Genomic DNA, 72,089 nt, shown 5'->3' with positions numbered 1-72,089 from the left:
TACAGTCATAATAGCTAATAGCCAAGAAGCGCTATCTAAATTATTGAAGGAGAACGACTGGGCTTGAAGATTAATATAGACAAGACGAAGGGGTCCTGCCAGGTTTAATAATTGGAGGGCACAAAGCTACGCAATGTAGCAGTGCGTTCCATTGCCAGCCGATTCGGTTAAATGCGCGCTTACCTTAAGTGTGTAAATAAATAAAGACACATTAATAAATAACAGACAAATTTTTACAGACAAACATAACGATACCGTTCCTCAAATAGTGTGCCCACATTGGTCTAAAACTCTTGATAATATATCTTTCACACCCGATGCAATTAAATATCATTTATGGAAACTACGCAATAATTCATCAACTGGATTAGACGGACTCACGTCCTTTTTCCTTAAACAATGTGCAGAATCTGTAGCCATCCCTATATCTCTAATAATGAATGCTTCTTTTAATGCTTCCCTCGTGCCGGAAATTGGCTTGGGTTACTCCAATATTCAAGAAAGAAAATAAACTTGATTGCAGTAATTATCGTCCAATCAGCCTGGTTCCTATTGCCAAGGTCATGAAATCGATTATTTCGGAAGCTATGTCTGAGTTTCTTCTTCAAGAAAATGTCATCACTCACCAACAGCATGGCTTTATCAAAGGTCGTTCAAGGATCACAAACTTACTCTGTTGTGTAAATGAATAAACATTTGGACCTCTTGGCCATCTTGGAATTGGACATCTTGGCCAAACAATCGAGATCCTATCTATATAGTCTACTTAGACTTCTCCTCCAAATCTTTCGTTCGTGTTCCAAAACGTCGATTACTAGCTAAATTGGATCACTGTGGTATCCCCGGAAGTTAAACATTTTAATTCAAGATTTTCGATTCGACAGATACTTTACGGTTCGTGTTGGGGAAGATCACTCAGTAGATAAGCGAGTCAAGAGTAGAGCTTCACAGAAATCAGTACTTGTACCGCTACTTTTTTGTGTCTGCACTAGTGGTTTTTCGCTTATTGTATCCAGTAGGGTTTCCATTTACGCTGATGATACGAAATTATATGTGAATCCAACCATTAACTAACATGTTCTTTAACACGATCTTGATGCAATATTCAAATGGTCCTTAGAATGGTTACCTCCGCTTAACATTGAAAAATGCGTTGTTTTAAATATCGGCAAAAATAACCCGTTACTGCCGAACTTTATTAATGGATATCCCTTAAACTCGGTAACGTTCCACAACGATCTCGAAGCGATAATTTGGTCTGATCATATAGTGTCGATGTGTAAACGTGCAAACTCAAACCTGTTTTTGATCCGCAAACGTTTTACACGTATATCTTTAACCTCTGTTAGTAAACTTTACTCAATATACGTTAGACTTATTCTTGAATTTGCCGGGCCAGTGTGGAATCCAGATCTCAGCCGCGATAAAATTCTACTTCACAATGTTCAGCGTAAAGTCACAGGACTATCATACGCTGCGTAAGACCTAACTATGAAGATCGACTATCGATTGCTCATCTTACGACATTCGACCAGCGATGTCTTCGAGATTACCTAATTATGTCCTTCAGCATTTTAAAACGTAATTTTGGGAACCTAAACACCATATTTACTTTAAATCAAGACAAAAGATTAAGAGATCATCGTTACAAATTAAAGAGGGAACAAACTACAGCAAGGTCCAGGGTGAACTTAAGACTCATATCAAGACACCATATCGGCAGTTAGTGTTAACATCTTTAAAAATAAACTGATAGCGCTTTATTTATTTATAGGATTATATGTTATATATGATGTACGTAATTGTTTAACTTTACTTAACTTTATAATTGGTTTTAGTTTTATTAAGATATTTTTTTGGTTTTTTGGGCATAATAGAATCTCGCTCCTCCGCCCTTATTTTTTTTTTTTTTTTATTTAGAAATTACAGCCGCATCCACCATAATGGTTATTAGCGGCGGCTACAGAATTACAAAATTAGAGTTTATAAAATATTCCTATAGATTTTAAGAAATTTACGATATTAATAACAGAAAAATTAGTGCCTAATAAATTACTTAAACTGTTAGGTATGTTAAATGTAAGACGAAAATGGGCAAATCTATGACATTCAATTAATAAATGGTTAACGGTTATTTGTACATTACATGTTTCACAAATAGGTGGATTACTTTTGGACAGTAAATATGAGTGAGTAAGTCTCGTGTGTCCAATTCGTAATCTAGTTATCACCAATTGTTCTCTTCTGTTCCTGGTTGAAGGTTGCCAAGCTGTAACGTCATTTTTAATTTGCTTCAGTGATGTTTGAGAAGATTGCCATTCGTTTTTCCACTTGCACAAAACTCGATTTTTTATAAAAGCTTTTATATCACTCGCGGTATTCGATTCTCGGCTTTTTCTATATCGACACATTTAGCAATTTCACTCGCGCACTGGTCCGCACTTTCGTTGCCAGCAATACCAATGTGGGATGGAATCCATATAAATCTGATACTCCTAGAATTTTCTTGAGCCTTCATGAGTTCTAGTTTTATCAGTTTCTCAAGGGGACCTTTAGGATAGATCTGTTTAAGGGTTTGAAGGGCGCTTAGTGAGTCACTTAAGATAACAGAGTTAGAAATGTTATTAGAATTTATATGCATGATAGCTTTAAACATTGCATAGAGCTCAGCGGAGAAAATCGAAAAGAAGGTTGGAAGACGAAATTGATATGTATTGCTTGGAGTAACGAATGCAGCACCTACTCCTTTATCACACTTAGATGCATCTGTAAAGATTTTATAGCAATGTTCGTAATGCTGACGGAGAATTAGATCTAGATTATTCTTAATCTCTGCGTAACAGTTAATATGTTTGTTGTATTGGGTTAGACAAGTATTTAAATTTGGGGTATTAATTTTCCAAGGAGAGGGGATTTTAATATTGATTGGAAAGGTAATTGGGAATTCTATATTAAGACATCTCAGGTAACACCGTACTCGCTCATAGTAAGGCTTATGTTTGGTACTATTGGTAAAGAGATTTATATATCTATTAGTGAACGTATTATTAAATAGAGGTTTGTTTACATTTGAGGCTATTGACGTTGTGTGTGAAAGTGTTAAGGAAATTCGGCGGTGATATAATGAAGGCTCCCCACTTTCAGAATATAAACTTTCCACCGGTGACGTTCGAAATGCGCCAAGAGAGAGTCTAATTGCTGTGTTGTGAATAGAGTCTAGTTGTTTTAACAATGTGGGGGAAGCAGAGGCGTAAGCGATTGATCCATAATCAATTTTTGATCTAATTAGAGTTCTGTAGATTGTAAGTAAGGTAGAGAGGTCAGAGCCCCAAAATCTATTTGACAGTGTTCTCATTAGGTTAAGTTTCTTATGACAAGTCGAAACTAATTGTCTAATATGTTCTTTCCAAGTAAGTTGATTATCAAACCACATACCTAAGAATTTTACACATGATTTGAAGGATAGCGATGTATTGAAAAACTTGAGATTGGGATTATTTGAGAAGTTCTTTTTTGAGAATACCATACCAACGGTTTTTGTAACGGAGAATTGAAAACCAGTATCGCGAGACCACTTTTCAAGTTTTTGTAAGAAAGCTTGCAAAATTGTTGAGGTTAAATTAATATCTTTGCCTTTTACGTAAATCACCAAGTCATCTGCATATAAACGTGCTTTTAAAGGTTTTTTGAGGTTCTTGATTATGTCATTAATAGCAATTAAGAAAAGTGTAGGACTAATAATTGAGCCTTGAGGTATACCGTTTTCTTCTTCCTGCATTTCGGAATAGAAGTTGTTAACTCTTACACGAAAAGATCTGTTTTCTAGAAAGTTCTTAATAAAATGAAGGTAATTTCCACGAATGTTCCATGACTGTAACTTTTTTAAAATGTTGAATCTCCAACATGTATTAAATGCTTTTCTTAAGTCAAAAAATACTGCGATACAATGCTGTTTTGTTGCCAGAGATTCGTGAATATCACTTTCCAGGTCCAATATGTTGTCTATACCGGATCGGTTTTGTCGGAAACCATTTTGTTCGTTTATAAGTAAGTTCGAATTTTCTAGATGCCAAATCAGCCTTGAGTTAATAATTTTTTCTAGTAGCTTGCCCATTGCACAAGTTAGGCTTATCGGTCTATAGGAATTGGGGTCTAGACGAGATTTTTGGCTTTTGAGAAATGGGAGAATGATAGATTTTGACCAAACAGATGGGTACTGGTGCCGCTGCCAAATGAAGTTAAATAATTGAAGCATGTAATTTTTAGCGGAAGTGGGTAGGTGCTTTAAGAAAATACTTGGGATATCGTCAGGACCAGGACTTGTTTCTTTTAGATCGTTCAGTGAGTTGTTTAGTTCTTGTAACGTGAGAGGAGCGTTTAATGGAATGTTATAGTTTTCTAAATAGAGGTTAGACCTTTCGGCCTCTAGTTTATTTTCCAGAAATACAGGGTCAAAATTTTCATTGGAAGACATTTCTCTGTAGTTTTTAGCTAATGTATTAACAATTTCAAGAGGAGAGGTGACAATTTGATTACCTATTTTGAGACTAGATATTGGGGATGACTCCTTTATACCAGAAATTTTACGTATTTTCTTCCATACTTCTCTTACAGGAGTGGAGCTGTTAATGCTAGAGACATATTGGGCCCAACTGGATTTTTTTGTTTGATTTATTAAACGTTGAGCTCTGGCCTTCATTTTTTTGTAGTTAATTTTATTTTCGAGTGTTTTATGCTTCTTAAATCTATTAAAAGCTGTTTTGCTGGCACGTACTGCTTCGTTACACTCCGAATTCCACCAAGGCACAGAAACATGATTTTTAATGGGCTTTGTTTTGCCGATGAAGAGCTCCGCACTCTGCAGAATGACACTATTAAAAGTACCTAAAGAATCGTTAATATTATCATTCAGTATAAGACTCTCCAAAGCCTTATCTATATAATTTTCAAAATCGATCCACTTAGCCGAATTTATATTCCATTTGGGCAAGAAGGATATTGGGCAAGGCTGACCTGAGAGATTCTCAATGGTAATAGGGTGATGGTCGCTACCATAAGTATACTCAAGAACATTCCAAGAGAGACGCGGAGCAAGACCTGGATCACAGAGGCTTAAATCTATCACGGAGGATTCTCCAGTGCAGATGTTAAATCTTGTAGGTGAACCATCATTTAGAAAATTTAATTGAAGATCCTGCATTACCTTTTCTAAAAGTTTTCCTCTGTGATCAGTACGCTTAGATCCCCAAATAAAGTTATGACCGTTAAAATCACCTACGATGATTCGAGGAGAGGGAATCTGTTCGATAAGGCTTTTTAAATCTTCATATGTAGCTGAAGAACTAGATGGAAGGTAAATGTTACAAATAAAAATTGGAACGGGAGCGGTGATCTCTATAACTATAGTTTCAATGTTACTATTGACAGGAAAAACATTTGCAACCAAAGATTTTTTGACAAGTGTCATAACACCACCTGAAGAGAAATTATTGTCATGTACTCTATCTTTTCTAAAAATGTTAAAATATTTGGAATTGTAGTTTTTTTGGGGGTTTAAATTTGTTTCTTGGAGACATATTATTTCGGTAGAGAATTCAGAAATAAGTTTTTGTAAGGTTGGGAGTCGATGGAAAAATCCATCTATATTCCATTGCAGTAGTTTAGTGAATTGTATTATATACGAAAAAAATGAATTTACGGGTTAACCTGAGATGACTCGCCCTCGGATTCAGAAATGTCGTTACCCAAGTGCCGGAGGATTTTCTTTCTTAAGAAGGTGATATAACGTTTGGTTGATCTATCTTTTAATTGCGGATGAACTTTAGTTAACATATGAACTAATCCCAAAAGGTCAGAAGTAAACTCTTGAATTATGTTAGAAGGATCTTGCACGCCGCTAACATTGCTTAGAAGTAGATTTAATTGGTCAAAATTGAGAACAAATGTGGGTAAATGATTTTGGATAAAATCTTTGGCAGGTTCAAGGTCATATGATTTTGTTGATTTTATGCATGTAGGCTCCTCGTTGCTTTTAACTTTCTTGGCTCTAGGTTTGGATGTAGGTACAGCAAATGATTTTTCTGTATGGGTTGTTTCTGGAGACGTAAGAACATCAATGATACTACGTTTTGGTTGAAGATCGATATTGATTACTTTGCAGCTTTCCAAGGTGTTGACTTCTTCTTGACCATTAGGATTGCTCAGATTATTTGCTAATTTTTCTTGGACGGAAATTTGTTCGTTTGATATGGATGTTGATGCAGGTTGAGGCATGATGTCAGGGGTGAAAGGAGTAGTAGGTTGACTGTTATAAGAATCAATTAAATTTGTTGTTGATTCTAGTTTATCGGGACAGTTGGTGGCGATATGTCCAGACTTTTTGCAGTTATAACAGGCCATAGTTTCTTGAGATAAGAATATTCGATATGTTGTATAATCGAAGTCTAAGGTGAATGAGTCGGGTAAGGAGATATTATGGGGACTGACATATATTTGTCTTCTGAAACTTAAAATATGATTATATTCCGGAAGGGTGGAACTGATTTTCAGGAAAGTGACAGGAGAGACCATATTAAGTCCAATACTTTGTAGATAATCAACTAACAGACTGTGTGGTATTGTTGGACATACGTTTGAAAAAACAATACGTTCCGCTGGTGAGATTAATCTTCTAGCTTGTACAATATTGTTCTGGATTTGTATGTGTCCATGGTTTTGCATGAATTCGTCCACGATTTTTTTATTTGCAAGGTACATGCAAATCCGATTATTGGATAGTCGGGAGGAAAATATTATATTTTTGGGATGAATTAGGTTACCCAAAGGAATTAAGTAATCTTGCAGTCGAGTATTTTCTAAAGCGCTGAAGACAATTGCTTGGTGTTTTGAGGGAAATTGTGTAGAAGCTGCTGATGAATAGGTTTTATTGGTATTTGTCTGTAATTGCGATACTTGTGGTATGTTAGAGAGACTCTGAATATTAGGTTCCATTTTTGATTTTAACACGGAACATGTGTTTAAAAAATAATACGGACCTGCCTAGTAATCAAACAGGTAGTAAAACTGGAATAATATTTCTTGAGTCGTATCTTATTGATAATTTTTAAATTAAAAATCAACCAAAAACTGGTTGATCACGTTATAATAATGAAAACTAATATGATGTGTTCACTTACTGGTGTTTCATGTAATTGTCACTTAATTATTTATAAATAAACTGTTATAATTACTGCATGAAATTTGCAAATTTGTTGAGACCAAAATAAACACGCCTTTCGGTGGCTCATTCAGGGCCGAACCTTCCGCCCTTATTTATTATATAGAAATGATAATAATAAATTAAATGATAAATCAATACAATAAAAAATATTTTTATTGGTGTAGTAAATAATTAAAAATTTCAAAAATATTATACTCCACACGGTTTATATAACAATAATATTTGTTCACTGATCAACATATATTTGGACATCATACTGTAACTGTTCTCCTGTGTGAACAGCGTCAACACGTAACACTACATACTTCTTTCCATATCCACCTTCTTCTACTATTGGGGTACTAAAACTTTCTGTAAGATCGGTGAGCTAAAAAGTAATAAGTCCAATAATTTATAAAATCTGGTACATGATATAGGATTTATCGAGGAAAATCATAATTAATGTTTGCTGCGAAACTTACACGTTTTAAAATAGGTGTAATCGATGTTATATTAACGATATTGCTTTGGTAAACTTTAAATCAAAATAATATCAGTTTATATTCCATAGTAAATATTGGCAAATGTGTGATTTACTAATGATGATTTTTTAAAAAGATTGCTTAAAATCTGTCGTCAGTGTGGTCAACTTAAGACACATATTAATAAAAGCAAAGCACTATTGGACAATGACATAAACGAAGTTAATGTTTTGGGTTATTTCTATGTCCTCTCCAAAGAATTTCATTAGAGATTGTGAGAGAAGTTTCACTTTGTTGACCAGAACAATTCATTGCATTTCAAAAAAACACAAATAGAAACCATTTTCATATCATTTGGTACATCACTTAATATTATTTGATTTCTGAGAATACTCCTGACCATGTGGATGTAAAAATCAGTGATGGTGAGGAAGAAAGTTCTCATAACGCAGAAATATCTAAAGATGAGCCTAAAAGTAGTGAATTGACTGCACAATGGAATATACCAAATACAAACTGTTGTCCGAAAAAGGAAATTCCTACCCAGAGAGATGTTATAACAATATTAAGCATTAATAAAAGTTCTCGTCCTGTTGAAATTTTTTTAAATTATTTTTTGCGTAGTTTATTTACGTATATTGCTTTCAGTACAAACCAAAGAATAGCAGCGCTTCCAAAAAACAAAAACATAAAATTAAACACGAAAAAAATAGATATGTACGAAATGATGACAGTCATTAGTTGTACTATGGTTATGTGTTACAATAAAGTACCATCTATCTCACACTACTGGTCACAAAACGAATTACTTTTAAATTCTCTTATAAAAAAAAGCTGTTTTAAAAGATCGCTGTTTATTCCTGCTATCTAAGTTCTACTGTAATAATCAGTTTTTTGTTTGTAACAAACAAAAGGCGAAGACTATGAAGCCAGTAAAATGAGGTATAAAAATGTGGCAACGAAGTGATTCTTTTACAGGATATATATATATATATATATATATATATATATATATATATATATATATATATATATATATATATATATATATATATATATATATATATAGATATTATATGTGCGATTTCAATATGTCAATATTTATTCAGGAAAAGAATCCACACCAACAACTCTAGGAGAATGAATTGTTCAAACTCTAGCCAACACCATACGGTCGCCAGATGTGTGTTTATGTTTTGATAGATTTTTCACATCGTTTCATCTACTTAACACCCTAATTTTCCACGTTTAGGAATCTATAGGGTAAATCGGGTGAATATAGCCAAATTTGAAAAAAGGGTTGATATGGAGTTTTTAGTTTCAAACGAAGGAATTTTAGCGACTAAATAAAAAGATACGAAAGAAGTGATGTTCATGTCCAATTTTCACAATATAACTGTTGGAATTATCAACAGAAAGCTGAAAACTGGAGAAAGAGCTGAGTTCACTTGTCCAGAAACAATTATTTCTTACAATAATTTTATGGAAGGAGTAGATCTCGCCAATCTAAACGTTAGCACATATGATATGAACCGAAAACCTGCGAAATGGTGGAGGAAAGATTTTTATAGACCAGTTATGTACGCTGTTGTAAGTTCTTGTATTATTTACAACGATTTGCATAAAAGAAGTATACAACAAGATAATACAAAATTTTCACTTTTGAATTTTTTGGTGCCACTAACATAACAGCTAATTGAATTAGGGGTATCGAAATCAAATGTATAAAAACGAATAATTGGCCATTCTGGAAGATCTAAACGACAGAAATAGATGATCAACGTTGGAGACCATTTGCCACAGCAAATACCTACATAGTATGTGAAATGTACGTTACTATGGCCGAGAAAAGACAGGAAAGTGAAAGGTCAATTAACAGATGACAAGAAGAATGAAAAACATGTAGGATTTGGACAAATATGCTAATACAAACAGATATTGGTTCTTCAAGAGAAAGAAGATATCTTTGATATTTTTCAATACTAGTCCTTGGACCTTTTTCTGATCTTAAGGTTTTAGTCATATTTATGACACTGACATTACAAAAATACAAAATTGCCTGTTTCGAGCGTTAGTATTTCCTGTTATCACTTACGTTTTAGAAACATGGATCATCAAAAAGGCCGATTCTAAGCATATAATGTCACTTGAAATGAAGATCTACTGTAGAATGTTGCACATACCATGAATCACATACCCCACAAATAATTCAACACAAAGAGAACTTATATCAAAACTAGACTCACCACAACTATTAACCAAAATATACCAAAATAACTAGAAGAAGATAATTCATGGCACAAATGATAGTTAAAGGCAACAAAGCAAAAAATTCAGAGAAATATTTCCAGCACGATGGTCGGACTAAATATCGGAGATGATTGGACATTCTCTGAAGCAAAACAGCATGCTCATGAGAGAAATAATTGGACAGAAACAGTCAAACGAATTACATAACGCCACTACATAATTACGAAGAAGAAAAGAAAGAGGAGGATGAGGAGGAGTGATGTTAACAACTGTCATATCTATGGTTATCTTTAGAGAGTCTTTCTAATCGTCTAATCCCTCACTACCCATACGTGTTATATGCTGGTTCTACTCCCACCTTCTAATTTAACTGATCTTTGTTCATAGGGCACGTATAACCATCGGTCTTGACTGCGGAAGTGGTCGTTAAGTTATGTTAGGTGCGCTTGCGCGACTTGAAGACCCTAACACCGGACTTAACCAGAAAGTTACATGAACATTACTTTTAGTCCTATTTTTTTAATTTTTCCAATAATACAATATCTGTTATATAGGTATTTGTTATTTTGTTTTTAAATTATCTCAAAAGTCATTTTATTTGCTTGATTTTAAGGTTTTTACAACCGTATATCTCTACTTTAAGATGTCAAACTTAAGGATTTCACGACAGTTCTCATACCTTTTTTTTTACTTGACGACTTATTTGCGTGTACATTTTATTGTTATCAAAAATGTTAAGTTATAAAAATTGAAAAATAAATAAATGTTACGGTATAATTAGTTTTAAGGATTTTATAGCCTTACATAAAATAAAACTTACCTGAAGACAGGTGATAGGTGAATTAAAGAAACCTGTCGATGGAATACGAATATGGATAACTTTTCCTATTATGGTTTTATGGTAAATTAGGGACCGGCTGCAAAATAAAGCATATATTTATCATAATATACATTTTCAGAGTACAGATTTACTTTATATAGATAAATTATTAGACTAAGGATAGTTCCTAGAGCAACAGAAACTAACACAAGGAATTAACAATTTGCTATCTACATTTCTATTTTAAATTTTTGTAATGGTATAATTATTTTCTTTATAATAATTGTTTTTGCCAACAATATTTTGTAACGTTATAAATAAGTGCAATACAATAACTAGTGAGATTGTAAATAAATATCATAAGTCACTTCTAATGCATTTTAAAGCTAGAGGCGAAATAAAACTAATCGTGAGCAAAGGATTAGTCCAGGAATACCTAACACATCTATAATAAATGGTATAAAATAATTATTGGTATATAATAGATTAACATTAAGGTCGTCCAAACAAAGTGCTTGATCTAAAGTGGGCATTACTTATAAAATTGTTTCAAAAACTCCAAAAAATCTTTGTAGCAATTTGAAGTTTATTCTTGCTAGATTTGCAAAAAGATTCGGTAAATTCTTTTTTTTTTTCATAAATACCATGGGGTCGTTATTTGTCTTGTTTTAAGTAGTAATACTGTTTTAGTTTTAAACACATAATCAATGAGAGACTGAAACTTTTCCTACAATGAGAAATGCCCCAAAAGCAAACTGGATTTACCAAATGTAGAGTTACCCGAGACCATCTTTTGAACATAAGAAAAATTATAGAGAAATCTATGGAATTCAATATCCTACTGTACATTTGCCTAAGATTATCGCAAAGCGTTAGATAGGGTCAAATGACAACACTTATGACAGAGACTAAAAAAAGTAAGTGTACCATAGTTTCGCTTATAACTGAACTATACGAACACACTACTGGAACAGTTAAAGTACTTGACACACTCTCAAACTAATTCCACCCAGAACAACGTATGACAAAAGGATGTATACTGTTTCCACAATTATTTAATTATAAATGGGGAGCAAATTATGAGAAAAACGCTTTGAAACATGGAAAAAGGACTCAATAAATAGCCAAAAAACAAACAACTTACGTTTTGCAGACGACACAACCCTTTTTGCAAATATTTAAGAAAAGTGAATTGATCTCATATGACTGCTTGAAAACAAAAGTCAAATATTTAGTCTGCAGCAAAGACAAAGATAATGATAGTGGATATACAACGTAACAATCATGTACACATAACCACGATTTAGATTGTAAACTCTACAACAGGTCACTACTGAAAGAAATAAAACGAAGATGTGATCTAGCAAAATTCGCTGTAGAAAATATGGCCAAGATATCGAAGGATTCTCAATCTTCACGAACTCTAAAAATCAGGTTGATCAACTGCTTAATATTGTCAATACTGGCGTACGGATGTGAATCTTGGACCATACGACAGGCGGCAAGAAAAAAGATAGACGCCACTGAAATGTTCTTTTAAAGAAGAATCTTTCAAATTCCGTGGTCCGACCATAGGACAAATATTTCAATTTTAAATAAGCTAAAAGTTAAAAACTTCATGGGGAGTTAACTGTCTCCCATCGGACGCGTCCCCAGGTGGTGGATAGGGGAACGCCCTAACCAGTCCTTGGACCGGTGGGTAGTTAGGAAATAAAAATACCAACCGCGAACCAAAACACACTAAGGTATGGCGACCCTAACAAAAGTGTCTCTGGCCCTCCAGGTTGGGGGGCGACTCTGCAAACTAAAAATGGAAATAAGATTAGAAATATGGAATACCTAAAACCTGTACCGAACTGGAGCACTCATATCTTTACTAGACATAGTAAACACGTACAAAGTAGATGTTTTAGCACTGCAGGAAGTGCGGTGGACAAAAACTGGTTTTTTTGACAAGAGAAACCGTTCCACATAATACAGCTGCAATGAAAATCAACACATAAACGGGGTGGGAATTATTGTAAACCAAAGAACAAAAGGCCCTATTATTGACTTTAAAGCCTACAGTCAAAGAATGTGCTATTTGCGCTTAAAAGGAAAATTTTTTTATTACAGTTTGATCAATACACATCCGCCAACTGATGACAAACCAGAGGAAATAAAAAAACAGTTCTTCTAAGACCTAGAGCCAGCCTACAGAAGATGTCCCAGATATGATATTAAGATTTTATTAGATGACATGAATGCAGGTCGACTCAGCCTGAATAAAAATGAGTACCTTGGGTAAAACCAGGGGTAATAATAGACGGTTGAAGCGTAGCACTGGCCATGTTACCTTCCTTGTATACCGTAGGCCCTAGATATAGCAGACTACCCTGCTATACTCCCAAAGCCGCGACGCCGGTATAAAACGGGAGACTATTATTATTACATGAATGCAACATCACACAATGCTACACAACATCAGTAGCGATAATGGATTAGGACTGATAAACTTAGTAGCAGCACTTAATATGACAGTCGCTAGCAACTATTTTGAATACAAGAACATACACAAGGTAACTTGGATCTCCCCTGCTGCTGGAAAAACAACGAGTCAGATTGATCACAGCTTAATAGATTTAAGGCATGGAACAGACGTAATAAGCTGCAAAGTTATAGAGGCGCAAACATAGAGTCAGATTATTGCCTAGTGATCTTAACATTGGGGGATAGAATTTCAAATACTAGTACAGGATACAAAAGATAACTGTATACAAGAGAATGGAATGTGCAAAAGCTGAGAGATGCGATAATTGCGAAACGATACTCAGAAAACATCACCAACAGGCTAAGGAATCAAAATGTAAATAAAGAATGCCAGACAGATATAAATTCCTACTGGACCAGAATAAAGGAAGACATTGAAGCAGCAGTGAAAAAGAAAATAGGAACAGAAATTGGTGCCCGTAGAAATAATTGGTTTGACGATAAATGCAATAATGCAACAATAGAAAAAATAAAGCCTACACAAAGATGCTTACCGGCGAACTAGAACAAATGTAGAGAATTACCAGACAAAGAGAAAAGAAGAAAAGAGGATACACAAAAGTAAAAAAACGAAACCACCTAAATGAGGAATTTAAATATATAGAAAACCTCAACACATAAAATGAATTCAGAGCATTCTATAAGAAAGTTAACATCAACAGAAATTAATTCAAGGCAACCACAAGACAATGCAGAGGTCAGAATGGCAACCTACTAACAACAAGTAAAGATGTATTGAATGGATGGGTGGAATACTTTAACCAGACACTTAATATAGAGGAAGAAGAAGAAAATCTGGAAGACGAAAGAAAGGAGGTAAGGGAAACATGCGAGAGGGAAGAGGAACCACAAATGATTCTTGAAGTTAAAGATGCATTTAAAAAAACTAGCCAGAAACAAATTACCCGGAATGGATAATCTTCCAGCTGAACTATATTAAGAAGGTGGCCATGATACCATAATGGCATTACAGCAGCTTATAAAAGAAATATGGACACAAAAATCTCTCCCCAATGATTGGATTATTGGAATACTTTGCACTATACACATAAAAGGTGATATCTTTGAATGCTCTAACCACAGAGGAATTACGTTCTAAATGCAGCATATAAAACATTTTCCACAGTACTATTTCATCGTATGGCACCATATGCAGAACGAATAGTAGGAAAATACCAGGTTTAATTCAGAGGTGGTAAATCGACAATTCATCAGATTGCAATCCTGAAACAAAATTTAAAAAAAAACACTGGAATATGGCATTATTATTCATTACAAATTTATAGACCACAAAGCAGCCTACCACTCTGAAAATAGAAGAGAAATGTTCAAAGCAACGAAAGAGCTAAAAATACTAAATCAGTTGGTAAATTTAACAAAACTAACTCTTAAATAATTAAATGTAGAGTACGAATTCAGGGGGAACTGCCTGAACCTTTTAAAACAAATAACGGGTTGCGCCAGGGAGACCCTCTCTCGTGTATAATGTTCAATCTGGCTCTGGAAAAAGTAATACGTTTATCACAAATCACAACAACTAGTTCAATATATAATAAATCAGTGCAAATCCTGTCCTATGCTGATAATATCAATATTGTTGGGAGAACGGAAAACGCTGTACGAGAGGCGTATGTAGCATTAAAAGAATCAGCTGCAAAAATGGGTTTAATAATAATGGAGCATGATGGATATTTTATAAAGTCGTGAATGACAATGGAGTGTAAAAGAGAACCCGATACAACTTCGAACTTTATAGAATATACCAGGAACCTGATATCGTAAGGTTGGATATCGTAAGGTCGTAATGGATAGGGTAGTTATGTAATGCAAATGGACCCACAAAATGATCCACCTAGAAAAACGCTGCTTGATAGACCCATTGGTCAGAAGGTTCCTTGATAACATCGATGAAGACAAGAGAAATATGGGAATACGTGCTTGACGGAGAAAGGCGATAGAGAGGGACGACTGGAAAGAAATTCTTAAGAGGGCTAAACGGTTAACCAGCAAAGTCCATCTTCAATAATTAAAATAATTTGAACATGTCATGAGAGCAGACATAGAAAACATGGAAGGAATTATTATTCAAGAAAAGGCAAAAGACAGAAGATCACGAGGAAGATATTCAGAAAGATGAATCGATCAAATTCCGGAATATGCAAAAGACCTATGCTGAGTTAAACGAAATGGACAGAGACAGAGATCTTTGGAAACGGACAACACACAACATCATGATGACCACTACACTCCCTCCAGGGAGTCAGGATTAAAGAGAGAGAGAGAGAACTTTGAATAAACATTTCATATTATTTAACTACTTTTAAACCAAATTAATTAATTATAGCACGTTTTTCCCGTTACTTCAGATTTTCGATCCTTCATACTCGTAGTTATTGTAGGAAAGTTAACACTCTATAGTCGGTTCGCTATATTTACGCGGGTTTCGGATTAACAAAATTATGCTAATGACTCATTGATAACCAGTTGCAGTAAACGACTTCCCAGAAAATTAGGTAAAAACTGCATTAATGGTCATATTTTAAAATATATTAAAATAACATTAGGGTAGGTATAAATTTGTTACAATATTGCAGTTGAATTGATTCTTTGCCAGTGTTGACATTGTATGTTTGGTGGAAATATTTAAAAATGCCTAGACGTGTGTTAGATGTAGATAGTCTAATTTGTAGTGTACATAAGTATTTTACGGATGAAAAAGAAAATGGCGGTCCTTTAAAATCGGTAATGTCTGTTCAACAACGCGTATGTGATGCTCTAGGAATTAGTGAAACCAAACTAAGAGGAGTATTACAAAATCGCAATAATGAACGGCCGAAAGAAGATCACCGAAAAACTCGCCTATCATTGAAAACGAAAGATATTCCAGATGGAAAAAAATTTAAAATTCGTGATACCATTTATCGAATGCGAGCCAACAAGGAACATGTGACCTTAAATACAATTCTCTTGGAATTAAAAGATAGAAAATTTGACGAAATTGGCATCACAAGTGGCAAGTGATACATAATTTGAGTTTCAAATTTCAAAAGGAGGATAACAGAAAAGCCCTTTGTGCAAGAAGTTCTGTTGTGCATAAAAGAATTAAGTTTCCAAGAAAATATTCTAAATTAAAAGAAGAAAGGGAAAATTTTATATATTTAGACGAAACGTGGATATTTTCTAGGGGTGCAACCAAGAGAATATGGCAAGATGATAACGTAATGTCTATCAAACATACTGATGGAGAAGGGAAGCGACACATAATTTTACATGCAGGAGGGAAATCGGGTTTTATAGAAGGTGCTGATTTAATATTTTCATCTAAATCAAAATCAAGTGACTATCACGATAATATGAATACAGAAATGTTTGTAAAATGGTTACATGAAAAACTTCTCCCAGGTTTAAGTGAGCCCAGCGTAATTATTTTAGACAATGCACCTTACCATTCTGAAGTATTAAACAAAAGTCCAACGAATTCTTGAACTGTTAATAAAATTAAAGAATGGTTGACAAAGGAACATATACCATTTACACAACATATTTTAAAATCAGAATTATGACGCTTGGCAAATATCGACGCAAAACCAAAAACCTTTGTTGTGGATCAGATTATTGAAAGTTACGGTCATCAAGTTTTACGTCTGCCACCGTATCATTGCCAGTTTAATCCCATCGAATATATATGGGGAATAACAAAACAATATTATGACAACCATATTGGGCCTAACGGTTATAGCGACGACGCAGTTCGGGAAACTTGGCGAAATGCACTTTCAATTGTAACTCCAGAAGTGTGGTGCAACTGTATATTCAAGTGCGAAAAACTAATAGAAGATTGGTGGACTCGTGAAAATAAAATAAACGAAATAAGTCCAATCATAATAACAATTAATGGTGATGACAGTGATGATGATGACGATTATGATATTTTTGATGATAATGACTGATTTTCATTTTTGTTGGCAAGTTAAATTTTTTTATTTTTCATTAGAAATTCTCTCCATGGAACAAATATACATAGACCATATTTTCTGTGTGAAGTGTAATATAAAATTATTATTAGGTTTATATTAGCCACATAAGACTTTATTAATGAAGTAATTCTTATTATTATACTGTCAACTATATAAAAGATTTTCCATTATTATTTAATTAAAAAAAGTTATGGATTATTTTTCATTTCATTTGACCAGTTGATATTTCCCCAAAGAGCAGGTAATTAAAACTGGGTACTTACAACAAAATTTTTAATCCTAAACCCGCGTAAATATAGCGAACCGACTATAGCTTAAATACAGCTTAATTTAATTTTGATATTCTTACACAGTTTTCGAAAATAGTGAAACATTTTATGGTAACCATATTCAGGTAAAAATAAGAAAAATAATTACTTACTCGTGGCTCGTTTCTGGACATTTATCATAATCAGTTCTAATTCTACGACAATCTCTTGATTGCGGTAAAGCAATCAATACGAATATTGTTACCAACAATATCGTTGTTTTCATAGTAGCTATGAGATCGATTTTGCTGTAACTGTTTAACAAAGTAAATAGATTTTTGTCACATCAAACTTTGACAAAAAATTTATATATATACTTAAATTTAAGCAAGACATAATATCTCTAATTTTTTATTTTAATAAAATTTTAGCTCTTATAATTTTATCTTTACTGTAATTTTTTTATTAACTTTAAGAAATAAGTATGTGATTAATTATTTTGCAATATATAAAATTATCTTAATGCTATCATTACAAACAAATTTAAAGTGGAATTTCTTTTCAGGAATTACACTTACACAAAACATTTTGCAACTAAAACTAATAAAAATAATCCTTGTACTTTGACCCAAAAATTTTTAATCACTTTTATCCAGATTTCCTGCTTTCGCAGAAGCAGAATTTATCTCAATACCCAACAGTAGATGGTAATTAATAAAAATTACAATTATTGATATATTTTATTTGATACATTACAATACTTACGTATTTAAAAGTAAGTAAGTACCAGAACTATAAACCTAGAGATAAATATATACAACAAACACCAAAAATTCAGCAAATCATTGGACTTGAAGTTCAGTGCTCTCTTAAAAGCTATGAAAAATAAAAAGCTTATAAACCAGAAGGAATTCCTGCTGAAATTCTAAAAATATAAAAAACACTTGTTAATAGGTTCCATAACATGTTAGTAGACACAGTCGAAGATAATATACCTGAAATATGGCAAATAGGAGGAACTATCCATATCCACAAAAAAAGGATAAGATAAACTGTAATAACTCCCGCTACATTTCAGTTACCAGCACTCTCTAAAGTTAGAACACTTAGCAGGATGTCGAGTTTTTCAGTCTTGGATTGACCATAATATATACAGCTTACAGCAACTAAGGAGGCGTTTCTGTCATACTATTTTGGATATACCTTTCAGCACTTGAATTCACAAGATTCTTTCCAAAGATACGGCACAACCACCAGGTCTACTTAAAAACCTGATGGCACTTTTGTCGAATCTAAAAAGGAAACGCTGAAGCTCTTACTACAGAACCACTTTACTTCATTTGAATGTCCAGGGGAGGATCAAATATTTCCTGCCAAACTATTAAAATGATTAAAGCCACCTAATAAAAGCAGCTATTAAAGCCCATCCTAATGAAGATCTTTAGGTCTAGCACAGCACTAAGTTATATATCAGAGACTTTGACAATGGCACGGGTGATGTACATATGTAAAACAGAATGATAAGACAACGTTCTACCTAAACATGACAAGCGGATCAGTCTTACATCATTTATGTTGAAGACAATATGGAGAACAGCTCCCAAAGGAATGGACGGCGGCATATATGACATCTATATTTAAGAAAGGAGATAGAAAACGATGCGAAAACTACAGAGGAATAAGCGTAATATCATCAATAGGAAGATTATATGGGAAGATACTGCGAGAAAAGATAGAGCAAGCGATAAAAGGGAAAATCGGGGAGGATCAGGCAGGCTTCACGGCAGGAAGATCATGCATAGACCACATATACACACTGGAACAACTGTTGGAAAAGAAAAAAGCAAAAAATAGAGATATACACTTGGCATTTGTGGATCTGAGAAAGGCGTATGACTCTGTACCAAGGTCAGAACTATGGGAGGCAATGTACAAATTAGAAATACAGACGGAACTCATAGAAGCTACAAAAGCTCTGTATAAAGAAAATAAAGTGTCCATTAAAATGGGAACAAGAATCATAGGAGACTTCACCACAACAAAAGGGCTCCTGCAGGGTTGTTCCACATCTCCAACCCTATTCAAAATATACTTAGAGAAAGCCTTGATTGACTACATGGAAAAGAAAATGCGAAGGCATGGGAGTACCGGTACGGAACGAATACCTATATACGTTAAGTTTTGCAGACGATCAAGTAGTGATTGCACAAGACCAAGACGACCTCAGCTACATGATGAAGAAACTACAAGAAGAATATACCAAGGCTGGCCTAGATATTAACCTCGTGAAAACAGAGTACCTATCTACAAGTGAAGAAGACATAGAAGATCTACAGATTGATGACAACGTAACAATCAAAGGAAAGGATAAATTCAAATACCTGGGGTTTATAATCACGAAAAAGGCAACAACAGAGGAAGAAATTACACAAAGATTAGGACAAACAAGAACAGCAATCCGACAACTTAACTCAGTATGGTGGGATAGACACCTAAATATGAAGACAAAAACGCAGATTTATAAAACATTAGTGCGAAGTATTATGACATATGGGGCCGAAAATTGGATCATAAACAAGAAAAACAGCAGTAAGATAATAGCAACAGAGATGGAATGCCTACGAAGATGCTGCAGAGTAACAAGAATGGATAGGAGAAGTAATGACGAAATAAAGCAAAGAACATCAATAGAAACAGACATACTAACATATATAGAACAAAAAAGACTAAAGTGGTATGGACATGTAAGAAGAGCTAGCGACAGCAGATGGATAAAAAGAATAACCGAATGGAGCCCCATAGGAAGGAGGAAAAGAGGACGACCCCGAAAATCCTGGAGGAACGAAGTAGACGACGCCATGAGTAAGAGAGGACTAAACGATGGAGAATGGAACAACAGAGAGAGATGGAAACGGTTGAGCGAGGGAAGGAAGTGAATACTGTAGAATCCCTAAATATATATATACAATATACAAAAATTCTGGATATATACATAATAAGATGTACTGCCATTGAAAGATCATCCTTACAATGTCAACCAGCATGCATTTCTCTTCTTCATCTGTTTATGTAGACATGGCTCTGCCTGCTTTTCAATGTGCCTCCATTAAATTGTCGTTCCGACAGTCTCGGTGATACGAACTTTACTGGATTCTTAAATACTACAAAAAATTTTATTTGGCAATATTTGTAGCAAATTAAATTGTCTACAATTTCATTCCTATTACTTTTTAGTGTAAAATAAAAAATAAAAAGGTGTTAACAAAAATTAATAAAAATTTTTTAAAAAATTTTCTTTTGGACCTTATTTACTTTTTTATTCATTTTCCGATAAAATGACATCAGAGCAAAATTATAGAGGGTTTTCCAAAAAATGATTTTCATTAAAAATAATTTTATTAATTTTTTGTGTTTTACAGAGCTCCGATGTTTAACGGGTTCTTGATTACTTGATTATTATCGACCTTTTCCGCCACCACAAAACTTATTAAATAAACTTATTATATAAACTCAATTATGGATGCATCGCTTATTGTTTTGCCAGAAAGTCTACTTTAAAATCTCTAGATACAATTCATAATAATGGGCTAAGAATCGCACTACGAGAATTTAGAAGTACACCTATTGAGAGCATATACGCTGAATTTGGTGAGCCATCCCTTTACCACAGGCGAATGCAACTGACATTAACACATTCATCCTCGGTATTCTGTAATCCAGAAAAACCTATTTATAGTAACACCTTCACAGATAAATATAACGAACTTTTTAATTATAATGATAAACTAAGAAAACCATACTATGAAAGAGTTAGAACATATTGCAAAAAATTAAACTTTGATTTTCGTGACATATTCGATCCAAACATCACCGATCCTCATATCCCTTGATCAATTAATATTCCACATTGTAATGTATATTTGAGCAAATATAATAAGTCGGAAATACGTGTCTCAGAAATAAAAACTATTTTGTCAAATATATTCCAAACTTTTCTCCAAAATATTTACCGATGCATCAAAATCTAGCAATGGAGTTGGTGCCGTTTTTGTGATCAATTCAAGTAAATATCTATTTCAACTATCTTCCCACTGTAGCATATACACAGCCGAATTATTCGCTCTTTATTGAGCAATTAAGTTTATTAATTATACCAATATCGTCAAAACGGTGATTCTTTTTGATTCTCTGAGTTCGATTACTTCAATTCAACAAGTATATCCTAAACACCCAATTGAAAAAATGATCAAATCAGAACTTCACACATGTCAAGAAAAAGGAAGAACAGTTGACTTCATATGAATTCCTTGTCATGTGGGTATCTCGGGAAATGAAGAAGCAGACTTAAGGGCGCGTAGTGCAGTGTCTAGTGCGGACTCAGAAATAATATTAAAGTGCGGTCCAGAAGATTTAAAGCTTTCTATTAAGGCAAAAATCTTGGAAGTCTGCCATAAGGAATGGCAAATATCAACGTTTAAATTACGACAAATTAAAGACACAGTTAAAGGAACTAAGCCTTTGTACAAAAATTGCCATGAACAGAGTGTAGTTAACCGATTACGATTAGGCCGTAGTAGACTCACACACTCTTATCTTTTTTCCAAATGTAACCCACTAATATGCGAGTGCTGCAATTCAACTTTAAAAGTAAAACATATCTTTGAATGTGACAAATTCAAATATAAACAATCTCTTTATAATATACATTCAATTTTATCAGTTGTGTTAGGTCAGAATAGTTATTCAAAGAACTTAGTAGATATGATTTAACTTTTTTTTTGTATAACATTACTGACTTTTTTTAGTACTATTGTGTAGGAAAAAATCTTTTTTGTAACCATGTAATATACCTTTTCTTGTAAAATTGTACAGATACGTCGCTAAAAACCATTGGGTGGATGCGACTTTGTCTTTAAATAAAAAAAAATGTCCTGGTACATTTTCTATTAGTTGAAAACGATTTCAATATATTTCATTCCAGATCTTTAATTGAGTTCCAGGATATTATCGAGAGTTGATCGATTTTGTCTTAATCCGTAATCAGTAATCTGTTTTTTATCAATGCTCAAATTGGTTTACTATTAACGACTTTTTCAATGAGTTTGCAGATTGAACAAGTATTTGAGATTGCCCTGTATGGTGTGCCCAAGCTATCTAGCTCTTTGGGCTCTTATTTTTCTGTAACTATTGGTTTTACCTACATTCTTATTATTTCTTTATACGTTCGTCTTCTCCAAACATTATGTGCCGTTTTATTCCTCCGAAGAATTTTGTGAGCCCCTGCTTTCCCATATCTCTATTTTTTTTTTCTTTTTTTCCTGCTGGGTTACAATCCACGTTTCGCTGGTATCCCTGTGGTTCTGATTACTATCTCGTAGACTCCCAAAATGGGAGAATATTAAACATGCCGTAATGCTGGCAGGGAGAGAAAATTTAACACCGAAAGAAAGGAAACATAAAGAATGGATGAATGAGGAAATACTACAGTTGATGTGTGAAAGAAGGGTACATAAAACAAATAATCCGATAAGATACAAAGAAACAGATAAACTGATAAAAAAGAAAATAAGAGAAGCTAGAGAAAGATGGCTAAGTGAGCAATGCCAGGAGTTGGAACAACTGGAGCGAAAATATGACTTTTTTAATGTACACAAAAAGATTAAAGAAATGACAGAAAATAGAAGAACAAAGAAGACAGGGCATATCAAAGATACCGATGGTTTACTCATAACAGATTTACAACAAAAAATGAATCGATGGACAGAATACATATCACAACTTTTTGATGACAAAGATAGACAAGAAATCTCAAACGAATATACAGATGATACAGGGCCTGATATAATCAGAGAAGAAATAGATTATGCAATCAAACAAGCGAAAAGTGGTAAGGCTCCCGGTTCTGATGAAATTCCCGTAGAACTGCTCAAACTTATGGACGATGAATCTATTAAAATACTCCTAGATCTATTTAACACAATATATAGAACTGGAATAATACCTAGGGAATGGCTCCGTTCGACCTTTATACTACTGCCAAAAAAGGCAAATACAAGGGAATGCAGCGAATATCGTACGATAGCTTTGATGAGTCATGCTCTAAAACTGTTCCTGAAAATAATCCATAATAGGATCTACAGGAAATTAGACGTAGACATCAGTAACACTCAGATGGGATTCAGAAAAGGGCTGGGTACAAGGAAAGCTCTGTTTGCAATGAACGTTCTCTCACAGAGATGCTTAGACATGAACCAAGAAATTTACACCTGCTTTATTGATTTCGAAAAGGCCTTTGACAAAGTACAACATGAACCACTAAGACAAATTCTAATAAAGAAAAATATAGACAGCCGAGATATTCGAATTATATGCAACCTATATTGGAATCAAACAGCAAATGTGAAGGTTGAGGGTAGGCTAACAGAAGAAATTCAAATCCGTCGAGGAGTCCGGCAGGGATGCATCTTGTCGCCACTTTTATTTAATCTGTATAGTGAAGCTATTTGTGAACAAGCACTCGAGGAAGAAGATCTTGGTCTGATAATAAATGGTGAGACGATCAACAATATAAGGTATGCTGACGATACGGTTCTCCTAACGGGAACGCTAGTAGAACTACAACATCTCGTTCAAAGTCTCAATATATACTGTAACAGTTACGGCTTGAAAATTAATTTGAAAAAAACTAAATTTATGGTAATCACGAAATCAAAGAACATCAGAGCTAATCTTGTAATAGACAATACAACGATTGAGCGTGTGTCCTGTTATAAATATCTAGGTGCTTGGATCACAGACGATACTGATCAAACAAAAGAGATTAGATGTAGAATAGAAAGCGCTAGATCAGTCTTTAATAGAATGCGCAAACTCTTTTGCAATCGTGATATCAATATAAAGTTACGAATACGAATGCTGCGGTGTTATGTCTTTTCTACCCTGTTGTATGGAGTAGAGGCTTGGACACCAAAAAGTTGACCACAAAAAACATCGAAGCTTTCGAGATGTGGTGCTATAGGCGCATTCTCAGAATATCATGGATGGACCGCGTCACTAACACGCAAGTACTCCAAACTTTAGACAAAAGATGCGAAATTCTAAATGAGATAAAAACTAGAAAGATGGAATACTTGGGGCACATTGTGAGAGGTGAAAAGTACGAACTTTTAAAAAATATCATGCAGGGCAAAATTAAGAGCAAAAGAAGTGTGGGAAGAAGAAAAATATCGTGGCTTCGTAATCTACGTGAATGGTTCGGGTGTAGTTCGATTGAACTTTTTAGGCGCGCTGCTAACAAAGTCGCAGTGGCCATGATGATTTCCAATCTCCGCTAGGAGTGGCACGAGAAGAAGAAGACTCCCAGTTTAGCTGTTTTTGACACATTTTTTGCTTTCAGTATTAACCGCTTTGCTTTGCTTCATTAATCTTTTATCTATCTCCGTATCTTCTCCGCATAATCCGTATCCGCATTAATCCGTATCTTTTCGCTTCTTTCTTAAATTTCTGAAAAATTTCATATAAATGTTTTTTTGTTCCAGCTAGTATCACCACATCATCTGCGTATGCTATACACTGTTGCTTGCTACTGAAAATGATCCTGTTTGTGCTCATATTTGATCTTCTTATTATTTGTTCTCATACTACGTTGAATAAATTCGTTTAAAGCGGATCCCCTTGTTTGAAACCTCTATTTACTGTGAACTGTCTTATACAGCTTCCTTATATTGTTACCCTATTTATCGTGTTTCTTAACACATTCACGATGGGTGGTATTTCCACTGAAACTACTAAAATACGATTCGGGCCACGGGCGTCCTGTATCAAGATTTTATTCATATACGATTCGGGTCTCCGGCGTCCCTAATATTGCCGTTTTTTAAAAGTTGTTTTTTCCATATAAACACATATTGTTAAAATTCTAATATGTGAAATAAATGTCGACAATTATGTTTTAAATACAAAGTTTTATCAGGAAATAAATATAATAAAAAATAAGACTAATTTTTAAAAGAAAAAGTCTGTATTTTATTTATAAAAGAAATACCTGGACAAAATTAACAAATATGCATTAAAAATTCATTTACATGGTTTTCGTTAAAACAACTTAAACAATATCCTGGCTGACCTGTACAATTAGCGCAATAGCTGATTACTTTTCTAACTTTCTTATCCGCTTCTCGACGTGAAAGTGATTTCAGTAACATTGTGTAACATCGTACACACTTTTTTCTTGGTTTGCATCCTTTACCCTCCGGTTTATAAATGTATGGATTATTCGTTTTGGTGTTTTATTTATCTTATCTCTAGTATCCGTAGTAACTAATGACCGAGCTAATTGCCTTCTAAATTGCATCATAGACAACTTTTTTCCTGCGGCTAACTGAAAAACAACCCATGCATTTACAACACACGTTCCAAAAAGCAACTCGAAACAAAGCTTTCGATACCATTTTATTGATTTTCTTAAAACCGTAAAATAGGCGGACATTTGATCACTTATATCCACACCTTTTTTAGCTTTATTGTAATCAATAATACATTTTGGTTTTTTTATTTCATTACCTTTTTTATCTTTTTTACCAGTTTCTACAAGGATCGCTTCATGTGTTACATCAGATGTGATTATCAAAACTGGTCTCTTATCTATCCACTTTATTATTCTTAAATTCCCACTTTCTTCTCCATACACCTCAGATTTCTTCATCTTTCTTTCAAAAGATTTTGGAATCCCTTTTCTATTAGATCGAAGTCTTCCGCAATATTTGATATTTCTTTGATACAATTTCTTCACTAAAGAAATGCTGGAATAGAAATTATCAGCGTGTAAGGTTCTGTCCTCCTTCTGGTCTAAACTTAAAATTAATTTTAGTACAATGTCTTCTGAATGACATGTCGTAGTTTTTACCTGCATAAACTATTTATATTGTGCGTATACCCATCTACTGTACATAATTTGTATAGTTTGATGCCATATTTATGTGTTTTATTTGGAACGTACTGTTTGAATAACAATCTGCCTCTCCAAGGAATCATGCTTTCATCTATAATAATCTCTTGGTCAGGTGTCAAGACAGACTTAAAGTTTTCCAGCAGTATATCAAGCAATGGGTTTACTTTGCAGAGCCTATTTTCACTAGCAACGGTGTTATCGGAAAAATGTAGATATTTGAGTAATGTTAAAAATCTATCACGGGGTATGATGGAACTTACAAATCATTATAAAACATTTCGTCTTTACTCCAATAAGCACTAAGTGTTAGCAAAGGAACTAAACCCATTGTTAAAATTATTACAAAAAATGATAAAATTTCATTTTTATCAGTATTATTCCATTTAACTCATTTCCTACTTTTCTTGGAAATATCTAATTTTTCAATTGCATGCATATTAGTTTCTCTAAAAATCAGATCCAAAACATCGTCGGTTAAAAAAAGCATGTAAGCGTCTAGCAAATCTTTGATATTTTGCATATTAACATTTAACTTTTGTGTACAATTTGTTACAAACGGGTCAAGTTTCGGAAAAATAGGCCCCCATAGGTCACATTGTTGACTTCAAATGTTAGTGACATTTTGGTCAGAATATTGATTATCTTGATCTCCTGCACCTGAAGCAGAAAATAAATCTGATCCTGCTTCAGAAATTGACTCTTCTTCAGAAGACTGCATGTAGTTTCTATCTATTATAGAATCGTCACTAGAAAATGGCTCATCATCATGGTCACTTGATATTTCAATATTAGTTCTTTCACATATAGTAGTATTCTCAGAGCGGTCATATTCAATTTCTTCTTCCAACACATCTTCCCTAATATAATTGTCTTGATTTACTGTTTTTTCATGAATAAATCTTGTAACCATTCCAAAATAATTTCCATTTTGCTCTTGTAATGGAATATTACCAGATTCTTCCGAAAAAACAGAACATGCAGGTGACTCATCATAATCTACTAGTTTCTGTACAATAACTTTTGATTGAGAAGATTGGTTTTCTTTTTCAGTTTCAAGAGCTAGTTTTAATATTTTGGTCGCTCTTCTGTCCATTTTTAAAATACTGGAACAAATATCATATTTGTATAAAAGGCACAGTGCAATAAAATATACAATTAAAAGTTTATTTTATAATCCAAAGCATCTGCACACACATACATCTATATTTTATATAGATTCTACCTTGTGTCTTACAAATAGTATCATGTAGTATTCTATTATGAAACAATGGAAAAATATCTGTGTCTAAAATGGTTTAGATTGCAAAATAAACCAAAACGTTATAGTAATTTTAATGTGTTTTTGTTAAAAAATTTGTGTAGTTTTGTGTAAAAACTATAAATAAATCTATAGGTAATAATAGCTTACCTTCAAAGATTAATACAATACTGCAATTTTGACACAAAACTTAAAAAGATCACAAGACCTCCGCGGTACGTACCGTGTTACGATCAAAATTATTATTATATTACGGCTAGGGTCGCCCGGGTCACGAACTTCATTTCGGTTACTATGATATTTGCCGCGAAATTCTACACAAGGTGCTCTTTGAACTATCGACATCGGTTAACTAATAGTGAAAATACGCATTTCGAATATTGGGAAAGTCAAGAAAGATTTCTACAAAAATTTTAGATCATTACATGTACAGGACCTCGGGGTACCGAACCGTCGTAAAGGTGTTTTAAGCGCCATTCTCACTAGCCTTACAAGCTTTTCTGGTATTTCTAATGTATATGCTTGTTGAAAATCGATAAATTTCATAACTAATTCTAAGTTTTGTTCGTAGCTAATATTTTGTATTAATTTTAACATACTTATGTATCTGATCAGTAATTGTTCATTCTGGTCTAAAACCTCCCTGGTATTCTCCAATCACTTTGTTATCTTCTTCTTCTTATGGTGCCGTGCACCTATAGTGCGTTGGCGAATTATCTTAAGGTCAGACGTCTGTCTTTTGCGGCATGCAAAAGTTCGCCAGTGTTAGTTACGCCTGTCCAGTTCTTTATATTTCGCAGCCACGACATTTGTTTGCGACCTACTCCTCTCTTGCCCTCAATCTTTCCTTGGATAATTAGTTGAGGGATTGCGTATTTTTCCCCTCTCAGGATATGGCCCAGGTATCCAATCTTTCGTGCCTTGATCAAGCTGAGCAATTCTCTCTCAGTATTTGCTCTTCTTAGGACTTCCTCGTTTCTCACCCTATCTGTCCATGGTATGCGGAACATTCTTCGCAAGGTCCACAATTCGAAGGCTTCCAACTTGTTAATGGAAGATATTTTCAACGTCCATGTCTCCATGCCGTATAACAATATGGACCATACATAGCACTTAACCATTCTGTAACGGAGATTGAAGGAAAGATTGCGGTTACAAAGTAGCGGTTTAAATTTAAGAAAAGCTTGTCTTGCTTGTTCGGTACGGCATTTTATTTCTTGTTGAGGATCCCATTGGTCATTCACCATCATTCCCAAGTATTTGAATGTTTTCACTTGCTCGATTGGAGCATTATCTACGTGCAGTTGTACTCTGAAAAATGCTCCCTTTCTTATTGTCATGCATTTTGTTTTTCCAGCATTTATCTTCAGGCCATATGTTTTTCATGTGGTGTTTATTTTATTTAGTATCAACTGCATATCATGTTCGTTATCTGTGATTATTGCGGTGTCGGCAGCGTAACGAATGTTATTTATCGGGTACCCGTTGACCTTTATACCACAATCAGTGCCTTCAAGTGCCTCTGCAAAAACATTCTCCACATAGAGGTTGAACAGCATAGGAGAGAAAATACACCCCTGTCGCACCCCTCGTAAAATTTCGAATTCATCTGTGTTTGTTGATTTGTTCAGCCTCACACGTCCCTTTTGATTCCAATAGAGATTATGGATAACTCTTATATCTTTCTCATCAATATCAGCATTGTGTAGCATTTTTATTATTTCATCGTGTTTTACGGTGTCAAAAGCTTTTTCGTAGTCGAGGAATGTGATGACTATATCTTTTCGTTGGTCCATACAGTTTTGTACCAGGGTATTCAAGCAGAATGATGCTTCGCGCGTCCCGAGTCCCTTCTTGAAACCAAATTGTGTCTCGCCGCTCAGCTCTGTTGACTTTGTTATCATATTTCATTAATATTCTCCTAATAATTTTTGCAAGTATTTTATAGACTACTTCCAATAATGTTATACCTCAATAGTTTTCGCACTCCGTTTTGTCCTCTTTACTACAGATAGCACAAATATGAGCTTTATTTCATGGTTTTGTCATTTCTTCCTTTTGCCAAATTACTAATGTCAAGTAAAATATTCTTTCCTTTAATCTTTCGTCACCTTCCTTAAAAATCTTAGCTGAAACAACACTTTCTCCTGCACTTTTATTATTTTTTAGGTATCTTATTATTTCTTCGACTTCATCCAAAGTTCGTTCCTCGCAAGTCCTTTCTTCGTCCTCTTGCCAATTCTCATTTCCCTCGAGTTTCTCTTGTTGGTGTGTATTTAATAGATCTTCGAAGTATTTCGCCCATCTGTTTAATTTTTCTGTTGTTTCTCCTAGAAGTAAACCTTCCTTGTTTCTGCAATACCGTGGATTTAAATTTCAGAGATTTTTTATACCTTTGTTTATGTAGGCCCCTTCTGTTTATGTTTATGTTTTTCAATTGCTTTTCTAGCTGTTATTTTTGCTTTTTTCTGCAAATAATTGTAACTTCTTTTATTCTCTTCACACAGTTGTCGATGGCATTTTGGGTATTTTCTATGTCTCTTTGTAGTTTTGCTAAAGCATTTCTACATTCTTCATCTAACCAGTCTTGCCGCCTTTTCATATGCTCTCTTCCTATACACTTTTCCGCTACTTCCGACATGGCTGTCTCTATGGTCTGTCATTCTTCCCCTATATTCTGTTTTACTGGATTTTTAGCTTTTTATTTATTTCTTCGTCCAGTCTGTTTGATACCTGCGTCTCTTGAAGAACACTTTTATTGGTAATTTAATCTAACTATAACAGGTTTTGCAATTTTTGGTAGTTCTTGTTTTAATTTTGCTATTATTAGTGTACTGTTGGCATATGCCCTTCTGTAACTCCTGCAATTGATTATTGCCTTATTATGTGTGCTTCTAATACTCTATCTTATACTCTATCTTATTTTTTATTTTTCCAGAAGTCCATGTTACCTTATGAATGTCTTTGTGATAAAAATTTGTACTGGCTATCTTCATTTTGTTCTCTGTAGCAAATTCTATTTTTTTTCTTTTTCATTTGATTCCTCGTATAAACTTTGTCCCACTGTTATTCCTTTATATACTTCTTCCTTTCCCGCTTTCGCATTTATGTCCCAATGATTATCTTTATTAAACATTTCCTATTAGGGTGCTTAGCTTTTCATAAAACTCTTTACATTAATGATACTTATGTTCCTATACTTTCCTGTTACTCTCAATATTAATTATACTGAATATAGTCAGATTGTTCCTTTTGTTTTACTTACGTTTTCTTAGAGTTTTCTTTCTCAACTAATTTGCTTCGGTTTTAAAGCGCCGAAGGTCAAAACCTCATCAGATACAGAAGATTCATGTGCTTCATGTATTTTTCATAGATCACAACATAAAAGTAAAAGTAAAATATATTTGTAACCTTTAAGAAAGTTTGTAATTTTTTTGGTGTTTTATTGTGATAAAAACATTGGCAAATGCTAGCGACAGATTTAGACGTAGAAATTAAAGGTAACATTTTTACTACGGAGTATATAAATATTATTTCCAGTTTCGTAGAATTAAAAATAAAACTACATGAAAATACAGAACCAAAAGTTTATTTAATATATAACTTAATTATTGGTCAACATGAATCTGAACATCGTACTGTAGCTGTTCTCCTGGTTGAACGGCGTCAACACGTAAAACTACATATTTCTTTCCATATCCACCTTCTTCTATAACTGGTGTACTAAAACTTTCATTTATATCGGTTATCTAAACAAAATAAAAACAAGAATTAAAAATAACGATCCGGGTTGTATGTACAGAAATCATTACCTGCAGGCAAGTGATTGGAGCATTAAAGAAACCCGTGCCTGGAATGCGTACATGGATAACTCCTCTTCCGGTTAATGTGTTGTGGTAAATTAGGGATCGTCTGAAAATAAAAGCATATTAATTTATATTTAAATGGGAATAAGCCACAATTAAAGGTTAAAATACGTTTATTGACGTTTCAATTTCCACTTCGGAAATCGTTCTCAAAATACAAACATTAGTAAATTAAACAAATTTTGTTTTTTGTTACTTAGTGAAAAATTCTTCTAATAATTTAATTTTATCTGACTCATCTATATTGACAATTCAGACATACCTTATACATTTTAAAGTAGACGACTTTAAAATGATATTGCCAATATTGTTGAGTTGCGTTCCTGGGACGACTTTACTTATAAGATAGTTCATTCGATTACATGAAATCAACTTTAACTTGAGAATATCCATCAGAAAAGATCATAACATATAATTCGTCTTTAAAAAGACAAATGCATGCCATGATGACAGTAAAATTCTCCTGTTAGTGATTCCATAGTAAATTATGAGGGAAAAACCAGGAAAAAAACCTCATAATACTATCCCGACATGGTAAGTATTTGATCGTGCATTTAGTTTACTTTCAATAAACACCAAATTCTGATTTTATATGTTTGTTATTTAAAAAACATATATGATGTATTCTCTATATGTTACTGACTTACTAATACTGGTATTTTATAGAGAATACATCATATATGTTTTTTAAATAACAAACATATAAAATCAGAATTAGGTGTTTATTGAAGGTAAACTAAATGCACGATCAAATACTTACCATGTCGGGATAGTATTATGAGGTTTTTTTTCTGGTTTTTCCCTCATAATTTACTATGGAATCACTAACAGGAGAATTTTACTGTCATCATGGCATGCATTTGTCTTTTTAAAGACGAAATACATGTTATGATCTTTTCTGACGGATATTCTCAAGTTGATTTCATGTAATCGAATGAACTATCTTATAAGTAAAGTCGTCCCAGGAACGCAACTCAACAATATTGGCAATATCATTTTAAACTAGTCTACTTTAAAATGTATAAGGTATGTCTGAATTGTCAATATAGATGAGTCAGATAAAATTAAATTATTAGAAGAATTTTTCACTAAGTAACAAAAAACAAAATTTGTTTAATTTACTAATGTTCGTATTTTGAGAACGATTTCCGAAGTGGAAATTGAAACGTCAATAAACGTATTTTAACCTTTAATTGTGGCTTATTCCCATTTAAATATAAATTAATTTAAAATGCCACAAGAAAATAGCTTCAGAACAATAATAAAAGCATATGTCCCGTTTCCCGTAAAAACTTAAATCAAATAGAACTAAAACATTATTTTGGAGTTTAATTATTTTTCTTATAAATGTTTACCAAAATTATCAAACAATTATGACCATTACTTACAGGTGACTGGTTTCTGGACACTTTTTATAGTCAGTTGCACTGGATGGCGAAACTGCGATCAATATTATTACTATTGCTACCAACAAGAATATTTTAAAAACATGTAAAAACATGTTGACTTTAAATAACAAAACTTCTTTACAGGATAAATATGCTTATATTACATTACTCTTGTATATACTCTTGTATATATGCTAAAATATTATAGGGGGATATCTAAAACGTTAAAATTTTAACAAACACGTATATAGGCCATAATATTTTTACTGTTAATCTCATTTATTTCGGGGAGTTTGTCTTTAATGCGCCATTAGGCAATTTCATCATATATTTGTTTTTATTATGCTGATATACAAAAATAAAATAATTAAATATATCTGGGAATTATATTTAAGTAGATCATTTTGCAAGAAAATATATTATAGATAAGAAATATCTTTACAATTCTGTGTGCATTAATCTTTCTTATCACCACTTCCGTTATACAGAAGCAAAATTTTTAAATATTATAAAGAACTGATTATTCTTTCAAAATCGTTTTCCATAGTATTTACATACACTTATTCATAAGCAAGTTATAAAATCAAATGTAGCATTTTTATTAGTTTTTTTTTATTTGCAAATGTTAATATTAGTACATACCAATGTGTTAGACTTTTATTAAATATAACTTTATTTCGTGTATATTAAATCTAATATCTAAAAACTACGTGTTTTTATTAAGTTTATGTTTAAATATGCCTGGCACACACACAACTAATCAACCATGCCCCTTAAAAACACATGTATACCATTGTAAAACTGGGATCCACATGTCCGAAGATCAAACCGGTCTCACTTCGCTAAAGAAATGGTACGTATCTGACCCCCAGGCGTTTCCTCCACCCCTCCTCAGCGTCTGACTTACGTAAGGAGACCTATGATCTGAAAGTTACTTTGGGTGCCCTGGGTAAAGGAATACCCTCTGTTTTTATTGACTGTAGTTAAGCCACCTAACTATAGGAGTAGCAAAAAATGTCGGCTTTTCTCCCTATTTACTTTACTGACTCTATAGAAGTTACTCTAATTTTACTGCGGGATTTGAGTCCTTGAAAAAAGGTGTGTGTCTCAAGCAGAGTGCCATCAACCTGAAATGATGACACTCTGTCCGGGAAGTGTGTGAACTCGGTTACTCAGCCGCCGCATTCTTCTTCTTCTAGTGCCGTCTTCACTAATGAAGGTTGGCTATAGCCATTGCAAATTCGCCTCTATCTTCTGCATTTATTAAGAGCATCTGTGTGTTTAACCCGGTCCAGTCGCGAATGTTTTTAGCCAGGATATTTGACGTCTACCATGACTCCTTTTTCCTTCGATTTTACCCTTCCTAATCAGCTGCAACAGCTCGTACTTTTAATGGTGGTCAAAAGTTCTCTGTCTCTTCCCAGTCTGTACAACACCATTTCATTCGCAATTGAATGATCAATTTGAATATTCGAATTCATATTCGAATTGGCAAAATAAATTTTAATCTCCTCACCGGCTTGGCACCCAAGAGGGTCTGGCCACCAAGCCCATGAATGCCGCATATGACCTCGACGCTCAGATTTTCCGTAAAAAGACATATACTTAATCTTCTGCCTGAATGGCCTAGGTCACCAGTGCGACTGTTATAAGAGACCTGTCGGATCTATTATATTATTGATTATTTAATTGTGTTGTAGCAGAATTCTGGTTTATGTCCAAGTAAGTCGTGATATAAGCAGACACTTTTTTTTATAACTATACTAAAAAACTAAACTTAGTCGCGTACACTCTCGCCAGAGTTGCTTACCCACTCTCCAGTTGCCGCTTATTCCCACCGTGTTCACAATTTTCCCGCAGATGTCGCGCGAAAACCATGCACGGTAACCATTAGGGTTTTTTTTTGGTCGCTTTCTGTCGTGCTTTATTTTGTTTTGCTTTGTTTGTTACTGTGTGGCTATCTAATTCTTGATTTTCCCCATATCCAATTATTTGGTCTTTTGGCTGTCTACGTACCATCCTTACGTTTTTATTGTGGTTCGTTAGCTCTCTCAGTACTCTGCTTGAGTGGTTTCGGAGCCCGTTGAATATCTCGTAGGCTTTGTTATCTATTTTTCTTAGAATTATTTTTTGACAACTGTACAAGTATCTCAAAGGTACATACCTAAGAAGTTTCAATATGTCCCTTGTAACTTGATTTTGGTTGGTCTGGATTTTCTTTCTCTTAGTTTTGCATGTATGCCCCCAAGAGACTAATGCGTATGTGAGCACTGGTAGTATATTACTGTTTGGGACTCTTATTTTTGTTTTGAAACTCAGTTTAGTCTTTCTGCCTCTTAGTGAGAAGAGCTATCCTTTATCTAATCTAAATTTAGTCTTCTATCTAATATTACTCCAAGATATTTAGCTTGGTTTTCCCACTCGATGGGGTTTATTTTCTGAAGTTAGTTATCCATCTGGTATACTTCTTTTGTATTTTAACATAACGGCCTGTGTTTTCTCAGGCTTTAGGACTCTTTTCCATTCGATGCACCATCTTTGGAATCTGTTTAGTGCTATTTGCAGAGGATTAGCTGCAAGATTTGGATTTCTCCAACTGACTGCTATGGCTGTATCATCTGCATATAAACTTAGCAGGGGTCCTGGCTCTTTGGGTGTATCGACTGTGTAGATAGTGGTAACAATACCGCCCCCAGCGGCACCCCGCCTCCAGGGTTCCGACTTCGGATATGGTTACCTCTAACCAAATTCTAAACCTTCTCTTCGCTAGGTCTGATGCAAGAAGACATGTCATCGCCTCACTGAAGTTGATGTTGTTCATTTTGTAGACCAGGCCTTGATGCCAGACTCTGTCGAATGTCTTGCTGACGTCCAGGAGGGCTGCGGCTGTGTACATTTTTTTCCTTAAAGCCTTTTGTGATGAATTCAGTTAGTCATATAATTCTCATGAGTGTCCACTTCTAAATCCGAATTGAACCGTCGGTATGGTGCCTAGCGCTCGCGGTTCTTCGTTAAGTCTTGTTAATATTACGGTTTCTGCAATTTTACTTACAAAAGAGAGTAGACTTATCGGTCTGTAATTTTGTCAAAAAGCGCCGTTTTTTCCTAGTTTTGGTATCAACATTACCTGAGCTTATTTCCATCTATCCGGGAAATATCTCAATCTAAGCATACTGTTTATGATGTTGGTTACGTATACGTATACTATAGTTCTCGTCGGAAGATTTTTCAATGCTCTGTTTATAATATTATCCTGTCCTGAGGCTTTCTTTGCGTTTGTCATTTTTATTAGTTATTTTATCTCTTCGGGGAGGTATGTGTTATACCCAACCTGCTCCTTTTTCTTTTTAATCTTCTTGCAACTATTTCTACTTTTGCTGTAAAATTTAAATCTTTGTAGGGATGCTTGTTGTTTCCAAGCCCTTTCTAGTTCGTCTTTCATAACTTCTGCTTTGTTTTCTTCTGTATGTACTATGCCATTTTCTTCGTGTAAAGTAGGTATTGGCTTTTTATCATTTCGAAGTATTTTGGATAGTTTCCAGAAAGCAGACTTATTTGAGTTTAATTTCTGGATATAGTTCTAGCAGTTTTTCCTATGGGTTAGCAGTCGTTTTTTTGAGTTTCTTATCTGATTCGTTTGCAATCCTTTTGTCCTCCCTTGTGTTTGTCCGGTAGGTTTTTGTTTTTTTTTTTGTTTTTTTCTTTAATTATATCTTTTAGCTCTTCGCTAATGTCTCTAAATCTTCTTTTTTTATTTCTATATTTTTCGTTTTCGACCTGGCATCGATGGCGTTTGTAATTGTATGTTACAACGATGTTCTCGCTCACAATTCTCTTAAAGTTTGGCCAATTTGTTTTTTTGTTTTTTTTGTTTTGTGTTGCTAAAGATAGTTTAAATATGTCGCGCCTAGGGTCCAGACGATAAGGTTTTGTGTTTAGTCGCCCTGATTTACAGAATGAATTTCGTGCTGTTGCCCTATATTATGTAAAATTGCTATGTCAATGTTTGAGGGAAGGATCCTGTGAAAGCATGTGATATCTAATGGTCCAATTACGTACGTGTTGTGTCTATTTTCAAGAGAAATATACAGCAGTCGTCCGTTTCTGTTGGTTGTTATGTCATACCAGTTCGTAGATCTCGCGTTTAGGTCGCCGATGATTATCGTGGGTTCTTCTGGGTTTAGTATGAGACTCAGGTCTTCGTTTAATATTGGTCTTCAGGTCTTCTTAAATAATATATTTAATATTCTAAGGTTTTGCTTTCTGTGATGAGCCGGATTATCGTGGCTTTTATCGTGAATAAACCATCCCGTGTTGGGACTTATTGGTGTTCTAGTCTCTTTTTGACTTGTTTGGAAGTTTTGTTTTCTTCCGTTCGACTAATTTGGTTTCTTGGAGAGCTACGATGTCTAGCTCTAGCCTATTTGCAAATTCATCCAGAAGATTTATTTTGCTAAAGATATCAACTAAAGACCCTGTACGTAAATCTTACGACTGTTGTGTTAGCATTGTTGTTGTGTTTGCCCAACTGACGTCATTGCCGTTCAATATTGCTTTCGTTGCCCTCTCGATAATAGAGGCAAACTCCATCATTTTGTTGCTAAAATATGAATGGAAGTTTGCAATTAGGGCAGTTGCGTCCTGTATTGTCTAGTTTTGTGTTTGAGTGGCGACTGGAGGAGGTACGGCTGGGATTGTCTTCTTCTTAGTCTCGGCATAGCTTACTTCTTTGTTGGTTGGACACTCTTTGCTATTATGTTCTTACCCGCAGTGGCAGGCTTGGAGCCGTGGTAAAAGCTTTGGCAATTAAAACGCCGCATTTTTTTTTCTTCATTTTAAATTCTTCCTCAACGTATATGCGCATGTGGTATAAATCAAAGATTTTCTTGTCCGCCTACTTTGACACCATATTTATTACCCTGGTTGTTTCTACCCCTTTGCCGTTAATTTTTTCTAGTATTATAATATAAGGGTCAGTTTTTCTGATAGTCCTTTTAGGACTAGCCTTTTAAGTTTGTCAGCGTCTATAGGATAGACAATGAAATCCCATTTTGGGTTTATGCTCTTCCAGCAATCTAATTGTTTTTAGGTAATCTTCCCTATCTTTGGTTTGAATCACTATGGATCTCCCAGATCTGGCGAATTTGTTCACCGATCTGATTTCAATATGCCTGGTATCTAGACGATATTAAAATTTATATGTGTTTCTATATTACGTTGACTATTGGAAACACAAGACCTAACAATTATTATACAGTGCTAGCCAAAAGTCTCCTCCCTCTCTCGTATCTTTTGAATGGTTATGCTTCTAATAGTGAAATTTGTAAAGATATAGTAAGCGGAGGTAGGCTTTCCAACTAGTAAGGTGACGTAATAGTTATATATGACGTTAATGAGCCACTGTGACTTAAATGGAACCTAATGGATATCTTATTTTAAAGGTATTAAAAATAACTAATTAATACAGATTTAAGAACTACTTCTTATAACAAGTGTTAAAAATATGTTGAAAATATACTTTATCTACCTCCTGACAGTAATGCATCCTATTGCGAAATCCTTGTCGTACTCGTTAAAATATATAGGAAGAATTTTCCCTACATTCTTCAACAAATTGCTGTTTCAAAATATTAATACTGTCAGGTACTATAACCTAAACCTTCTATTTCAGTAACTCGACAAAAAAAAATCTAATAATGTGAAGTTCAGTGACCGAGCTTGCTAATCTGTCAAACCTCATGGTCCAATCCATCTACCACGATATTCCTCATCTAGGTAACGTCTTATTGCATCATAAAAGTGTGCAGGAGGACCAACTTGTTGAAACGTTATTTGCAAGTTGTCGAATGTATCTTTATTATCTTCAAGGATTTCAAGAATTAAGGCTCAATTGGGTTTTGCAATATTTCCAGATACACTTTTCCGGTTAAGTTAGCATTGAAAAAACCAGGCACAACTATGTAATTTTCCAAAATACCTAGCCAAACATTTCCTTTTTCTGAAAATTAAGTATGTTTTTCATGAAAAACGTGTTGATTTGTGTCACTTCAATACTACAAATTGTGTATGTTAACATTTCCTATAAAGGAAAAAGTACTTTCGTCACTAAACAAATGTGTTTTTATGTAATCTAGCTGTTGGTTAATTTATTGGACATATTTTCAAAGAATTCTAGTTTTCAGTCATGCTCATCATCTAAAAGTTAGTGTACAATTTTTAATTTATATGAACGAAATTTGTTTTTTGTCAACAGTCGGTGTATAGTTTCTTGACTGGTTCTACAAATATATGCAACTTAAGTAATAAAAGAAGTAAGGTTCACTACTATTTCTTTATTTATGTCAATTTTTTTGGCATTACTAATTGTTGGTCGACTAAATCGTTTGGATCTTGAACATTACTTGTTTCTGTAAACTTCTAAAGAAGTTTCCTTGAAAAAGTCCTCGATAGAATACAATCGGGGTACCTCTTAAAAAACGTTTTGCTCCATGGAAATTGTTTCTGTCTATGTAAATATTTAAAAGTCGTATTGAGCAATATCGGTAACAGTGGCTCTGTAACGTCATCTATCATTATTACGTCACTTGTTATGACTAGTTAAGAACAATAACATCCATAAATTACCTGTCTTCAAATTTCACTATTAAAAGAATAATTAAGATAGGGGTTTTTGGCGAGCCCTATATATCGTGGCATTTTTGGATAAACTCACTCAAGCTACTAAAGATCTTATACACAAATAAAGAGAATTGAAAGACAAATACACAGATAATTTTATATCACTTAGACAGTTAAACAAAGATATCACAAAATCCATTCGAAAAGATGTCAGAAATTACAACACTGATTACATAACTCAAGCTATTAATAAAAATAAAAGTTTAAAAGTTCTGCGCCGACAAATGACTGAAGGATCGAAAAATATTTGTAAACTTGTAAATAAAAAAGGAGAAACTATAACAAATAAAGCAGGTATTTTAAAAATTGCTCAAGATTTTTACTCAAAATTGTATAAGCTAGAAGAACTTCCAGATCCTGATCACAATCAAATACCAAAAGTTCAAAATGTAGGCTCAGAAGGCATCCCAGATATCACAACAGAGAAATTAAAATCAGCTCTCTTGGAGATGAAAAACAATAAATCACCTGAAGGAGATGGGATAGTCATTGAACAAATCAAAGAAGGAGGAGGAACGTTAGTAAATGTGTTGAAAAAGATGTTCAATACTTGTTTGACAAGAGGCGTAACCCCCTCCCAGTCGCATAATGCAATAATAACCATAATGCACAGAAAATGTGACATTTTAGACCTAAAGAACTACAGACCTATTAGTTTGCTCTCCCATACATACAAACTATTCATGAAGATAATAATAAAACGGCTTGTGAACAAACTGGATAGTTACCAACCTTGTGAACAGGCTGGGTTCCGCTCCAGATACGGAACAAATGATCATCTACAAGTTATAAAAACGCTAATAGAAAAGTGTACAGAGTATAACAAGCTTATCTTTCTTATATTCGTAGATTATGAAAAGGCGTTTGATACTATAGATCATCATAAAATGCTTCGAGCATTGGCTGACTGCCGCATTGACTACCGATATATCGCATTGGTTAAAAGTATTTACGAAACTGACACAGCTTGTGTCTGCCTTCATGAAGATACCAAGAAGTTTTGAATAGAACGTGGAATTAGACAGGGTGATACTATCTTCCCTAAATTGTTTACAGCTGTTCTTGAATATATGTTCAAGCAAATGGAACGAAAGGATAACATGGGAATTAATATAAATGGGAAAGATCTGAACCACCTAAGATTTGCCGATGACATAGTTTTAATATCTGATAGAGTTGATAAAGCTACCTTACAAGTATCTAGGGCATGAGATTCGCTTAGACAGATAATCGGATAACTGAAATACAAAGAAGGATAGGTCTCACATGGGCTGCCTTCGGTAGATTGAATAACATTTTCAAGTCTGTTATCCCCGTTTGTTTAAAAAGAAAGGTTTTTAACCAGCGCGTTTTACCGGTTCTTACATATGGTGCAGAAACACTGACTCTGATAAAAAGAACAATAGATAAAATAAGAGTTACACAACGCGCTATGGAAAGATCAGTATTAGGTATTACCATCAGAGATAAAGTACCAAACCTAGAAATAAGAAGAAGAACAGGAGTCACAGATGCAGTGGAAAAAATATCCATGGCTAAATGGGCTTGGGCCGGACATGTTGCTAGATTAACGGATGATAGATGAACCAGAAAGATTCTGGAATGGCGACCAAGGCAAGAGGCATATCCAAGCAGAGGACGACCACCGACTAGATGGACGGATGATAGCAAGCGGATCACCACAAACTGGATGCAAGAAGCACAAGATAGGAATAGGTGGAAAATTTTACGGGAGGCCTACGTTCAGCAGTGGACAAATATAGGCTAATTGATGATGATGATACATTGTGGCAAACTAAAATACAGGCATAATTCAGGTAGTTGACTTTTATTTGTTAAAGTTGATATGGAATCAACTTTAAGTTATATTAAGTTATTGGTTTATTTTTGCTAATAATCTTTATAATGTAATATTATGTACTTAGTTTACTACTAATTTACTAATTACTTATAACATAGTTTCAAATGCAGAAGGTTTCGGCTCTAATAAATGCTGTAAACAGTACGTTTGTCATACCTAAAATGCAACTTTTGATTTTGTAACTTGCTTTTAAATAGTGTTGTTCTGAAGCTATTTTCTTGTGGCATTTTAAATTAATTACTATTTAAATGGGAATAAGCCACAATTAATGGTTAAAATACGTTTATTGACGTTTTAATTTCCACTTCGGAAATCGTTCTCAAAATACAAACATTAGTAAATTAAACAAATTTTGTTTTTTGTTACTTAGTGAAAAATTCTTCTAATAATTTAATTTTATCTGACTCATCTATATTGACAATTTAGACATACATTATACATTTTAAAGTAGACGACTTTAAAATGATATTGCCAATATTGTTGAGTTGCGTTCCTGGGACGACTTTATTTATAAGATAGTTCATTAGATTACATGAAATCAACTTTAACTTGAGAATATCCGTCAGAAAAGATCATAACATGTAATTCGTCTTTAAAAAGACAAATACATGCCATGATGACAGTAAAATTCTCCTGTTAGTGATTTCATAGTAAATTATGAGGGAAAAACCAGGAAAAAACCTCATAATACTATCCCGATATGGTAAGTATTTGATCGTGCATTTAGTTTACCTTCAATAAACACCAAATTCCGATTTTATATGTTTGTTATTTAAAAAACATAAATGATGTATTCTCTATATGTTACTGACTTACCAATACTGGTATTTCCTTTTAATAACTTCCTCTTTCAGTATGGGTAACCAGATCCTACTACATTCTGCCGAGGAATTCGCGACACAATTGGTCTCATTTAGCATAATTAGAGCCGCTTCTTTGATTTTTCTCTTTTTACCATCGGCATTTTTTTACAATTCCTCGGCAGAATGTAGTAGGATCTGGTTACCCATACTGAAAGAGGAAGTTATTAAAAGGAAAATACCAGTATTGGTAAGTCAGTAACATATAGAGAATACATCATTTATGTTTTTTAAATAACAAACATATAAAATAGGAATTTGGTGCTTATTGAAGGTAAACTAAATGCACGATCAAATAATTACTATATCGGGATAGTATTATGAGGTTTTTTCCTGGTTTTTCCCTCATAATTTACTATGGAATCATTAACAGGAGAATTTTACTGTCATCATGGCATGTATTTGTCTTTTTAAAGACGAATTACATGTTATGATCTTTTCTAATGGATATTCTCAAGTTAAAGTTGATTTCATGTAATCAAATGAACTATCTTATAAGTAAAGTCGTCCCAGGAACGCAACTCAACAATATTGGCAATATCATTTTAAAGTCGTCTACTTTAAAATGTATAATGTATGTCTGAATTGTCAATATAGATGAGTCAGATAAAATTAAATTATTAGAAGAATTTTTCACTAAGTAACAAAAAACAAAATTTGTTTAATTTACTAATGTTTGTATTTTGAGAACGATTTCCGAAGTGGAAATTGAAACGTCAATAAACGTATTTTAACATTTAATTGTGGCTTATTCCCATTTAGTTAGTAATTAATTTGAATAGTGTATGTAAATACTATAGAAAATAATATTTAAAAATTTTGTTTTTGTATAACGGAAGTGCGGACAAAATAGATTAAATACGCAGGATTATGGAGATATTTTTTATCTGTAATATATTTTCTTGCAAAATAATCTACTTAGATATAATTCTCAGATATATTTAATTATTGTCTCAGATCAGCATAACGCAACCAAATATATTATAAAATTGCATAATGCCACAATACAGAGAAATTCCCCGAAAAAAATGAGATTAACTCTATTTAAATTTTCATGTTTTAGATATCCCCCCTATAATATTTTAGTATATATACAGGCACTACTCTAAAGCGTAATTAAACACAACCATATTTATTCTGTAAAGCACAGTTTTTATTTTAAAGTCAACATGTTTTTAAATATTTTTAAAACATTATTGTTGGTAGCAATAGTAGTATTGATCGCAGTTTCGCCATCCAGTGCAACTGACTATAACAAGTGTCCAGAAACCAGCCACCAGTAAGTAATGGTCATCATTGTTTAATAATTTGGTAAACATTTATAAGAATAATATTTAAACTCCAAAAATATATTTTAATTATAACTTATTTGTACTAGCATAATAGAATAAGTATTTACAGGAAAGGTGACATATGCTTTTTTTTAGACGGTCCCTAATTTACCACAACACATTAACTGGAAGAGTTATCCATGTACGGATTCCAGGCTCGGGTTTCTTTAATGCTCCAATCACTTGCCTTCAGGTAATGATTTCCGTACATACACACTCCGTATCTTTATTTTTAATTCTTGTGTTTTTTTTAGATTACCGATATAAATGAAAGTTTTAGTACACCAGTTATAGAAGAAGGTGGATATGGAAAGGAGTATGTGGTTTTACGTGTTGACGCTGTTCAACCAGGAGAACAGCTACAGTACGATGTTCAGATTTATATTGACCAATAGTTATGTTATCTATTAAATAAACTTTTGGGTCTGTATTTTCATGTAGTTTTAATTTTGAGTCTACGAAAATAAAAATAGTATTTTTAAATTCCGTATAAAATTATCTAATAAATAAACTTTTGGGTCTGTATTTTCATGTAGTTTTAATTTTGAGTCTACGAAAATAAAAATAGTATTCTTAAATTCTGTATAAAATAAAAAAAATGATTACCTTTATTATTTACTAAATCTAAATCTGTTCGTGTCGTCAACACTTGCCAATGCTTTTATCACACTAAAATACCAAGAAAATTACAAACTTTCTCAAAGGTTACAAATACAGGGTGAGTCTTGAGGAACTTTAGATACTTCTACCATATGTAGAGTCCCTCAGGGAGCATATCATGTGGCCACTAAAAAATGTCAACTCCTCTTCTTTATTAATTAACAGGATGATTTGTGTAATTGACCATTTATTTCATTTTACTGTAGTTTTTATACGGCTCATTTGATTTTTTTAATTTTTGCATGATACAGTACACTACTATCAAGCATTCGACTGCTATTAGCTAAACTAAAAAATTCCAGGACTGGCTTTGGAAAAATTAATTTAGGGATTCGTACTAAATATTACACCCTGTATAATTTTTTTTTAAAATGCAATAAGTGATTTTCAAACTACATAAATAGCCAATGAAAACGACATATGCGACAGTGTTGTCGCACTTTTATTAAATTTTTAGTGAACGATCAAATCTTACCAAAAATAGAACAACCATAATGAAGTATCAAATTATAAGGTATTAATTTAAACAAATGTTATAAATTTCAAACATTTTAATTAAAATGAGTTCCTACAACATAATCTAATACGTAGAAAATTAACATCTTTACTGTCACTTTGTTTTATCTCTACGATAGAATCAATTGTTTTTCAATTTTAAATTTTTACTCATAGATCGTATTGGGGCATTATTTTCGATAAATAATGAATTAAATTAAATAAAAAGTCAAACCTCTTGTATGTGTTAGTTTTTGTTGATTGTAAATGATTAAAATTTTATGTCAAATAATAATACATGGCACCAACTGTACTAAATAAAAATAAATCTAAAAAAGTTTAAAATGAAGGTTGGCGTTGACCGTTTGACGTTTCTTGATATTTTATACCCATTGTCATTATTGTCATTATCAATTGTTATTTATGTGTACAAGAATACATATTTCTTCTGTTATATCTCCGTTAAGTACATTGTGTTAGTTTTGGTAGAGCTTTTGTTACTTTCGTTCAAAATGCCACATCAGTTTTCGACCACAGAATATGCAGACATAATATTTGTTTATGGATTCTGTAATGGGAATGGTAGAATTTGCTAATCGTCGAACTCCCAGTCATCCAACATTTGGGTCAGTTTTTAATTATTTGCGAGAAAATGGCACTTTTCCTAGTGGAACAACAGAGCGACATGTAGATGAAGCGCAGGAAGATGACATATTGGACGCCGTTACTATGAACCCTACAATAAGCACTAGACAAGTAAGTCGAGAACTCAATGTTACTCAATCAAAAGTAAGTAGAGTCTTACAAAAAAATAATCTATACCCATATCACATTCAAATGGTTCAGCGACTACATGCTGGAGATGAGATCGATAGGTTGGAATTTTGTAGATGGATTAACAATAATCGACCAACGCTATACAGGGCACTATTTACAGATGAAGCCCAATTTACCAGAGATGGGATAAATAATTCACGAAATTCACATGTGTGGGCAGAAGAAAATTCCCATGCTATTCGAGAACGTCGTTCTCAGTTAAGGTTTTCGGTTAACGTGTGGATTGGTGTCATAAATAACCAATTAGTAGGTCCTCACTTTTTTGATGGTCCTTTAACAGGGCAGGTCTATTTGAACTTTCTACAAAATATTTTGCCGAATTTGCTTGCCAACGCGAACGTTGCTATCCAAGGGATGTATTTTCAGCATGATGGGGCACCCCCACACTTTTTACTGGCAGTGAGACAACATCTCAATAATGTTTATGGCAGCCGACAACAATTAATTGATAGAATTATACATTGTTGTAATACTATTAGAAACGATCCCCAGAGTATCCGTAATTCAATACGTCAATTAACAATTCGGCAACAAAAATGTGTACAGGCTGCAGGGTTCCATTTCGAAAATCTATTTTGAATTATTTTTATTTTGTTACCATTATTGTATCTTTTCCAGTTCTAATTTATGGGTTTATAACTATGTACATATTTTTAGTTTTTTTTTTTTTAAATTGTTCTTCGTTATTGTTAGTAGTTACTGTTTTTTGTTGTGCAGTGACTCAGTTTATCATTTCAATTAAAATGTTTGAAATTTATAACATTATTTTTGGTAAGATTTGATCGTTCACTAAAAATTTAATAAAAGTTCGACAACATTGTCGCATATGTCGTTTTTATTGGCTATTTATGTAGTTTGAAAATCACTTATTGCATTTAAAAAAAATTTATATACAGGGTGTAATATTTAATACAAATCCCTAAATTAATTTTTCCAAAGCCAGTCCTGGAATTTTTTAGTTAAGGTAATACCAGTCGAATGCTTGATAGTAGTGTACTGTATCATGCAAAAATTAAAAAAATCAAATGAGCCGTATAAACACTACAGTAAAATGAAATAAATGGTCAATTACACAAATCACCCTGGTAATTAATAAAGAAGAGGAGTTGACATTTTTTAATGGCCACATGATATGCTCCCTGAGGGACTCTACATATGGTAGAAGTATGTAAAGTTCCTCATGACTCACCCTGTATACCCTACTTCTAATTTCATGTCATGATCTCTGAAAATTACATGAAACACAATTATTAATATATCTTCCGTATCTGATGAGTTCTGTACCTTCGGCACTTTAAAATTAAAGCAAATTAATTAAGGGGAAAAAATCTATAAAATCATAAGTAAGAAAAAAGAAAAACAATATTAATATATTTTTCAATATAATTATTATTGAGAAAAAGAGGAGAGTATAGGAAGATAAGTATCATTATTGTACATGCGCCCACTAAAGATAAAGTTTAAGAAACCAAAACAGAGTTCAACGAAAAGCTAAGCACCCTAATAAGAAATAAACAGAAATACGATATAAAGATAATCATTAGTGACATCAATACAAAAGTCGAAAAAGAAGAAATATGTAAAAGAGTAACAGGGAGACGAAGTTTACATGAGGAATCAAATGAAAACGGGAAAAAGTTAACAGAATTTGCTACAGAGAACAAAATAAAGATATCTAGCACAAGTTTTGATCACAAGGACATTCATAAGGTAACATGGACTTTTCCGAAAAAAATAGTAAAAAATCAGATAGATGATGTCCTATTTGAAAGCACTCATGAAAAAGCAATAAACGATTGCAGCAGTTACAGAGGGACAGATACCAATAGTGACCACATACACAATTAATATCAAAATTAAAACAAGAACTACCAATAATTCCAAAACCTGTTATAATTAAATTTAATTACCAATTAGATCGCCTTCAAAAGGAACAAGTCGTAAACAGAGTAAACGTAGAAACAAATAAAAAGCTAGAGAATACAGTAAAACAGGATACAGAAGAATAATGGCAAACAGAAAGCAGAAAAGACTGGTTCGATGAAGAATGTAGGAATGCTTTGGCAAGAAGAAATAGGGCAAAACTAACTATCAAAACCTACATGGAGGGAAGAAGAGAAGTTAAAAGAATTTGCAGAAAAGAGAAAAAAAGAGCCTATTAAATACACACCAACAAAAGGAACTTAAGACAATAAAGAAGTCGCAAGAAAAAGAAGAAGGAACGTGCAAGGAACCAACTTTCAATGAAGTCGAAGAAATAATAAGAGACTTAAAAAAATAATAAAAGTGCAGGAGAGTGTCCTAGCTAATATTTTTAAGGAAGGTGACGAAATATTAAAGGATAAAATATTTCGCTGGACATTAGTAATTAGCAAAAGAAATAAATGCCGAAACAATGGAATAGCGTTCTTATTTGTGCTTATCTGTAAAAAAGGGAGACTAAACGGAGTGCGAAAACTATAGAGGCATTATAGAACTATTAGACGTAATATATAAAATACTTTATCTATTACGTATTATAAAATACCCGCAACATTTTTTAGGATAGAATATGGTAACACAGTGATTGGAGAATACCAGTGAGGTTTTAGACCTTAAAGAACAACTACAGATCAAATAAGTATTTTAAAGAGTTGATTTCGAACCTTCGAACAGTGAACACTAGGGTGGAGCGAAAAAATCGATATTTTTTTGACATGTAATACCTGCAAAAAGTTTACCCTACCTATAGTATACTTGCTCCTAAAATTTCAGTAGAAAATAAAAATATCTTCAGGGCTCTACCGCGCATCAAAAAAAGAAAAAAATCAAGAAAAATCGATTTCATTTATTTTTTAATTTTAATAAATAAAAGAAGCTGGTTTTATTGATGTTAAAGAAGTTAACAAGGAGTATAAAAGAATTTCAAAAGGAAAAAATTATCTTAAAGATCACAATCCCCAGTATAATGTACAAGATAATGTTACAAATTTCAAGGAAGACAATTTATCCTATTAATCGGATTCTGAGTTGTCGGATGAACTTGAGAATATTTCAGACAAACACGAGGTTAAACCTGAAACTTCAACAATCATATAACGTCGCAGTACCAGTCAGCAAATGAGATTATCTATTCCCAATTTAGCACAGATTTCGGATCAATTTGGCATATCAGCACTTGCATCTGTACTACTGCAAGATCTGGGAGTTATTTCGAAAAATGACACCTCTTCCGTTATTGACCGAAGTAAGCTCTGCAAAGTGAATTCAAATCATCCACCGCAGAGATAAGAGGATTATACTTTGATAGAAGAAAGTATAAAACTTTGTGCCAAGAAAAGGTTGGAGATAAACTTCATTGCAAGATAAAAACAGAAGAACATATTTCGTTACTTGAAGAATCAAGTTCTAAATGTCTAAATCACATTACTCCTACGTCAGGTACAGAAAGACATATTGCCACATCTATATTAATTCTTTTTTGAATCCGGTATTGCCACAGGTAATCTTTTAGTAGTAGGCTGCGACGGTACAGCAGTCAACACTGGGAGAAAGAATGGGGTTTTACGGTTTTTAGAGACAAAACTGAAACGTCCTCTGCAGTGGTTCATTTGTCTGTTACACATGAATGTATTGCCGTATTGCCTCTCCGACATATCTTTCAATATCCCGATGGAGAAACTTCGGGACCTCGTGAATACTCCACAGGTAAACTATTGGAGTCTTGCGAAAATTTGCCAATAGTCCATTTTGTTCCTATTAATACCACTCTACCACAATTAGATGCTGAAGTTATAAGAGACCTTAGCAGTGATCAAAAGATACGAAATTTAGCATTCGGTTTCTAGTGGAAAGTGCTCGATAGATGTAGCAACTCGTAATCCGGGTAAATTATTACATGCACGATGGGTTACAAAGGCAAATCGTATATTACGTGTTTACGTTAGAAGTGAAAATCCGTCTTTGGTTTTAAGATCTTTCTCTGAATTTGTGGTAAAAGTTTATGCGCCAGTGTAGTTTAATATTAAAACAAAGCCATCGTGCAGTGAAGGAATAAGACACGTCTTTAAAATATTTCAATTTTCACGCTACCTGAGCAACGAGATAAAAGCCGTCATTGATCCTGTTATCAAAAACTAGTGTTGCCCAAATGCAAGAACAAGACGAGACTTAGACAGTCTTGGTCTTGGTCTTGCGGCAATGCACCTGGTCTTGGTCTTGGTCTTGGTATTGCACTTCCGGTCTTGGTCTTGGTCTTGGTCTTGCAGCAAGAGTCTTGCAAGTCTTGCAGTTACCTCTTAGCCTATTGATATTTATTAAACGTTACTTTAGATCTTAGAACAACGTAACAGAGTAAGTACATTTTAAGCTTGAATTAACATAGCCATAATAAAGCCATAATAAAGGTCGGAGAAGAACGTCATGGCTTAGAAATCTGAGAGATTGGTTTAACAGATCCTCTGCATCTCTTTTCCGAGCTGCCGTCAACATATTACTATAGCCAATTTGATAGCCAACGCTCGACAATCGAGCTCGGCACATGAAGAAGAAGAAGAATAATAAAGACCAACCAAATTAATAAATGTCTAAACAACTGACATCGGGTGGGGTTTGAAGCCACGATCTAAGCGATCTGTGCCTATGCTCTAATTAACTCATCTATCTACCATGCCCCACGGAAGTAAATCTGTTTCTTAATAAACGTTTGCATTTACTATGCTTACATGTGCTAAAACGTGGTTAAAACACAAAAAAAACAGGCATCAGCATGCCTGTACTTTAAAGAATATTATCTGCCTAGAAAGGGATTGATGGACATGATGGGCAAAAAATCCACATACATGTATCAAGGGCACATATTTTTTAGGTGATCAGATAAACTATAATCCGCTTAGTAAAGAAAAATAAATATTTTTACCAATCTTATTTTTACTTTTATATAAAAAACTAATTTATAGTTAAATAAAAAATAAAGAATAAATAAAAAAATAAAGAATAGGTAAAAAAGCAATGATAATCAAAAGAAGTTGTTTTAAATTAAGAAGATACCTACTTAATATATTTAATGTATTTATTAAGTAGGTATAGTAGTATATAGTAGGTATAGTAGTAGTATTTATTAAGTATATAATATATACTTAATAAATACTACTACTATACCTACTATATACTACTATACCTACTTAATAAATACATTAATTTACCAAACTAAAATAGTAAGTAGATCTTATATGTAATTGGTAATAAGGTAATAAGTATATTTTTTACATCTCCACTTTTTCTAGCGATTAAAAAGCTTGTAATATCTCCACCGAATTTTGGTTTTTCAGGACGAAATATTTGTAATTCCTTTTTGAAAAAAGATATTAGATGCTTCCTTAAACCTGACGTGTTTCTGGTGTTCATTTTCATTTCAACCTTCCTATGTAGGCACAATTTACACAAAACAATTTGGGATGCAAAAATTATTTCGAAAAACTCATCAAATTTGCTTTTAGGGCTTTTAGATCTATAACTCCAACGCTCATTACTCCGACTAAAACTATTTGAATCTTTGTCCCTCATGTCAAATTGTAAACTTGTCACTCCGGGAACAACAAGGATTAGATGAAAAACAATTATTACATTAGACTCAAAGGAAAGCTCAATTGGGAATGAAGTTAAGTGATGTCGAAAAAGTAACTATGTGCTATACTACTATAATTTATGTTCGTTACTATCCAATACCCTAAGTATCTAATAACAAACCGAGAATTATATATCGTTAATCGTTACCTCGTTATTCTAAATACTTCGGTATTTTGTTTACACGGTAGGCGACATTATCTGTTATTAATTTGTCTCGTTACTTTTGACTCTTTCAGCAAATTTTCTTTAACCGAATGATCTCATCGCACACTCAGCAGAAACAATTTATAGCCTTAGGCCGATAAGATTTGTTTATTTAGATTACTCCTGACTAGCTAGGGTGACATATTTTAAAAAATATCGATACGATATTACTGTCGGCGTCGCAATGTAAGAAGATTATTTTTATGATTAGAGAGCGGCTATTCTCAAAATATGTACAATTAATTTCAGAGCGAAGAAGTCTGCTGGAAAATGTACAAAATATTTAATTTTTACATTGTAATTATGACCTCTGAGCACGTGTCAAATGTGTTTTTTTAATTTTAATTCGGTATGTATGTTTATGGTATTGTTTGTAATTCGCATAAGTCCAGTTTTTCAAATTTTATTACATATTTTTTTGCATCTCATAGAGTCTTTACGCATATACCCGAACTACTATACTCGCTAAAACCACACTCAGTCCTAACTGCAAGACGCAAGAGTCTCGCAGGCTTAGTCTTGTTCTTGCTTAAATCTTGCATGGTCAGTCTTGGTCTTGGTCTTGCTAAAATTAGGCGGTCTTGGTCTTGGTCTTGGTCTTGCAAAAATGCAAGAACAAGACCAAGACTGCAAGACCAAGACCGATTTTGGGCAACACTATCAAAAACAATTCGTATTTTTGTCATCCGGAGAACGTTCATCTAGCAGTGCTTTCTGATGATCTTCCTGCCATAAGACAACTTGGCTTACGCAGAATGTTGAAGACGAGCACAAAAATACCTACTTTGGACACTAATGTAAGAGAATTTCTACTTCCTGATTTAAATTTTAATGCTAGTGAATATTATGAACTTATTGATTGGCAAAATTGCCCTGTTACAATTGCTCCCCTTTTATGTGCTACAATTGATGAGGATATTAGAAAATGTATTAATGGTGTAGAAATTTTTCCCACAAATTTTCTGTCATTTCCTTGTCATACTCAAGCAGTAGAAAGATGTGTGAAGGTTGTAACAGAAGCTTCCAATTTTGTCCTCGGCTATGACTCCAGAGATGGATTTATTCGGGCAAGGATTTATTCAAGAATCATATTACCTCGATTTAACACTAAGGTGCAATACAGTGTATACATTTTTTAGGAGTTTAAAGACAAGTAGCAGTTTAATTTCCATTTAATAGTCTAGGATATGATATTTAGTTAAACTTTTTTTTTAAATAGAACCTGTTTATTTATAATAATTTGTTTACTATAATAAAAGTATTTACAAAATAAGAGATTTTTATTGTTTTTTGTAATAAAAGTTTTTATAAAATAAGGGATTTGTATTTTCTTGTCTATTTAAATGTAGAAGACTTTTTGAAACTATAAAAGTTGGTAGAATGCCTAATAGTCGTTAATATATTTAGCTTCCGCGCTATTACACTAGAAAAAAAATTTGATTATTTTTTTTTGTTTCACCCTGTAGAACTCTGAAGATGAAAAAGGAGAAAAAATTTTTAAAAAAGCATGGTACTCCTCTATGCAGTAAGCAATTTTCCGCACTATTACATTAGAAAAAAAAATTTATTATTTTTTTTTGCTTCATCCTATAGAACCCTGAAGATGAAATAGTAGAAAAAAATAAAAAAATGTGGTACTCCTCTATGCAGTAAGCAACTTTTCCGCTCTATTACATTTCGAATAAAAAATAAAAAAAAAAATTCTTCATGTTACACTCCACCCTAGTGAACACGTTATCGCTTTGAATCAATTATATTGTTAATTGATATTTAATATCAGTGTTTAATACAATTAATAAAATGTCAAATAATATTTGTTATGTTTGCATATGAAGTGATTAACAGTCAGTAAGTTTTTATTCTACATATTGGATAATTAATTATTAATCTTGGACTATCTATCGTCTATATAAAATTTCAACTAGTAGTGTTTTAAAACAAACTATCAACAACTACAAAATAGTTTATTAGTTTTTCGTTTTAAATCCAGTTTCACCGGCCAGCTGTAAAGCTGGCCACGGACGTATTAAATCCTTCAATAATTTTAATACGTTGGATTAAAATTAACTATGGCTACTAACAGCAGCATCTCTCCTACCTCACTACTAATGTCTGAAATAAACTCTAATAACTCAATTTACTTATCAGCAGTAGCAAATATGCAGTTCCCATCGAAAGAACAAGCGATTATCTTCAGTGCCTTGGATAATACTAAATTGCAGGACTATTTAATTCCATTGGGCAAGATAATTTAACCTAAGAATATAATATTTTCATCTAGATTATCAAATAATCGTATTTGTATGTATCTAGCAAATAAAAAAGTTGTTGATGACTTCATGACAAACCAGTCATATAAAAATTCAAAATGTAACTGTACAGGCAAGAAGATTAATCACCCCTGCGGACTGGATTGTTCTTTCAAATGTATGTTCCACCATACCGCATAGTTTCTTAATCAACTACCTACAAAATATCGGACTTAACATGGTATCTCCAACTACATTTTTAAAAATCAGCGCTACATCACCTGAGTATAATCATATTCTAAGTTTCAGAAGACAGGTCTATGTAAGTCCTCATAGTATAGAACTGCCTGATTCGTTTACTGTAAATCATGACGAAACAACATATCGAATATTTCTGTCTCAAGATAGTATGGTATGTTACAACTGCAAAAAAGACCGGACATACTGCCCATCGCTGCAATGAAAACTCACAAGTTCATGTTGAAGAATGTTCTATGAAAACCAATAACGATAATTTATCCCAAACTGAACTTACCAATGTCATTATGCCAACTCCATCTTCTACAGATAAAACAGAATCAATCAAACAAAAATCCGATAAAATACCTAACCAAAAAACTATCACCAACAATATTGATATCACAATAGACACAATAGGTATAAATAGTGAGCCAAAACGGAATATTCATGATATTCTTAGACCGCCAGACACGGATTTAAAAGAAAACCATTTTTCGACACCAGCACCGAAAATGAAGAAAACTAAGACCAGTGAAGATTGCACAGAAACCATACCATCCAGTCAAACTCTTTTTGAACCAGTAAAACACTTTATTGAAAATCAATCACAACCATTTATCCTCAATTTTGATCAATTTTGTTTATTCTTAAGTAATGTTAGTGGTGTACAAAATCCCATTAATATAATTCAGGACTTTATTACAGATATTTCAGCACTTATTCATATGCTAAACACAATTACCCCCATTTAAAAGGAAGTTCTGCTAAACGAATCATTACCACACTAAAAAGAAAAATTAATCATAACAGCAATTCAGAGTCCGATAGTGATACGTCTCAATTCAGTGCCTAACCAATTCATTTCTTTTCTTTTTTTTTTTTAAATAATTAAATTCACAACACATCCAATGGAATATCGATGGACTCTTCCATCGACTTGCCTTTTTACAGAAACTCATCTCTGACCATTGCCCAGATATAATATGTATCCAAGAAACTAACCTTAGTCCAAACAAAAATTACAATCCTAAGCAGTTCAATTGTTTTATAAATGACAAAATAAGCAATTGCAATTATTGTTCTGGTAGGGTTGCCACTTTGGTCAAAAAATCTTCTGTGGCAAGCCTATTTCCTGTAAATACCACACTTGAAACAGTAGTAATAAAACTTGTAGTACCTTTAACTCTTTACACCTGTAATATTTATTTACCATCGAGTGCATTATTTGCTTTTGATGACATAAATAGTCTTATCGAACAAATAGAACAAGTAAAAAAGCTTTTAATAGGTATAAAAAACATAAAAATCTAGAGAATAAGATTACATATAAAAGACTTAAGTCTAAAACTCAACTATTAGTTAAACAAGCAAAAAAAATCCAGTTGGATGAAATATGTTTCTAACATAAACAGATTCACGTCAATAAGTGAAGTTTGGAAAAAAAAACGGGTGTGGCAGTCCAGTGGGACTGCCGGTGGAAGTTACACTTCTATACACGTATTCGCCGTTACAAATTTATTTGGGAGTCAATCTGCACAATCATTACATATGCAATTCTATAGGTAAGACATAACAGAAAGAGAAACAGAATTAATAACAACTTACCAAAAAAGATGGATTGAATCAATATTTTGATGAAAATGTATATTGTTATTTTCATATATGTATGAAAGCAAGTTGAAGGAGTTGAATGCAAAAATTTTTTTACACATACTCTGCAGTAAAATTCATTGTTTATTTTGTTATTAATATAATAATACAATACAAATTAAACTGCAATATTTATAAGTATTTAAAAATGACAATAATATACATAAAAAAATACACTACAATACAGTGCAACATAATTCCATATAATAATACAATACAAATTAAAATGCAATATCCATAAGTATTTAAAAATGACAATAATGTAATAACATTGACAGGCGGGGATACTGATTACTATACTACCGAGGACATGACACAAACGTATTTCAAAATTGACAGTTCTGGATCATACAGTGATTTATTGAGATTATTATTTTGAAATACAAAAGATTAATATAATTATGAACATTTAATAAATATTACAAAACATATCACATGAATAATAATATTAATAAATATTTTATTATATGTATAATATTATGTATATATATATATATATATATATATATATATATATCTTTATATAATATTTATAATATTAAATTATATATACAAAAGGAACATTTTTATATTCGAGAGAGGAAGAGAGAGAAAATATATCTTCTGTCTCTCTCTTTTACTTATTATCTTACATATGTAATGATTTCACAGATTCACTTCTATACAAATTTCCAACGGAGAGCGCGCGTATAGAAGTATAACTTCAAAAATTTGCAAAATTTCCGGTTTTCAACAGCCACCCACAGTATCGAGATTAAAAGTAAATAACCAAATAATTACATCATCAAAAGAAATTGTCAACATATTGGCACAAAATTATACAAAAATATCTTCCAATAAAAACTATGACCCTGTTTTTCTTGAAAACAAAATACAATCCGAAAATTATAGCACACTTTCATATGAAATTAACAATAATCCTCTAAATCTTCCTCTAACGCTTCATGAATTGAATGATTCACTTAGAGATTTAAAGGATACTAGTTCTGGATCAGATGATATACCATCTATTTTTTTAAAACAACTTCCTTATTCAGCCATAAAAGTTATGCTACAGATATTTAATTTCATATGGCAGCAACACCAGTACCCCACAATTTGGACTAAGGCTATTGTTCTCCCATTTTTTAAACCTCAATGTCCCCGTCTAGACCCTGAATCTTATAGACCCATAAGTTTGACGTGCTCCATGAAAAAATTACTAAAAAAAATATCAATACAAGGCTCACCTGGACACTTGAAAGTTCAAATCTACTAACGAATGAGCAAAATGGTTTTAGACAAACTCGATCAGGCATAGATAATATACTAGATTTAGAAAGCGATATCTAGGAAGCACTAGCGATGCAACAACACTGTATAGCAATATTTTTCGATATAAAGAAAGCATTCAACACGTGCTGGAGATATAATATTTTAAAAAAGCTGCACCCATGGAATATCCGGGGAAACTCTCTAGAATTTATTAAAAGCTTTTTACGACAAAGAGCATTTCAAGTCAGAGTTCAAAGTTTATATTCCGAAGATCATATTGAGGAAAACGGAACCCCTAAAGGTTCTATAATTAGCCCGACATTATTCCTCAAGGTCAAAAGTTCTCTGTCTCTTCCCATTCTGTAATGATCAATTCGAATATTCGGATTCATATTCGAATTGGCAAAATAAATTTTGTTCTCTCCACCCGCTTGGCACCCAAGAGGGTCTGGCCACCAAGCCCATGAATGCCGCATATGACCTCGACGCTCAGATTTTCCGTAAAAAGATATATACTTAATCTTCTGCCTGAATGGCCTAGGTCATCAGTGCGGCTGTTATAAGAGACCTGTCGGGTCTATTATATTATTGATTATTTAATTGTGTTGTAGTAGAATTCTGGTTTATGTCCAAGTAAGTCGTGATATAAGCAGACACTTTTTTTTATAACTATACTAAAAAACTAAACTTAGTCGCGTACACTCTCGCCAGAGTTGCTTACCCACTCTCCAGTTGCCGCTTATCCCCACCGTGTTCACAATTTTCCCGCAGATGTCGCGCGAAAACCATGCACGGTAACCATTAGGGTTTTTTTTTTGGTCGCTTTCTATCGTGCTTTATTTTGTTTTGCTTTGTTTGTTACTGTGTGGCTATCTAATTCTTGATTTTCCCCATATCCAATTATTTGGTCTTTTGGCTGTCTACGTACCATCCTTACGTTTTTATTGTGGTTCGTTAGCTCTCTCAGTACTCTGCTTGAGTGGTTTCGGAGCCCGTTGAATGTCTCGTAGGCTTTGTTATCCATTTTTCTTAGAATTATTTTTTGACAACTGTACAAGTATCTCAAAGGTACATACCTAAGAAGTTTCAATATGTCCCTTGTAACTTGATTTTGGTTGGTCTGGATTTTCTTTCTGTTAGTTTTGCATGTATGCCCCCAAGAGACTGAGGCGTATGTAAGCACTGGTAGTATATTACTGTTTGGGACTCTTATTTTTGTTTTGAAACTCAGTTTAGTCTTTCTGCCTCTTAGTGAGGAGAGCTATCCTTTATCTAATCTAAATTTAGTCTTCTATATAATATTACTCCAAGATATTTAGCTTGGTTTTCCCACTCGATGGGGTTTATTTTCTGAAGTTAGTTATCCATCTGGTATACTTCTTTTGTATTTGTACATAACGGCCTGTGTTTTCTCAGGCTTTAGGACTCTTTTCCATTTGATGCACCATCTTTGGAATCTGTTTAGTGCTATTTGCAGAGGATTAGCTGCAAGATTCGGATTTCTCTAACTGACTGCTTTGGCTGTATCATCTGCATATAAACTTAGCAGGGCTCCTGGCTCTTTGGGTGTATCGACTGTGTAGATGGTGGTGACAATACCGCCCCCAGCGGCACCCCGCCTCCAGGGTTCCGACTTGGGATATGGTTGCCTCTAACCAAATCCTGAACCTTCTCTTCGCTAGGTCTGATGCAAGAAGACATGTCATCGCCTCACTGAAGCTGATGTTGTTCATTTTGTAGACCAGGCCTTGATGCCAGACTCTGTCGAATGTCTTGCTGACGTCCAGGAAGGCTGCGGCTGTGTACATTTTTTCCTTGAAGCCTTTTGTGATGAATTCAGTTAGTCTTATAATTCTCATGAGTGTTCACTTCTAAATCCGAATTGAACCTTTGGTATGGTGCCTAGCGCTCGCGGTTCTTCGTTAAGTCTTGTTATTATTACGGTTTCTGCAATTTTACTTACAAAAGAGAGTAGACTTATCGGTCTGTAATTTTGTCGAAAAGCCCCGTTTTTTCCTAGATTTGGTATCAACATTACCTGAGCTTATTTCCATCTATCCGGGAAATATCTCAATCTAAGCATACTGTTTATGATGTTGGTTACGTATACGTATACTATAGTTCTTGTCGGAAGATTTTTCAATGCTCTGTTTATAATATTATCCTGTCCTGGGGCTTTCTTTGCGTTTGTCATTTTTATTAGTTATTTTATCTCTTCGGGGAGGTATGTGTTATAACCAACCTGCTCCTTTTTCTTTTTAAACTTCTTGCAACTATTTCTACTTTTGCTGTGAAATTTAAATCTTTGTAGGGATGCTTGTTGTTTCCAAGCCCTTTCTAGTTCGTCTTTCATAACTTCTGCTTTGTTTTCTTTTGTATGTACTATGCCATTTTCTTCGTGTAAAGGAGGTATTGGCTTTTTATCATTTCGAAGTATTTTGGATAGTTTCCAGAAAGCAGACTTATTTGGGTTTAATTTCTGGATATAGTTCCAGCAGTTTATCCTATGGGTTAGCAGTCGTTTTTTTGAGTTTCTTATCTGATTCGTTTGCAATCCTTTTGTCCTCCCTTGTGTTTGTCCGGTAGGTTTTTGTTCTTTTTCTGTTTTTTTCTTTAATTATATCTTTTAGCTCTTCGCTAATGTCTCTAAATCTTCTTTTTTTATTTCTATATTTTTCGTTTGCGACCTGGCATCGATCGCGTTTGTAATTGTATGTTATAGTTTTGCCACACATTCTTTAAGTTCGTTTATGTTGTTTATTGTGGATATTACAACGATGTTCTCGCTCACAATTCTCTTAAAGTTTGGCCAATTTGTTTTTTTGTTTTTTTTTGTTTTGTGTTGCTAAAGATAGTTTAAATATGTCGCGCCTAGGGTCCAGACGATAAGGTTTTGTGTTGAGTCACCCTGATTTAAAGAATGGATTTCGTGCTGTTGCCCTATATTATGTAGGATTGCTATGTCAATGTTTGAGGGAAGGATCCCGTGAAAGCATGTGATATCTAATGGTCCAATTACGTACGTGTTGTGTCTATTTTCAAGATAAATGTACAGCAGTCGTCCGTTGCTGTTGGTTGTTATGTCATACCAGTTCGTAGATCTCGTGTTTAGGTCGCCGATGATTATCGTGGGTTCTTCTGGGTTTAGTATGAGACTCAGGTCTTCGTTTAATATTGGTCTTCAGGTCTTCTTAAATAATATATTTAATATTCTAAGGTTTTGCTTTCTGTGATGAGCCGGATTATCGTGGCTTTTATCGTGTTGGGACTTATTGGTGTTCTAGTCTCTTTTTGACTTGTTTGGAAGATTTGTTTTCTTCCGTTCGACTAAATTGGTTTCTTGGAGAGCTACGATGTCTAGCTCTAGCCTATTTGCAAATTCATCCAGAAGATTTATTTTGCTAAAGATATCAACTAAAGACCCTGTACGTAAATCTTACGACTGTTGTGTTAGCATTGTTGTTGTGTTTGCCCAACTGACGTCATTGCCGTTCAATATTGCTTTCGTTGCTCTCTCGATAATAGAGGCAAACTCCATCATTTTGTTGTTAAAATATGTATGGAAGTTTGCAATTAGGGCAGTTGCGTCCTGTATTGTCTAGTTTTGTGTTTGAGTGGCGACTGGAGGAGGTACCGCTGGGATTGTCTTCTTCGTAGTCTCGGCATAGCTTACTTCTTTGTTGGTTGGAGCGCTATGTATCGGCCTGCTCCTCCTTGGTAATGAGGCAGCAGCTTTCTTTTTAGGCAACCTCTGTAATTTGCGGTGTGTGCCTCTCCGCAATTTTCACATTTCGGCTCTGTATCCAAGCTTTTTGGACACTCTTTGCTATTATGTTCTTACCCGCAGTGGCAGGCTTGGAGCCGTGGTAAAAGCTTTGGAAATTAAAACGCTGCATTTTTTTTTCTTCATTTTAAATTCTTCCTTAACGTATATGCGCATGTGGTATAAATCAATTATTTTTTAAAGATTTTCTTGTCCGCCTACTTTGACACCATATTTATTACCCGAGTTGTTTCTACCCCTTTACCGTTTATTTTTTCTAGTATTATATAAGGGTCAGTTTTTCTGATAGTCCTTTTAGGACTAGCCTTTTAAGTTTGTCAGCGTCTATAGGATAGACAATGAAATCCCACTTTGGGTTTATGCTCTTCCAGCAATCTAACTGTTTTTAGGTAATCTTCCCTATCTTTGGTTTGAAACACTATGGATCTCCCAGATCTAGCGAATTTGTTCACCGGCTTGAAACACAAGCCCTAACAATTATTATACAGTGCTAGCCAAAAGTCTCCTCCCTCTCTCGTATCTTTTGAATGGTTATGCTTCTAATAGTGAAATTTGTAGGGATATAGTGAGCGGAGGTAGGCTTTCCAACTAGTAAGGTGACGTAATAATTATATATGACGTTATTGAGCCACTGTGACTTAAATGGAACCTAATGGATATCTCATTTTAAAAGTATTAAAAATAACTAATTATTACAGACTTACGAACTACTTCTTATAACAAGTGTTAAAAATATGTTAAAGATATACTTTATCTATCTCCTGATAGTAATGCATCCTATTGCGAAATCCTTGTCGTACTCGTTAAAATATGTAGGAAGAATTTTCCCTACATTCTTTAACAATTTGTTGTTGCAAAATGTTAATACTGTCAGGTACTATAACCTAAACCTTCGATTTCAGTAACTCGACAAAAAAAATCTAATAATGTGAAGTTCAGTGACCGAGCTGGCTAATCTGTCAAACCTCATGGTCCAATCCATCTACCACGATATTCCTCATCTAGTCTTATTGCATCATAAAAGTGTGCAGGAGGACCAACTTGTTGAAACGTTATTTGCAAGTTGTCGAATGTATCTATATTATCTTCAAGGATTTCAAGAATTAAGGCTCAATTGGGTTTCGCAAGATTTCCAGATACACTTTTCCGGTTAAGTTAGCATTGAAAAAACCAGGCACAACTATGTAATTTTCCAAAATACCTAGCCAAACATTTTCTTTTTCTGAAAATTAAGTGTGTTTTTCATGAAAAACGTGTTGATTTTTGTCACTTGAATACTACAAATTGTGTATGTTAACATTTCCTATAAAGGAAAAAGTACTTTCGTCACTAAACAAAATTGTTTTTATGTAATCTAGCTGTTGGTTAATTTATTGGACATATTTTCAAAGAATTCTAGTTTTCAGTCGAGCTCATCATCTAAAAGTTAGTGTGCAATTTTTAATTTATATGAACGAAATTTGTTTTTTGTCAACAGTCGATGTATAGTTTCTTGACTGATTCTACAAATATATGCAACTTAAGCAATAAAAGAAGTAAGGTTCACTACTATTTCTTTATTTATGTCAATTTTTTTGGCATTACTAATTGTTGGTCGACTAAATCGTTTGGATCTTGAACATTACCTGTTTCTGTAAACTTCTAAAGAAGTTTCCTTGAAAAAGTCCTCGATAGAATACAATCGGGGTACCTCTTAAAAAACGTACCTCTGTAACGTCATCTATCATTATTACGTCACTTGTTATGACTAGTTAAGAACAATAACATCCATGTATTACCTGTCTTCAAATTTCACTATTAAAAGAATAATTAAGATAGGGGTTTTTGGCGAGCCCTATATATCGTGGCATTTTTGGATAAACTCACTCAAGCTAGTAAAGATCTTATAAACAAAAAAAGAGAATTGAAAGACAAATACACAGATAATTTTATAACACTTAGACAGTTAAACAAAGATATCACAAAATCCATTCGAAAAGATGTCAGAAATTACAACACTGATTACATAACTCAAGCTATTAATAAAAATAAAAGTTTAAAAGTTCTGCGCCGACAAATGACTGAAGGATCGAAAAATATTTGTAAACTTGTAAATAAAAAAGGAGAAACTATAACAAATAAAGCAGGTATTTTAAAAATTGCTCAAGATTTTTACTCAAAATTGTATAAGCTAGAAGAACTTCCAGATCCTGATCACAATCAAATACCAAAAGTTCAAAATGTAGGCTCAGAAGGCATCCCAGATATCACAACAGAGAAATTAAAATCAGCTCTCTTGGAGATGAAAAACAATAAATCACCTGAAGGAGATGGGATAGTCATTGAACAAATCAAAGAAGGAGGAGGAACGTTAGTAAATGTGTTGAAAAAGATGTTCAATACTTGTTTGACAAGAGGCGTAACCCCCTCCCAGTCGCATAATGCAATAATAACCATAATGCACAGAAAATGTGACATTTCAGACCTAAAGAACTACAGACCTATTAGTTTGCTCTCCCATACATACAAACTATTCATGAAGATAATAACAAAACGGCTTGTGAACAAACTGGATAGTTACCAACCTTGTGAACAGGCTGGGTTCCGCTCCAGATACGGAACAAATGATCATCTACAAGTTATAAAAAAGCTAATAGATAAGTGTACAGAGTATAACAAGCCTATCTTTCTTATATTCGTAGAATATGAAAAGGCGTTTGATACTATAGATCATCATAAAATGCTTCGAGCATTGGCTGACTGCCGCATTGACTACCGATATATCGCATTGATTAAAAGTATTTACGAAACTGATACAGCTTGTGTCTGCCTTCATGAAGATACCAAGAAGTTTCGAATAGAACGTGGAATTAGACAGGGTGATACTATCTCCCCTAAATTGTTTACAGCTGTTCTTGAATATATGTTTAAGCAAATGGAACGAAAGGATAACATGGGAATTAATATAAATGGGAAAGATCTGAGCCACCTAAGATTTGCCGATGACATAGTTTTATTATCTGATAGAGTTAATAAAGCTACAAAAATGCTGCACACGCTCTATAAAGTGTCAAAAATAATTGGGCTTAAAATTAACACCTTAAAGTCAAAATTTATAACCAACCTTGTAGTCAGCGGTAAAATTCTGATTGAGAGCCATAGCATCGATCAAGTAATAGCTTACAAGTATCTAGGGCATGAGATTCGCTTAGGCCGAGATAATCAGACAACTGAAATACAAAGAAGGATAGGTCTCACATGGGCTGCCTTTGGTAGATTAAATAACATTTTCAAGTCTGTTATTCCTGTTTGTTTAAAAAGAAAGGTTTTTAACCAGTGCGTTTTACTGGTTCTTACATGGTGCAGAAACTCTGACTCTGACAAAAAGAAAAATAGATAAAATAAGAGTTACACAACGCGCTATGGAAAGATCAGTATTAGGTATTACCATCAGAGATAAAGTACCAAACCTAGAAATAAGAAGAAGAACAGGAGTCACAGATGCAGTGGAAAAAATATGGCTAAATGGGCTTGGGCCGGACATGTTGCTAGATTAACGGATGATAGATGAACCAGAAAGATTTTGGAATGGCGACCAAGGCAAGAGGCATATCCAAGCAGAGGATGACCACCGACTAGATGGACGGATGATAGCAAGCGGATCACCACAAACTGGATGCAAGAAGCACAAGATAGGAATAGGTGGAAAATTTTACGGGAGGCCTACGTTTAGCAGTGGACAAATATAGGCTAATTGATGATGATGATACATTGTGGCAAACTTAAATACAGGCATAATTCAGATAGTTGACTTTTATTTGTTAAAGTTGATATGGAATCAACTTTAAGTTATTGGTTTATTTTTGCTAATAATCTTTATAATGTAATATTATGTACTTAGTTTACTACTAATTTACTAATTACTTATAACATAGTTTCAAATGCAGAAGGTTTCGGCTCTAATAAATGCTGTAAACAGTACGTTTGTCATACATAAAATGCTACTTTTGATTTTGTTACTTGCTTTTGAATAGTGTTGTTCTGAAGCTATTTTCTTGTGGCATTTTAAATTAATTACTATTTAAATGGGAATAAGCCACAATTAAGGGTTAAAATACGTTTATTGACGTTTCTATTTCCACTTCGGAAATCGTTCTCAAAATACAAACATTAGTAAATTAAACAAATTTTGTTTTTTGTTAATTAGTGAAAAATTCTTCTAATAATTTAATTGTATCTGACTCATCTATATTGACAATTCAGACATACATTATACATTTTAAAGTAGACGACTTTAAAATGATATTGTCAATATTGTTGAGTTGCGTTAATGGGACGACTTTATTTATAAGATAGTTCATTAGATTACATGAAATCAACTTTAACTTGAGAATATCCGTCAGAAAAGATCATAACATGTAATTCGTCTTTAAAAAGACAAATACATGCTATGATGACAGTAAAATTCGCCTGTTAGTGATTTCATAGTAAATTATGAGGGAAAAACCAGGAAAAAACCTCATAATATTATCCCGACATGGTAAGTATTTGATCGTGCATTTAGTTTACCTTCAATAAACACCAAATTTCGATTTTATATGTTTGTTATTTAAAAAACATAAATGATGTATTCTCTATATGTTACTGACTTACCAATACTGGTATTTTCCTTTTAATAACTTCCTCTTTCAGTATGGGTAACCAGATCCTACTACATTCTACCGAGGAATTCGCGACACAATTGGTCTCATTTAGCATAACTAGAGTCGCTTCTTTGATTTTGCTCTTTTTACCATCGGCATTTTTTTACAATTCCTCGGCAGAATGTAGTAGGATCTGGTTACCCATACTGAAAGAGGAAGTTATTAAAAGGAAAATACCAGTATTGGTAAGTCAGTAACATATAGAGAATACATCATTTATGTTTTTTAAATAACAAACATATAAAATCGGAATTTGGTGTTTATTGAAGGTAAACTAAATGCACGATCAAATACTTACCATATCGGGATATAATTATGAGGTTTTTTCCTGGTTTTTCCCTCATAATTTACTATGGAATCATTAACAGGAGAATTTTACTGTCATCATGGCATGTATTTGTCTTTTTAAAGACGAATTACATGTTATGATCTTTTCTGATGGATATTCTCAAGTTAAAGTTGATTTCATGTAATCAAATGAACTATCTTATAAGTAAAGTCGTCCCAGGAACGCAACTAAACAATATTGGCAATATCATTTTAAAGTCGTCTACTTTAAAATGTATAATGTATGTCTGAATTGTCAATATAGATGAGTCAGATACAATTAAATTATAAGAAGAATTTTTCACTAAGTAACAAAAAACAAAATTTGTTTAATTTACTAATGTTTGTATTTTGAGAACGATTTCCGAAGTGGAAATTGAAACGTCAATAAACGTATTTTAACATTTAATTGTGGCTTATTCCCATTTAGTTAGTAATTAATTTGAATAGTGTATGTAAATACTATAGAAAATAATATTTAAAAATTTTGTTTTTGTATAACGGAAGTGCGGACAAAATAGATTAAATACGCAGGATTATGGAGATATTTTTTATCTGTAATATATTTTCTTGCAAAATAATCTACTTAGATATAATTCTCAGATATATTTAATTATTGTCTCAGATCAGCATAACGCAACCAAATATATTATAAAATTGCATAATGCCACAATACAGAGAAATTCCCCGAAAAAAATGAGATTAGCTCTATTTAAATTTTCATGTTTTAGATATCCCCCCTATAATATTTTAGTATATATACAGGCACTACTCTAAAGCGTAATTAAACACAACCATATTTATTCTGTAAAGCACAGTTTTTATTTTAAAGTCAACATGTTTTTAAATATTTTTAAAACATTATTGTTGGTAGCAATAGTAGTATTGATCGCAGTTTCGCCATCCAGTGCAACTGACTATAACAAGTGTCCAGAAACCAGCCACCAGTAAGTAATGGTCATCATTGTTTAATAATTTGGTAAACATTTATAAGAATAATATTTAAACTCCAAAAATATATTTTAATTATAACTTATTTGTACTAGCATAATAGAATAAGTATTTACAGGAAAGGTGACATATGCTTTTTTTTAGACGGTCCCTAATTTACCACAACACATTAACTGGAAGAGTTATCCATGTACGGATTCCAGGCTCGGGTTTCTTTAATGCTCCAATCACTTGCCTTCAGGTAATGATTTCCGTACATACACACTCCGTATCTTTATTTTTAATTCTTGTGTTTTTTTTTTAGATTACCGATATAAATGAAAGTTTTAGTACACCAGTTATAGAAGAAGGTGGATATGGAAAGGAGTATGTGGTTTTACGTGTTGACGCTGTTCAACCAGGAGAACAGCTACAGTACGATGTTCAGATTTATATTGACCAATAGTGATGTTATCTATTAAATAAACTTTTGGGTCTGTATTTTCATGTAGTTTTAATTTTGAGTCTACGAAAATAAAAATAGTATTCTTAAATTCTGTATAAAATAAAAAAAATTATTACCTTTATTATTTACTAAATCTAAATCTGTTCGTGTCGTCAACACTTGCCAATGCTTTTATCACACTAAAATACCAAGAAAATTACAAACTTTCTCAAAGGTTACAAATACAGGGTGAGTCATGAGGAACTTTAGATACTTCTACCATATGTAGAGTCCCTCAGGGAGCATATCATGTGGCCACTAAAAAATGTCAACTCCTCTTCTTTATTAATTAACAGGGTGATTTGTGTAATTGACCATTTATTTCATTTTACTGTAGTTTTTATACGGCTCATTTGATTTTTTTAATTTTTGCATGATACAGTACACTACTATCAAGCATTCGACTGGTATTAGCTAAACTAAAAAATTCCAGGACTGGCTTTGGAAAAATTAATTTAGGGATTCGTATTAAATATTACACCCTGTATATTTTTTTTTTAAATGCAATAAGTGATTTTCAAACTACATAAATAGCCAATGAAAACGACATATGCGACAGTGTTGTCGCACTTTTATTAAATTTTTAGTGAACGATCAAATCTTACCAAAAATAGAACAACCATAATGAAGTATCAAATTATAAGATATTAATTTAAACAAATGTTATAAATTTCAAACATTTTAATTAAAATGAGTTCCTACAACATAATCTAATACGTAGAAAATTAACATCTTTACTGTCACTTTGTATTATCTCTACGATAGAATCAATTGTTTTTCAATTTTAAATTTTTACTCATAGATCGTATTGGGGCATTATTTTCGATAAATAATAAATTAAATTGAATAAAAAGTCAAACCTCTTGTATATGTTAGTTTTTGTTGATTGTAAATGATTAAAATTTTATGTCAAATAATAATACATTGCATCAACTGTACTAAATAAAAATAAATCTAAAAAAGTTTAAAATGAAGGTTGGCGTTGACCGTTTGACGTTTCTTGATATTTTATACCGATTGTCATTATTGTCATTATCAATTGTTATTTATGTGTACAAGAATACATATTTCTTCTGTTATATCTCCGTTAAGTACATTGTGTTAGTTTTTTTAGAGCTTTTGTTACTTTCGTTCAAAATGTCACATCAGTTTTCGACCACAGAATATGCAGACATAATATTTGTTTATGGATTCTGTAATGGGAATGGTAGGGCTGCTAGTAGAGAATATCGCAGGAGATTTGCTAATCGTCGAACACCCAGTCATCCAACATTTGGGTCAGTTTTTAATTATTTGCGAGAAAATGGCACTTTTCCTAGTGGAACAACAGAGCGACATGTAGATGAAGCGCAGGAAGATGACATTATGGACGCCGTTACTATGAACCCTACAATAAGCACTAGACAAGTAAGTCGAGAACTCAATGTTACTCAATCAAAAATAAGTAGAGTCTTACAAAAAAATAATCTATACCCATATCACATTCAAATGGTTCAGCGACTACATGCTGGAGATGAGATCGATAGGTTGGAATTTTGTAGATGGATTAACAATAATCGACCAACGCTATACAGGGCACTATTTACAGATGAAGCCCAATTTACCAGAGATGGGATAAATAATTCACGAAATTCACATGTGTGGGCAGAAGAAAATTCCCATGCTATTCGAGAACGTCGTTCTCAGTTAAGGTTTTCGGTTAACGTGTGGATTGGTGTCATAAATAACCAATTAGTAGGTCCTCACTTTTTTGATGGTCCTTTAACAGGGCAGGTCTATTTGAACTTTCTACAAAATATTTTGCCGAATTTGCTTGCCAACGCGAACGTTGCTATCCAAGGGATGTATTTTCAGCATGATGGGGCACCCCCACACTTTTTACTGGCAGTGAGACAACATCTCAATAATGTTTATGGCAACCGACAACAATTAATTGATAGAATTATACATTGTTGTAATACTATTAGAAACGATCCCCAGAGTATCCGTAATTCAATACGTCAATTAACAATTCGGCAACAAAAATGTGTACAGGCTGCAGGTTTCCATTTCGAAAATCTATTTTGAATTATTTTTATTTTGTTACCATTATTGTATCTTTTCCAGTTCTAATTTATGGGTTTATAACTATGTACATATTTTTAGTTTTTTTTTTAAATTGTTCTTCGTTATTGTTAGTAGTTACTGTTTTTTGTTGTGCAGTGACTCAGTTTATCATTTCAATTAAAATGTTTGAAATTTATAACATTTTTTTTAAATTAATTACCTTATAATTTGATACTTCATTATGGTTGTTCTATTTTTGGTAAGATTTGATCGTTCACTAAAAATTTAATAAAAGTTCGACAACATTGTCGCATATGTCGTTTTCATTGGCTATTTATGTAGTTTGAAAATCACTTATTGCATTTAAAAAAAATTTATATACAGGGTGTAATATTTAATACAAATCCCTAAATTAATTTTTCCAAAGCCAGTCCTGGAATTTTTTAGTTAAGGTAATACCAGTCGAATGCTTGATAGTAGTGTACTGTATCATGCAAAAATTAAAAAAATCAAATGAGCCGTATAAACACTACAGTAAAATGAAATAAATGGTCAATTACACAAATCACCCTGGTAATTAATAAAGAAGAGGAGTTGACATTTTTTAATGGCCACATGATATGCTCCCTGAGGGACTCTACATATGGTAGAAGTATGTAAAGTTCCTCATGACTCACCCTGTATACCCTACTTCTAATTTCATGTCATGATCTCTGAAAATTACATGAAACACAATTATTAATATATCTTCCGTATCTGATGAGTTCTGTACCTTCGGCACTTTAAAATTAAAGCAAATTAATTAAGGGGAAAAAATCTAAAAAATCATAAGTAAGAAAAAAGAAAAACAATATTAATATATTTTTCAATATAATTATTATTGAGAAAAAGAGGAGAGTATAGGAAGATAAGTATCATTATTGTACATGCGCCCAATGAAGATAAAGTTTAAGAAACCAAAACAGAGTTCAACGAAAAGCTAAGCACCCTAATAAGAAATAAACAGAAATACGATATAAAGATAATCATTAGTGACATCAATACAAAAGTCGAAAAAGAAGAAATATGTAAAAGAGTAACAGGGAGACGAAGTTTACATGAGGAATCAAATGAAAACGGGAAAAAGTTAACAGAATTTGCTACAGAGAACAAAATAAAGATATCTAGCACAAGTTTTGATCACAAGGACATTCATAAGGTAACATGGACTTTTCCGAAAAAAATAGTAAAAAATCAGATAGATGATGTCCTGTTTGAAAGCACTCATGAAAAAGCAATAAACGATTGCAGCAGTTACAGAGGGACAGATACCAATAGTGACCACATACACAATTAATATCAAAATTAAAACAAGAACTACCAATAATTCCAAAACCTGTTATAATTAAATTTAATTACCAATTAGATCGCCTTCAAAAGGAACAAGTCGTAAACAGAGTAAACGTAAAAACAAATAAAAAGCTAGAGAATACAGTAAAACAGGATACAGAAGAATAATGGCAAACAGAAAGCAGAAAAGACTGGTTCGATGAAGAATGTAGGAATGTTTTGGCAAGAAGAAATAGGGCAAAACTACAAAGAGATAAAGAAAATACCCAAAATGCGATCAAAACCTACATGGAGGGAAGAAGAGAAGTTAAAAGAATTTGCAGAAAAGAGAAAAAAAAAGGCCTATTAAATACACACCAACAAAAGGAACTTAAGACAATAAAGAAGTCGCAAGAAAAAGAAGAAGGAACGTGCAAGGAACCAACTTTAAATGAAGTCGAAGAAATAATAAGAGACTTAAAAAAATAATAAAAGTGCAGGAGAGTGTCCTAGCTAATATTTTTAAGGAAGGTGACGAAATATTAAAGGATAAAATATTTCGCTGGACATTAGTAATTAGCAAAAGAAAGAAATGCCGAAACAATGGAATAGCGTTCTTATTTGTGCTTATCTGTAAAAAAGGGAGACTAAACGGAGTGCGAAAACTATAGAGGCATTATAGAACTATTAGACGTAATATATAAAATACTTTATCTATTACGTATTATAAAATACCCGCAACATTTTTTAGGATAGAATATGGTAACACAGTGATTGGAGAATACCAGTGAGGTTTTAGACCTTAAAGAACAACTACAGATCAAATAAGTATTTTAAAGAGTTGATTTCGAACCTTCGAACAGTGAACACTAGGGTGGAGCGAAAAAATCGATATTTTTTTGACATGTAATACCTGCAAAAAGTTTACCCTACCTATAGTATACTTGCTCCTAAAATTTCAGTAGAAAATAAAAATATCTTCAGGGCTCTACCGCGCATCAAAAAAAGAAAAAAATCAAGAAAAATCGATTTCATTTATTTTTTAATTTTAATAAATAAAAGAAGCTGGTTTTATCGATGTTAAAGAAGTAAGCCAAGGAGTATAAAATAATTTCAAAAGAAAAAGGAAAAAATTATCTTAAAGATCACAATCCCCAGTATAATGTACAAGATAATGTTACAAATTTCAAGGAAGACAATTTATCCTATTAATCGGATTCTGAGTTGTCGGATGAACTTGAGAATATTTCAGACAAACACGAGGTTAAACCTGAAACTTCAACAATCATATAACGTCGCAGTACCAGTCAGCAAATGAGATTATCTATTCCCAATTTAGCACAGATTTCGGATCAATTTGGCATATCAGCACTTGCATCTGTACTACTGCAAGATCTGGGAGTTATTTCGAAAAATGACACCTCTTCCGTTATTGACCGAAGTAAGCTCTGCGAAGTGAATTCGAATCATCCACCGCAGAGATAAGAGGATTATACTTTGATAGAAGAAAGTATAAAACTTTGTGCCAAGAAAAGGTTGGAGATAAACTTCATTGCAAGATAAAAACCGAAGAACATATTTCGTTACTTGAAGAATCAAGTTCTAAATGTCTAAA

The 72,089-nt window shown here is 33.2% G+C and overlaps 4 protein-coding genes across 4 annotated transcripts; 2 read left to right on the top strand and 2 right to left on the bottom strand.

Moving 5' to 3' along the window:
• Positions 1 to 7,354: 7,354 nt before the first annotated feature.
• On the bottom strand, positions 7,355 to 17,864 carry LOC140446739 (uncharacterized). The gene is made up of 3 exons (XM_072539329.1): positions 17,678 to 17,864; positions 10,751 to 10,847; positions 7,355 to 7,586 (listed from the first exon to the last, which is right to left on the bottom strand). The coding sequence occupies exons 1-3, from the start codon at positions 17,788 to 17,790 to the stop codon at positions 7,446 to 7,448; spliced, it is 351 nt and encodes a 116-aa protein (XP_072395430.1). The 5' UTR covers positions 17,791 to 17,864; the 3' UTR covers positions 7,355 to 7,445.
• A 13,421-nt stretch (positions 17,865 to 31,285) lies between these two features.
• On the bottom strand, positions 31,286 to 33,269 carry LOC140446738 (uncharacterized). The gene is made up of 3 exons (XM_072539328.1): positions 32,967 to 33,269; positions 31,525 to 31,624; positions 31,286 to 31,461 (listed from the first exon to the last, which is right to left on the bottom strand). Exons 1-3 carry the CDS (start codon positions 33,077 to 33,079, stop codon positions 31,321 to 31,323), a joined length of 354 nt encoding a protein of 117 aa, XP_072395429.1. The 5' UTR covers positions 33,080 to 33,269; the 3' UTR covers positions 31,286 to 31,320.
• A 10,202-nt stretch (positions 33,270 to 43,471) lies between these two features.
• Positions 43,472 to 44,126, top strand: LOC140446736 (uncharacterized). The gene is made up of 3 exons (XM_072539327.1): positions 43,472 to 43,644; positions 43,793 to 43,889; positions 43,951 to 44,126. The coding sequence occupies exons 1-3, from the start codon at positions 43,535 to 43,537 to the stop codon at positions 44,089 to 44,091; spliced, it is 348 nt and encodes a 115-aa protein (XP_072395428.1). The 5' UTR covers positions 43,472 to 43,534; the 3' UTR covers positions 44,092 to 44,126.
• Positions 44,127 to 66,458: 22,332 nt separating this feature from the next.
• LOC140446735 (uncharacterized) lies at positions 66,459 to 67,116 on the top strand. The gene is made up of 3 exons (XM_072539326.1): positions 66,459 to 66,632; positions 66,781 to 66,877; positions 66,941 to 67,116. Exons 1-3 carry the CDS (start codon positions 66,523 to 66,525, stop codon positions 67,079 to 67,081), a joined length of 348 nt encoding a protein of 115 aa, XP_072395427.1. The 5' UTR covers positions 66,459 to 66,522; the 3' UTR covers positions 67,082 to 67,116.
• Positions 67,117 to 72,089: the final 4,973 nt, after the last annotated feature.

Source organism: Diabrotica undecimpunctata, chromosome 7, assembly GCF_040954645.1.
Source record: "Diabrotica undecimpunctata isolate CICGRU chromosome 7, icDiaUnde3, whole genome shotgun sequence".
NCBI lineage: Eukaryota > Metazoa > Arthropoda > Insecta > Coleoptera > Chrysomelidae > Diabrotica > Diabrotica undecimpunctata.
Note: the sequence above shows the minus strand (reverse complement) of the source record. Positions and strands in the feature narration are given on the sequence as shown.

Coding starts and splice junctions, on each gene's coding strand:
- LOC140446739 (XM_072539329.1), bottom strand. CDS start 17,790: ATGAAAACAACGATATTGTTGGTAACAATATTCGTATTGATTGCTTTA. Junction 10,848..17,677: donor TGTCCAGAAACGAGCCACGA/GTAAGTAATTAT, acceptor TTTATTTTGCAG/CCGGTCCCTAATTTACCATA. Junction 7,587..10,750: donor CACCTATCACCTGTCTTCAG/GTAAGTTTTATT, acceptor ATTACTTTTTAG/CTCACCGATCTTACAGAAAG.
- LOC140446738 (XM_072539328.1), bottom strand. CDS start 33,079: ATGTTTTTACATGTTTTTAAAATATTCTTGTTGGTAGCAATAGTAATA. Junction 31,625..32,966: donor TGTCCAGAAACCAGTCACCT/GTAAGTAATGGT, acceptor TTTTATTTTCAG/ACGATCCCTAATTTACCACA. Junction 31,462..31,524: donor CTCCAATCACTTGCCTGCAG/GTAATGATTTCT, acceptor TATTTTGTTTAG/ATAACCGATATAAATGAAAG.
- LOC140446736 (XM_072539327.1), top strand. CDS start 43,535: ATGTTTTTAAATATTTTTAAAACATTATTGTTGGTAGCAATAGTAGTA. Junction 43,645..43,792: donor TGTCCAGAAACCAGCCACCA/GTAAGTAATGGT, acceptor GCTTTTTTTTAG/ACGGTCCCTAATTTACCACA. Junction 43,890..43,950: donor CTCCAATCACTTGCCTTCAG/GTAATGATTTCC, acceptor TGTTTTTTTTAG/ATTACCGATATAAATGAAAG.
- LOC140446735 (XM_072539326.1), top strand. CDS start 66,523: ATGTTTTTAAATATTTTTAAAACATTATTGTTGGTAGCAATAGTAGTA. Junction 66,633..66,780: donor TGTCCAGAAACCAGCCACCA/GTAAGTAATGGT, acceptor GCTTTTTTTTAG/ACGGTCCCTAATTTACCACA. Junction 66,878..66,940: donor CTCCAATCACTTGCCTTCAG/GTAATGATTTCC, acceptor TTTTTTTTTTAG/ATTACCGATATAAATGAAAG.